General features: G+C 41.4%; 1 protein-coding gene across 1 annotated transcript; it reads right to left on the reverse strand.

The window, feature by feature from the left end:
* Nucleotides 1-28,699: 28,699 nt before the first annotated feature.
* TMEM158 (transmembrane protein 158) lies at nucleotides 28,700-34,706 on the reverse strand. The gene has a single exon (XM_077786696.2). It carries the CDS (start codon nucleotides 34,491-34,493, stop codon nucleotides 33,513-33,515), a length of 981 nt encoding a protein of 326 aa, XP_077642822.2. The 5' UTR covers nucleotides 34,494-34,706; the 3' UTR covers nucleotides 28,700-33,512.
* Between the last annotated feature and the right edge of the window lie 37,383 nt (nucleotides 34,707-72,089).

Genomic DNA, 72,089 nt, shown 5'->3' on the forward strand with positions numbered 1-72,089 from the left:
TACTGTGCTCTGACTCAGCACCAGAAGAAGCTTGGTGAATCCCAAACTGACGGGATACGTATTAAGTGCAGATGTTCATGAGGCAGGTTGGTAGAGGAGCCCATGCAGACTCAAAGAGAGTGATCAAGATGCAGTTCATCATGCTTGAAACACAATTGCTGTATGAGATAGTATTTGCTTCCACTGGGTAAACCAAAGCAGCTTCCAGCCAGCTGTGCAATACTCATCCAGCTGCCCAAAGAGCACCAGGTGAGTACCCCATGCTGGAGAGTTTTAGGGCACTCATGGGTGTTCCATCTGAATTTCCAAGTATTTCATCTCCTCTGTTAAGATCAGATCAAGCAGATGATTTATGACCTTATACTATGGTAATGACTAAAAACCTTACTTAAGGTGGAGGGCGTGAGCCTTGTCACTGAGAGTGAGACCTGCTCCACAGAGCTTGGAAATGCATGAGACAAAGGTGAGAGAAACTCATAATGGAGAAGAGGGTGTCTTAGATGGAGGAGAACCCAGGCTCTGGTGCCTGTACACATTGGACAGGGAAGAGTGCAGCTACACATCACTGGGGGCTGAAGTACTGGGGAAATTGCTGTGTGCTGGCTCCTTGCTTGTGCTGCAGCTAAGACAGCAATGATGCACAGCATCTGCTTTCCTGGGCTGGAAGATCAGCTCAGAATGGCAGGGAAATGATGAACAGTACAGTATCTCCTGCAAGAGCACAGGAAAAAAGGTATTTTTCAATCCTAGCAAATTTTTGGTGTATTTTTATCTCTATCTGGGGCTTATTGGAATATAATGAATGCGCTACGTACTGAGGTAGGCACTGAAATGTGTAATAGCCTATTTATTTTTTGAGTTAGTTTTACTTACCATGCTTAATGAAAGTGATTGATTCCCCTTCTACTGTAGTTGCATCACCCTAGCAAACTAAATAAGACAGAGCTAATATTAAGGAAATATGTGAGAGCTTTTTCTGTATCCTCATTTCTGTTCAAGAGTACCAAGGACCCCGTTTCCTCTGCTTCGATCCTAGCAGGAACATCCAGCTGCAGTAATACAGCACATCTGTCACAGCACTCGTGGGATGCAAGTCCTCTATGCTGTGGATGCCAGCTCTGTGGAAAAAAGAAGGAGTCGAAGTCTCATGACTGTCTCAACAAATATGGAAGGAAGGAGATGGGATTTTTACTGCCTGCCAAGCATAGAGCTCCACATGGTCTTTTACATATTTGTGAAAATGTGAGCCATATGAGCACATTTCATTCCCTTGATAACTTCTTAAAGCAGTTCTCCTGCCAAAGAAGTGGTCTTCTACTGAAGTGGTTCCATAGGCTAAGTCTTGCCCCTGCACCCCTGACCAGGTCTGGCGAGTCACTTGTTGGGGGAAGCAAGGGAGAGCAACAAACATAAAGGCCAAGGTGCATTAGAGTCAGGACTCTTCTGATAAATGTAGCTATGTACTCAGATAATTGTTATCAGCATGATCAGTGTTGTACTGACACTGGATCTAGTCCACTCAACCCTCTGGGTACAGGATTAAGTCAATCTCTGCAAGATAAAATTAAAATTTCCACAATGATACAGAATTATTTGCATTGAGATCTATATAGGATCAGAAGAAGTTTCCTGAGTTGAAGTGTGTTTGGAAGCTATTTTATTATAGTGTTTATCGAGTATACACATGATGCTAAATAAGCAATACAACTCTGCATGATCTGTCATAATATATAAATTATTGATCATTAATTTTAAAAAAATGTGTCCAGCTATAATAATGATCCGTGGAATGTTTTGGATTCAACAAATCAAGCCTATAGACTGAAATTATGCAGCACATCATTCGGTCAAAAGCTTAATTATTTCCAAGGTATTCATGGTGGTTAGGTGAATTGTAGGAAACATAGTGCTTACAGCACTTGAATGCTGATTCTGATTAGTTTTTGAATAGGAGTGATATTCAGCAATGCTTGAATGCAGGGCTTTGAGCCAAGGCTTGTTACCTGAAAATACATGCACAAAGCACCTCAATAGCTTATAGAAATTTTTCTCTTGCCAAAGCATTTAAAGTGTTCTTGTTGATATCTCTGAATTGACTTGGCAGGTCTGCACAGGGAGTGCAGAAACATTTGTTACTGTTTATTCAATGATTTTATGCCCCCAAACAAACAGCCCTGGAGCTGACTGGTTTCTCTCCCCTCGATTAGTTACTGTGGGGCTTTTTCCTTGTCATAGCCTTGATGTGAAAATGATGAGACAATCAGACTTCTGCAAAGATTGTAACTTGTACACGAAAGGTCTTATCCTGTCATCTTTTGCCCATTGCCTGAGACGTCACAAGCAGGGCTGGATGGAGCAGCAGAGCGGAGAGGATGCGAAAAGCTGCACCCTGAGCCCTGGGGAGGTGGGGCACAGGCTATGAGCCAGTTCTGCCCCTGGCCAAACTTCTCATGCAATATGGCTCACTCATTCACGGAAAGAAGATGAGCGGGATTTATCCCCAAGCACCCTTCAATAAACAGATAGCTTATAATGTTCCCGTGAAACTGGCTGTGAAGAATGTGGTACTGTTACAGTAGAATGGGAGAGGAATTGCTGCCCTTCCTACTAGGTTTTCATGGTATAAAGTTACTGTTTTCTTCTTGATCACAGTTGAAAGGGAATTTACTCAGGAAGGGAAACAAGGAGGACTTCATGAAGGCGTGCCTTTCCCACTTCTGCTTTGTGCTATCCCAAATGTAGGGGAAGGAAAAAACATACCAGCAACCCAGACTGCCTGTTTGGCTGGTTTATATCCATCTGCTCCCAAATAGTAGTCAGGGGTGCTTCAGCAAAAAAAAAAAAAAAGTATTGACTTCCCACATGAGACGCAGTGGCCTAAAAGGAGTGACTTGCTTGCATAGGAAGGGAGTGCTCATCATGATGCGTTAAGTTTTATCTTTCATATTTTCCAGATTCTGTACTGCATTGGTATGTATCTCTGAACTTCATATAAAGTGTTAGCAAGTTCTCTTCACAGTTTAGTTGGACAAAACAATCCTTTTCCAGCATGAGAACCAAGGATGCCGTTGCAGATTTAGGCCCAAAAAGTGTAAGCAACAGCAAATTGAAGAGAGCAATCTGGGAGGATTTCATAACCTGAAGCTGTAATTGGACAATTAACCCCAATATATAAATGGGCCAAAACTTATAAAACTGTGAAAACTCGTGACTGGTCATCCATCTTGGGTCCACCTTGGGTAGTGCCACAGCCAGGCTCTTGTACTGCCCAAGGCCTTTAAAGGCCTTTTAATAAATACTTGCTTTATTCCTTTAACACTGCCAAGCCTCTGTTCTAGGCAGCCTCTCAAGGCATCAATCATGTATGACACAGACAGGCAAAGGAGACAGCAGAGAGTCTTGAAGCTCAGGCATTTCTGAGCTGCTGGGAAGAAACCAAATTTTTTGTCAGGGAGAATTTGTATTCCATCATCTTTATCTGTCACTAAGTGAAACCCTAACAAACCAGCTTAACAGCAGGAACATTCTTCATCATGTAAGCTCTGGCTATTTATTGCATACTATATGGATCTCTGTCACTTTGTATAGATATCTCTGGTACAGATGTTCAAGCTCTGATAACAAAAATTATAAATAGTACGTGTGGTAAACAACTTGTAGGATAAAATACCATTCCCAAATGGCACACATGCCTATATGTGTATTTAGCAGAAACAGCCTGAGTCACACAAGGGACCCAAGGGGAAACCAGCACTTCCCCATGGCACATATGGGTCCTTTATATATGGGAACTATTAGTGATGTGTCCGAACTATCAGCTATATTGATGAAAACATGGTAAGCCAAAAAGAGCTTGAGGCATTGATGTTTCCTCCTTGGACTGTGCAGAGGGTTTAGCATTCTCATGCCTTCATAAAGGTCTCTGTGGCTTTGTTATGAAGTGAACCAGTTGCCTGCTGCATGAGATTCTGCCATTAAAGGGGTTGTGTTATGTACTGAAACGACCCAAATCACAAAGACACTGATTGTGCCTGGCACTGACAATCTTTCCGTCATGGATTTCTAAAGCTCCCAAACAGGGGGTTTGCATCACAAGGTTTTCTGTTGTCACTCACACCTGGTCTTATTCTTGCAAAATATTTGCCATCTCAGGTGGACATGGAAAAAAAAAAAAAGGACTAGGTCAGGGATTAAAGACAATTGTGGATTTCAATGAGATTTAGTGGTGCTGTTATTGGTTCAATTGCTGCATGTTGTCCAGGAAACTGAAGCTAAACTTCTTATTCCACATGCTAAGACTTTCCTAGAAATGTTTAATGAGAAAGAAGTGAGCATATGCTGAAGCTATTTTAAGTTATACAGAATGTACCAAAAAAAAAAAAAAAAAAAAAAAAAGAGTGAGATTCTGCCCAACAGGCTAACGTGAAGTGTTAAAGTTTTGTTTTAACCAAAGTCTGCAGTTAGATTCAGTTATCACCAAAGCCAGCAGAAACTTTCTGTAGAACCTGGTAACATACAAGCCTGGGGTGAGGTCTAGCTCTATTTTTGTGTCTACAGCTTATTCACTGCTCTTTTGGGTACTAACTTCAAAATGCAGTCTGTTATACTTCTGCCAGAGGTGATACATTCACAGATCCCAAAGCTCATCTATTAAAGACCAAAACTCAAGTGAAGGGCATGTACTAGAAAATCAGCATTTCTCAGAAAATAGTTGTCACACATTGCCCATAGTCATTATAAAAATACCACAGAATGTATTTACCTGGCCCATATGCTGGTTTTTCCTAGAGTAAATAGTGTTTCCAGCAAAAATATTTTCTCCCTAGGATTTCAGAACTGGACTTAAAAAAAAATCTATTTTACACTAAAAAGACATATCATCCTTAGGAGAAGCACAGACTCAGCGAAAAATTACTTTACAAATGTCCAATTTATTGAACAAGGAGAACATGCTGGCAACAGGAGGCAATGTAAGATCCTTCTGCCTTAAAAGGCTCAATATCTTTTTCTTTCTTGATCCCTGCCGGTGCATTCAAGCTCAGCAGAAGGCACCAAGCCCTCTCAAATGAGCCCCTACAGACTCATTTGAGCTTGCTATCTCTTCCTCCTAGCAAAGCTCTGTGTAAAACAGGAGGAGAGAGGGAGCATATTCTCTAGGACACTGCATCTGTATCACAAATTAATTGTGAAAGTCAGCTGGCTCTCACTCCACATTTAGCAAAACACGAATTCACATCTTCCATCTCAGAGAAACACTTTGAGAAAAGTAGACACAGAATGTCTCCATTTAATTCCATAACAGGACATAGCATAAGCCTCTCATGTATGCTTTAAATGCTATCTTTTCCTTGCTCGATTTCATTTGACTCTTTGTGCTGTCAAATATTCCTGCTGTTCTACACAGGTAGAGTCAGCTGGACACAAATGTCACTGGTGCAGAGATCTGCACAAATCCATCCCCTGCTGGGACATCAAGCCCTCTGACAGCTTTTTACTTCAGGGGGATTCACATTCATAGAAGAAAGCAGGGACAGATCAGATCCTAGCACGATATTTATATCTCTCCCCTGCTTAGTTGCTTAAACTTTCTTGACTTCAAACTCTGCACATTTGATTCTATAATACATTCAAAACAGAGGCCTTTGGTGCAGGTTTGTAGGGAGACACAGGGAATTGACTCACCCTTGCACCTTTGCTGTTCCTTCCTTCCCAGCATTACGCAGCAAATTTAGAAAAACTTCCTGGCTTTAGAGCTGGGATGCAAATTCAGCTGAAAATCCTAAGGAGTCTTCCTAAAGCTTGGCCACTCTGGAGCACTTGGTACATGGATGCTAACTGCCTCCTGAAATATTCTTGGATACCGTCGTGCTGTCAGATGGCTGATTTTGGAGCTACACAAGACGGCGCAGCTTGCAGCATCCTTCACACCGCCAGCGGCGCCTCCCGGTCCCGCCGCGATTCCTTACACGCTGCCCCCAGGATACAGACGAGGCCAGCAGGCTTCGTGGAAGCCAACAGAGACTGCAGGGGAGATTCAAAGTGATTGCTTTGCTGAATGCCACCATTCGCTGTGTGGAGGCTGAATGGCCCTCGGGTTATTTCAGCAGAGCAATAACTTGGATAAAGTGATGGTTAGTTCATTTCAGAGGGAAACTGTGAGATGGAAAGCCAGTTTCTCATTTCTCAATAGACAACAGCTACACATAGAAAAACTTATTAGTGCCCAACAGTGTTCACTGGGACATTTGTTCCTTTGCAGACACCTTGTACAGGTAGTATGAACTAATGCTGGTCTTTCTTAAAAGACCCCAGTGAATATATGAAAATATAACTGCACAGAAAGAAAATAATAATAATCATCATCATCATTCAAAAAACACAACTCTGTACTGTGGGAGGTACATATCATACATGGCATTTAATAGAATATATAATTTGTACCCATTGTAGATTGGGAAAGGCACTTTCTGGGTAAGAATGTCTAATGCTTCTCTCTCGAAAATGGTTTTTGATTGTTTGTAAGCCTGACATAGTCCTGGTGTGGAAATTTTTCATGCTATTTAATTCATCCTGAATTCCTTGAGTACATTCTACCCAAATTGATTTAACTGATTCAATAAACTCATAATTTTATTGCTGGTAATAAAATATGGAAAACATTTGTTTTTTCAAAAAACTCTGCTGTTCATATGCTTTGGAGCACAAAGTAGAAACGAAATGGGGGTGGTTTGTCTGGCTAGGTTTTTCCAAGATTTCTGGCAGTCTGAAAGCTCTTTGCCTTCTGTTGCTGATGCCATGGAGTTTTCAGGTGTCCCAGTTTACTGAGCCAAGAAGCTTAAGGCAACAAGTGCTCAAGGAGATGTGAGAAAGGGAACAAGAAGGCAAGAGGTCCTAGAGCTGATATGAGACAAGGAACAAGGTAGGAGACAGGGCAGTGCTGCTCTAAGTCAAGGCAAGTCAAGGTAACACTCTCTCAGGTTAAATCATCAGAACAAAGATTTTTTTAATATAAGTTTGTCTTGCCTGAAAATTCAATTGGACCAGATCGCAAAGCAAATACCAGAGACAACCTGAGCAGGAGATCTGCAGCTCTGTCTTTAGGGTAGTACCTGGCATAGAAGTCATGAAGTTTTGCCTGTCCTAGTGGGACAATGCCTGAAGGATGATGTGCTGGCACTTCCAAGATAACCATCCCTGCTGCCCTCTGCATTCAACACCTGCTTCAGGAAAGAGGTCTCAGGAGCTCAGGGATCACCACTGTGTATTGGCATCTATCAAAAGCTGCAGGTTACATGCTGAGAAATAGACGAATTTTCATTTATTTTTGACACACTTGTGGATCCCCAAAGCACACAATGTTTCTGCTCTCCACTGCTGAGAATCAAATCAGCTCACCAGGCTGCTGCAATCCTCACTTGCAGCTACATGTATGTGCAATTTGTCATCAACCCTTTACATGGATCAAGGCTCACTTTATTTTGGGTAGTTCTTCTTCCAACCAACACTTTAATCAGTCAAGTTTTCAAAAGTCATGTTTGTTATCAAGGGTCACCAGTGCTGTGCACAAGGGTGGATAGAAGAAAAAACAATAAGAATAAGATGTCCCCACCACACTTAAAAACGCTCCCAGATTTTTCAGTTCATTCTCCAATTTTGTTTACTTTACCATTGTTAAGGAGAATAAGCAAAGTTTCTTTGTCATCATTCTTCCATCCCTGAGACATAAAGTTATTATCCATACTTACCACAGTTGAACAAATAATTAAAAATGAATAATTTATACAATTAATGCCATCTTTGCTCCCATTTATTTAATAACTGCCAGAGGATCACAAATTTCTTTTGCATTTATTCCTTAGTTAAGTTTATTTGCTACAGCTTAATGATCCTACTGCTCTGTAGATTGAATGTTAATTCTGAGTAATTATTCACATTCATTAATATGCACATTGTTTTCTTGTGGCTGGTTATATAAATCAAATTATGTCGTTTTTATTTGCTGGTTGAATACATCTGCAGTCACTTCCAGTACAACTGTTCATAAACATGAATGCAATGCTTGTTTGTTTGAATAGTTGGGCATATGAACTTTGAAAATTCCCTTCTGAGTTTTGAACTTGGAAACCCCCATATTTGCAAGTAAATGAGCACAAAAGGTGTGGCAGCACTTCTACATCAAATGTATTTAAAACTGAAATGGTTATTAACTTGTGACTTGATTATTTGTACATCTTTTTCCAGTCATTCAAGTGCAACTGATGCATTCAGGCCTCTTCATTAGGCTTCTATATAAAAGACATTATTCCCTCCAGGTTCTGACATCTCCCTTTCTCTAATGCATTCCCAGCAGATAAACAGCATTCTTTTATACTTCTGATAGGCATTTAACAGCTTCTTTATCCAGTTCACAGCAGTAATGAGAAATAAAAATCACTTTCCTGGTACTGTGTTGTAAAGACCTGCTTTAGTGCAAGCTTTTCTTTTGACCTCAGTGGCAGATGGATCCTGGCTCCTTTCAGTAGGTGGTTACTTTGCTCAGAAAAATCATCATTTCTTTAGCAGCAGCATGCAGCCTTTATCAGAGGGAGAATCATGCCTGCATTCCCAAAGTCTCTGAGACAGTTTCTTCAAGAGACAGTTGCTTTTTCATGTTCTATCAGTCCTCAGTAAAACCCCTTCTCATCATGGCCCAAGGCTCCTGGGAATTAATGTTATTGCAGCAACCTGAAACCTAAGGATTAGGATTTCCTGAAAGCTGAAGCATAATTATTGCCATCAGTCTATGTTTTTTGGTGAGAATTTGAAGTGTGATTTTAAATCAGTGAGATGTTTTATATTACTGAAAAAAAATTATAAACCCAAATATAATACAACAATCCAGTAATAATGTAACAAATATGATCTCATAATATAACCCCAAAATTACACTACCAAAAACCTATTCTGGTGTGAAATCTACAAGTACTATGGTTGGGGAAAATCCTCCCTCTGCACACTGAAACCTCTTTTCCACAGGAGTATCTCTGCAAAATTATTACCACAGAAATGTCATACTTTAGTGAACCTTGGGTATTACTGAAGTGGTGGGAGTCTTTGTTACTGTCAGAGAGCCAGACCAGCTACAAAATTGTTTTAATTTCTTTGCCTTGCATTAGCAGGCTTGAGGACAGGCTGGAATTGGTTCTACCAGAGGAGCAGTGCACCAGGAGGTGCAGGCAGACATGCAAGGAGTGATGCTTACAGCTCCAGCTGCTGAGTTGCCAGGGTTAGTGCAATCCACTGTCCAAATCCATCCCAGCTCAGGGGCATGCAGGAACTCTGTGTTCATGCCAGGATTTGAAGCAAGGGCTGCAGGGTGCTGAGCTCTTGCACAGGCTCCAGTTTCTCCTTCCCCACTGGCACAGAGCTCTCTCCTGGCTTCCTTCCTATCTTTCATTCTCTACAGATTTTTGCCTTTCCACAGATATTACTCACCTGCCCTGCCTTTGTTTTCCCTTCAATTGCTAACACACTTAAATATCCACTTGATAAAGCATTTCCCCTCTGATTCCACCTCCTCCAGCTGCTGTTCACCATGCACTGCCTTTCCAAGGGTATCCATTTTAACAGAGGTCCCTCCTGGGATTAATCATTGCAGATCAGCAGGACAGCCTTGCAAGGCATCATCTCTTTTGCAAGTCTGAGTGTTCTGCTGCTTTTTGTCCATTTTTTTTTGCATTTTGTCTCATCATGATTTTTGCGTTTGTAGTTGGGAGTGCCACAGCTCTGCTGAGAGAGGCTTAATGCTGCTATGAGTAGATAAACTAAAGGAGGTTTCAGTGATAATAATTTAATGGTCCACTTGTAGCCAAGACAGACCAGAAGTGACCTCCACAGTAACCCAGAGAGGCTGAGCCCACAGAGGAGTCTCCAGCCAGCTGGCAACAAAGCCAAGGCTCAGTCCCTCCCCTGCTCCTACCAAGCCCTGTTCCCTCCCAGGCTGAGTGGATCTGCTTTACCATGCACATGACAACAGCCACAGCAACAAGTTTGTGAAGAAGCCTGAGTGTGTTGACATGAATTATTTTATAAATATCAAAATTAGTCAGATGAATAAGACACATTATAAACATTCTAAAAGTCGTTATAGGGGAATAGTTTTTTGAGCTCAGAAAAAAGTCACAGAAAATACTAGAGATATTTCTTGTCCATATATCAAATGTGTAAATAACCTTGAGACGAAAGCAAGCAATCTTTTAAAAACAATTTTATAAAAATATCACTGTAAATATCTAACTTGGTACAAATGGATACCATTGATTTATATATATACATCAGGCCCTCACTCTTTGGAAATGGAAGTATACATTTAGTTTATATATAAAACTCTCCTGTTTAGAAAAAAAGAAGTCAAGGAGGTTATCAGATAGAAGCACTCTTTCCCTCACAGTCTTTATACAAGAAGGATCTGTACTAGTAGGGAAACCTCAGTTCAAAGCATTCAGTCTACATTTTCTCATTATCTGGGGAGGGAAGCATTGCATCCACATGGAATACTGCATCCACCTGAGTACCAGCAAGCTGGGCTGTTCATACTCAGAAGCAGGCAGCTATGGTCATTATTTTGTTTTTGAAGAAGGTACTGGGGCTGTGGGAACAATTGCAGGGTTAGCAGGTCTCTAGATAATGATCCTGAAGGAAGCTTTTAGCAGAATGGATTTCCCGTTATTGTAACGCACCTACTCCAGGGTTAAAATTGTTCCAGATAGAGCTAATGCTTTCCATTATGTATCACTCAGATTGCTTTGATAAACAAAGCATTTGCTCATGTTGATTGTAAAATGAGAAGGAAACTCACACCCTAATCCAATTTAAAATACGGCCAGGAGGTGGATGTTGATTACAGTGTGAATATAGACACTGTCACATCAGTGGAAACCCAGTTTCTGGATTAGAAAACAGCAATTTGGTACCTGCAAAACTGGGCAAAAGGAGTGGTACCAGCTCCCAGTACTCCTGGGAATCTCAGAGATAGGTGTTTTTCTTTATCTCTCTTCCTCATGAAATAGAAATGTACTCGTAAGTGTGTTCAGACATTCTGCTTATTTCCCACTGTGAGGTGGGATGGGAGAAGTACATTTTGAGTTAAAATATAAGCAGAGATCAGAAGCTGGCTTGTCAAAGAAGGCTGTGATTTAACAGTTAGTCTGGCTTTGAAAACATTCTGAGAACTGATGGATGGAAGAAAATAAAAGCAGGAACAGTGAAATAGAAATAGGAAATTGAAGGGGAAGGGGAAGAAAGGAGACGAGCAAAAGACAAGGGAAAGTATTATTGGAGAACAGCATGAACACTAATGGGGAATGATAACCCTAATTCCCCCAGAGAACCAGGATTCCTATTCATAGATGAAAACTGTTGGAAATAACTCTCTGTTCAGTGCTTTCATTAAGACAAAGAAGCCAGTGGTCTTGGTTTGTTTCAGGTCTTGATGCAGTTTCCTCACTTTATATAAAGCCACCTACACTAGTGACCTTTTTGTTACCAGCACAGATGTCAGGAGCTGCAAGATTAGAAAGTCTTCATCTTGCTACAGCTATTCCCTGGCCCCCATCCCTGTAGTGCCCGAGTGGAGCAATAATCCCATCTGACAGATGGGAAGAGAAACAAAGCGATGCTCAAGTTCAACCAGGGAACCTGCATGACAGCAGGGTTTGGATCTGCTCACCCTCAAGTCAAGCCTTCCTTTCAGCCTTCCTTTCTTGGTGAGGTCTACATGCACTGGAGCCTCTGTGCTCCCTCCTGAAGAAAATAGAAAATAGTCCTTTTGCAGAACAGCAAGGCACCAGAAAAATAAATTCTTGTTTGCTTCCTGATGGACTTTTACTTGGGGGGCATTTGGTTTTGTATAGTTGGATTACTGCAAACATTATGAGCTTCAAATTATGGGAACTTATTTTGTTTTCCTTAAAAAATAGATTTTCAAAACAGTGTACATGAGATCCCACGAGACCTACTGGCTCGACTGCAGGCCAGATTCAACTCTCAGATGTTATAAATGGAGACTAACTCCACTGCTGTCCATAATGTTGCTGAAAACACCCTCTCATTCGGCAGAGAACAAAGTCCACTCCTCAGTTTTTCATCAAAATAAAGGCAAAAGGAGCACACTTTCAAGAAAATATAATTTCCCATGAAATCTCATGGCCAGCTACTCCAGATGTTACCCAGATGTGTGAAAACCATGTCTCAATATGTTTCTATAAAATGTGAAAAAACAGTGGGTTTTTTTCAACTTGTCCTGGTAGTGCTCTGAGCCAGGCTGAAATAATACACCCAGTGTTGGACCTGCACAAGCTACAGCCCCTTTTAGGATGGGGCTTCTGCACTGGACTCAGCTCCATGCTGATTTCAGCTCTCCATCTTCCATCTTGGAGCTGACTCGCAGAGCGTACCCTGAGCTCAGTCATGTCAGAATGCAAATGCCCACAGAGAACATTCTTGGGAAAAAGCATAGCAAAGAGAAGCATAAGGTGGGAAACTTCTGCACTCTGGAAGGTAAGATGTGAACAGCTGTCTCTGCCTTCTCCCTTTGTTACCAACATCAGAGCATGGCTCCACCAGAGGACATTGACCAAACAAATGCAGATCACCAGATATGATGTGGTCCAAAGGTGATACTTCAGCACTTGGAGGGGGAACTTGCTGGTTTTATTTCTCTTTGTCCAAACAATCAATTTTTACTTTATTTAGCCCATCCTGAGAGATCATTTCAACCCTTGTGGCTGTAGATCTGCCTGCCCTTCTCTCTCTTAGCAGCAGCTGGCAAAATTTACTGTATTTACCTCTCATTGGCAATATTGATTGTTCTCTTAAATTCTCTTTGTCAACTTAATTTCTCAAAGTGTCCTATATTTAAAAGACAAAGGACTTGAACCTCAACATGTGCTTAGTAGGAGGAAGACCCTCTCTGTTAGCGGGCTTTGGAAATTTTTTCTTTTTCTAGGAACTGAAGATGCAGAAAAAAGTCCTTTTTTAAAAGAATTTGGTTAAACTTGAGTGCTATCTCTTTTTTCTGTGTTTTATTTTCCTTTGGTTGGTCTGTCATTTAACATACTTTATTGCATAAAATGAACCCTAGCCAGGTAACATTTCCTTATTTACCAAAAAAGGTACAGTTTTGGTTATCACCTGAAATTTCAAGCTTCTGAAATTACCACCTGACATTTCAAGCTTCCACATAATTCTCTGCAAGCCATTTGTGTGGCGTAGCCGCCTGACCTCCAAGCTGTCCGTGCAAAGCTGAAAGCCACCATACCTGACCCAGGCTCGGGAGCCCCAGCTGTGGCTCACAGGTGAAGGAGAACTTCTGGGTGCTTGTGTGAGCCCTTGCAGCTTGCAGGACAGAGTGGGCTTTGGCATGCCTACAGACCCAGGTGCAACCTCCTGATGCTTGGCTCAGAACCTATGAGCCAGCCTCCCTGGCCTAAGGTTGTTTTAGGGGAGCCAGCCTGGCTCACTTTTGGGCTGCTCAGAAACCTTCACAGCTGTGCAACAGCATTCCCTGGTGTCTAAATCCCAGCAGTTATTAAAGCTTTCCTACCTGAAGGCTGTTGCTAGGCAAGAGGTGTCCTGCTAGTGCTCCATCACTGAGGTCAATTAAATGCTATCCTCAAGCAAGTTCCTTTGAACTGAAGTCTGTGTGAAAACAGAGACAGGATTCTGGTTCTCTTCATTAAAGAATTATTTGAGCTGTTGATAGAGACAAGCTTCAGTCGCAGCTTTTAATTTCTTCAAAGTAGAAAGGAGGTTTGGACAAAAATTTTTTAGGACTAAGAAAGGCCACTGAGTTTTTAAAAAGAAAGAAAAGGCATCTGATGTAATGTATATAATTTGAAATTGCAATGTCCACCCCCTCCTCCTTTGCATCACTCTTTCATCTGAAATGAGTGCCAATGTCAGATGACACCATAGTTCATGCCCATGTAAATGGTAAGGTCCTAAGTTGTACCAACAGAACAAGGCAGATTTTTGTTCAGATTTGGGATTTGCTGCAAGAGGAGGAAAAAGATAGGAAGGTTGCTAAGGTTTAAAAGAGAGAGTAAAGCAGAGAAAGTGAAAAAAGGGAAGGAAAATATCATGTGTAGGCTCAAAGGTAAAGGCTGTTTTTCTCACTGATAATAAATGTGCCAAGAAGGCTGAATTAATTTTAAAAGGTCATTGGAAAAAAAGTCAGATGAAAACCATTTTGATATTTGAAATCCAAAGTTTTGTGCATGTTATTTCATCCTGGATTTCTGTCAGCTCAGCCAACCATTTTCTGGGCAAGCAGCATTGCAGCTTGTAAAGGAACCTGTCTCAAAGCCAGGATCCCCAGATCCCTTGCTGGAAGCAGCTCTGCTCAGCTCCATCAGATAAACATAGCCAGAACCAAAACAGTTCAATAACGTGGGGAACTGCTTGCCCTGGGATTGGGAAAATACTCAAGGCTCAGCTAAAAAAGCTGGAAGTGGGGTTGTGGTTGAGGTTTCCCTTATTTCAAAGTCTCTGGATTTCTTTTCATTCCAGCAGGCAGAATGTTATTTTAAAAAATTAAGTTGCAATGCTAAATTATTTTTAGGATTTTTTGCCTGAAAAATTACAAATCAGAATATTAATGTAAGGAACTTTTCGTGCCTCATTCAATCCTAGTGGGTACCTAAATTGATTTTTGTAGCAAATATTTTTTTTGTCAGTGAGAGACAGTTTAGGAGTCTCTATGCTTATTGAAGTTTCATGTTCAATGTTTTGAATAATTCAGGCAGAAAAAAATATTTTGAAAATGTCAGATCATTTTACTTTGAGATTTTTGTGTTTCATTCTGCTGCAGCATTGTAAAGCTAACGGAAACACAGGAAAAGATTTGGTAAGGTCAAATCCTTCACTACATTTGACAGTGCTGTGGGAAAATCCACATCTTACCACTCTATGAGTTGGAACCCACCAACTCTTCACCCACCTAGCCTGTCACCACCAGGTTAGGGAGCTGCTGGCTTAATGTAACGTCAAATATTTTCTTGTATATTTAAGGAAGTGAATTTTGGAGACACAGCATTCAACTCCAAGATCAGGAAGTCCAACTTTGTCCTCCCACCTCTAGGGTGTATGACCCAAAATGCTAGGTTTCCTTGGGAAGAGGGAAGAATTATCATGATGCTGTCAGTCTTCAGTATCCAGACAAAAGGTGTTATATTGTACCTAAATATGAATAATTGTTGAACTTTTTAAAGAAATAGGAATCCTCTTGCTCCCTTGCAGCTGTGTTCCACCTCCTGCTTCTCAGGCTGCAGCAGAAGCTGCTGAAGGGCTCTCTGAAAGCTTTATAATTTTTTTCATTTAATCTGAAACAGTTTCTCAGCCCTTTCTTTTGGTGTGGAAAACAATGCTTGATTTTAGAGTCAGTAGAAAAGGGATAGTTCTTTATTGAATTATAAACCTGTAGTAACACAGTGTATTATTTCATCCCCCCTCAAACAGCTTTCCACCAGGCAGAAATGAAACATGTGTCCTTCCCTTGATTTCTGTCCAGGCACCCTGTGGGTGATAGCAGCCAATTAGCTATTTGCCATAGGATGGCAGCATTCTGAATGCATATCTCAGCTGGTGAACCATTTGTCTTCTGAAATCTGTACTCTGCGCCTTCTGGATGTAGTTCACACCCCAGTCTAACATACTGGAGTAACATGGGCTGCCAGCATCATATCTGCAAATACAAAAATGTGAAATATTTTAATCTGTAGGCTTGGTTCTGAGAAAAAAAAAGTACATATTTTTTCCCCCTGTTGTCCTCCCATTTTGAAAGACCCTTCCCAGCTTGCTATGGCTGTCATGTAGAGTAGAAGGCATTCACAAATCCTTCTAACTGACTACTTTTCTTAGCATCAGTTTTCAAGGGTCTTTCCCAATGCTGTGCAAGTCCCTGCAGGTGATGTATCACAGGAGACCTTCAGGCTGCTGGAAAGGCCTTACATAGAAGCCAGTGTGATTTTAGAGCCAGAGCCAAGACATGGTTTATTTCCATTGCTGGGGCTGCAATCCTGCACTAGAGGAAGGAGTGACAAATGTTGCCCATGAGAGAAGAGTGTAGTACACAAAAAATTATTGGGTAAAAAAACAAATGTTAAATAGGTAAGCTAAAAAAAAAACACCCAGTGCACAAAGAAAATGACAGACAACTGCTGAATTTTCCTACTAGTGCATCTCACTCTCACTCCATTTTATTGCTAAATTTTTTGTAAGAAGAGTTAAGCTGCTCACATATGTCGAGATTTGCCAGGGTTTTCATTTTTAAAGTTGTGCCAGAGGGGCAGGTGGCAAAGGAGACTGACAGTTGTTTATCCAGCTTTGATATGAAGTGGAACCATCATGTTCTGGCAAGGAGTAAATGGAGGAAGTCAAGTCATGACAGCATGTAGTTTCTTGCTCAGCCTCCTCATGCTTCGCTTTAACTCCCCTCTGGACAAGCCATTTAACCACAGTCATCCTTAGCTGCTTTATTTTTGTGTTAGAGACAGAAATATCTGTGCCACGTTTCCATGCCTACTCATATTTACAGAGTTTTTTCTGAAATCCCAAGCTGAAAAATCAAAGGAAAGGCTTGATAATAATGTGACAGCAAAGCAAGTACACCTCCAGCATCCGTTGTTTTGCCCTGAGTCTTTTCTTCCAGGAGAACAGTTATTCAGAAAGGGAGGTCAATAGAACTCTAAACACAAGCAAACGGAATAGTTCATATTTCTTATTGTCTTTAACGATGTTCAGTGACATGAAATTGTTACCATGGAAACTAGTTCAACAAAGGTATTACATGCGCTGTTTCCAAGGTTCAAGCAAGGCTCCTGCCTCTAACAGAGAAGTTTTAGAGGAAGGAATGACTTCTCAGTGTCTTCATGGATCCAGCAATAGGTGTCTGAAAACCCCCAGTCCAGTAACTAGATGTTTGTGGGACTTCACACAAATTTAGGACATCCACTGTTCTCAGCTCCTTCCCTTTTAAGTAATCAGTATAAATTTAAGATACTATTAGCTGAAGACCCTTCAGGAAATCCTAGAGCTGAGTATGGCATGAAAATGTACCTGCCAAATAAATTATTCTCTTCTAGTGCTTCACTGCAGGCTGTTTTAGAACAGAAGAGATATGATCTGGACTTTCCAGATGGGGCTCATCTAACAAAAGATAGATGCTGAGAAAACAGAATATTCTGCATGTTTATGTGTCTGATGATGAACTTCCTCTCATTTCCAAAAGGCGTATCTCCATGGGGCATGCTTCTGAATTCCATCCAGACCTTATAGGAGGCGATTTATTTGCCACAAGATATAATTCCTGTTATACTCTATTCCTATTCCAGTCTTCATATAACTATATCAAAAAGCATGCAGAGAGAGAGGCGGGGGGGACACCTGCAGCAGTCAAGGTTAAGAGATTTGCTTGGGTGTTCCAAAACCAGCAGTGGTTGTGAGGTAGGTACAGTGGCAGGATCATCACCAGAGTAAGCACAGCTCTGCAGGAAGCCCACAGAGCGTGTTACACCCCAGGATGGACTGGCTTGGGAAGGCCAGTCTGCACAAGACATGCTTGATGACACAAATTTGAAAGTCTAGAAAATAAGACCTGCAAGGAGAAATGGAAGGATGTAGGTTTTTAGCCAAAGAGAGGACTGAAGAGTGACAGAGAAATTAGCTGGGGAAAGGTGTGGTGAGAAGGACAAGGAATAATGTGTTTAAATTACACCTGGTGACATTTAGATTTGGCTTTAAGGGTGAGATTCATCTAAGCAAGTACAGACATCTACAATGTAAATATTCCATCTAGGTTTCATCCATAACCGTGGAAAGAAAGTCACTTACAGAGCACTGATCATCTCATCCTAAAATAGATATCTAAAACAGTGCTTTCACAACACCTCGTGCTTTTCATCCACAGCAAAGCAACCTGCTTCTTGCATCCAGCATTTCCAAACTGGCTCCTGCTCTCACAGCCATAAACACTAAAGTTTGCAAATGAACCACATATGTGGGATGGGGTGCCAGGGGCTGCTAACCTACCTTATCCTTGTTTGCTAAGGCAAAGAGCAAATCCTGGAACAGGCTGAACTGCTGCATCCAATTAGTGCTGTGACCAGGCTCATACTTAGCACTTGTAGTACATCCCTGTGAGTGCCAATGACCATGTTAAAAAGACCACGAGTTTATGAAGAATATAAATGTCCCTGTTTCATCTTGTCGTGTTCTGGGAATTGGCCCTGAGTCATTCTTGCTATGAATCTTTTCAGAAGGACCAAGGGGAAGAAGGAAGAGGGAATGTTACCTTGGCAGAGGGCAGGTTTTCTCTTGCACTCTAAGCTGAAGGCTCAGCACAGAGGTCTGTGCAGCATCATGGTTTTTGAGATGTGGAGAATTAGTGTCTAATGACCAGAGGTTCTACACAATCAAAGAAGAGTTACAGCTTAAGGTGTCAGAAGACAATAAATTAATTGATTCTCAAAATAATACCTTCCTTTCAACTTATTGAGTTCTGTTCCAGATATGCACCTATGCTATGGATAAGCCACCCTGTCTTTCTCTGGTAAGCTTCCATATATTTCATCAGAAACAATAAATAAATACCACCCAAAGGAGCAAAGAAACAGCCATAAGCAGTACACAGAAATCAGGTCAGCACAGTGGTACTTGTAAAATACAGTAAACATCTGTTACACCACCAGCACAGGCGTTAAATCAATACATGGGAAGATGAGGTGTTATCAGGAGGCAAGAAGCTATAGATTTCTTCTGGTTTAATTGTATTTCTGCACCTCTGTAAGCTATTAGAGATTAGTAAATATGCCAGTGTGGAGGCTTAATGATAACTTGCTCTAGCATTTCTGTAACACTTTTCATCTTCAGAATGCCACCTGTCTGAGATGTAGGTAAATATTAACCCTGCTCTGCAGCTGACTTATTTATAAGCTATCAGCAGGCAGGATATGCTGGCAAGCTGCAGAGACTAATTTATAGCTCAGCTGTGGGGAGTCACTTGGTTTGCCTGCACCCAGGAGTAATTTCATACTGACACCAATCTTTCTCCAGCCTGTAGCTGGAGATCTCCTGGTCAGCCAGCTGCTGCAGTGGGAGGATAACAGATAGCTGGCTGCAGGAGCCCCACCAGCCTCCTCCCCTCTAAATTTCATGGCCAGCCCCAGGATGCCAGGCCAGTTTATCCCCTGACATTTTACCAATTGCTAGGGAAAGCCAGGAGTACTTTGTCTGACATTTGAAAGAGCTTGGTCTTACTAGTTAAAGAACACAAAGGTCCTGATCTCAACTTCTCTAGTGCAAATCATGAGAAACAATGCTGAAACCACTGGGGTTGCAGCATTAGAAGTAGAGCAGTTACAAGGGAATCATTCCTTGTTATTTATTGATTACACAGAGGATGCAATTCTTTCTGTGTTACAAAGAGTCAACCAGAGAGGAAAGGACATTTCATTAAAGAAATAAATGTTTGGTAGTGATTGTTCTAGAGGCTAAGGGACTACATAACAAATTATTTATGGCAATTGTTAACATCTTTCCTACTAGGCTAATAGCACTGTACTGTACAACATCTATCCTTTCCTAATTCATTATAAACAGTTAAAATGCAGGATTTTAAAGACAAAGAGGTGATACTTTCTGGACATTGCTATTGTCATAGCCATTCTTGCTGTTTTGGAAAAAGGATAATCATGGATAAGTGCACAGGGGCTGTGGGGTGGATGGCACCCAGCCATGTGGGTGCTGCCATGGGCAGCTGGACTGTGTGGGGAGGGAAGCAGCCAGCAGAGCGTGACAGGACATAACACTGCTCCCAAGGGGGAAAAGCCAGCACAGGGATTTGGTGCGCAGGCTAAAGCACACACATACTGAGGTAATAAAACAGATTTGGGGAAGTCTGTTGAGCCTGCATACACTGAGGTGTTCACGGTGCTTTATGCCACTCTGCATTAATAGGACAACTGGTGAATGTGGTGAATGCACATTTTCATTCCTTTTCTGCTATTTAACTTGACAATGAGTCACTTTTGCTCATTGCACAGGACAGTCTTTGATGGCATCATTAGACTGTGATTACATCATAAATCATACAGGTGTTAAAGCAAACAATCATCTGTGTAGAGCAAATAAAGATGTGCCTTGTGAATATCTGTATTTTTGTGAGTCTCTGTCTTTCTTGAGAAAGCAAGATATATACAGTCCTATTTTTCTCTGATGTACTTAAGAGAAATCACTCATTTTAACTGCAGTGGCTACCTAAATTTCTTGTTTGCTAAGTTTAACTTCGTGAATTATTTACATTTAAAATTAATAATGGGTCATGATGAGGTAAAGAAGAGAAAAGTTATCTGCTCTAAAGGAGTAAGTCCTTCCATTTTCCATGTCTCCCATCTGAAAAACTCATATCCCAAGAGTCAGGTCAGGAGCATGGGATGGCCAGAGGAGGTAGTGAAGGATGCAGTCAGGGATCAAACAAGATCAGGTGAAGTGGTTGAGAACAGAGAAGCAGGTCAGCTAAGGTGTTCAGAGGCAGAAGCAGCATGCAGAGCCAAAAAGCAGGAGTTTAAAACAATGCAGCAAAGATCTGGAGCGTAACAGCAGCCAAGAGCTGGGCTAAGCAAAGTCAGGGCACCCCAGCAGCCCCCCAAGGACAGTCTAGAGGCTGGTGGCCAACTGCAGCTTGACTGTCTGGGACCCACAGATTGGGCTCAGGATAACCCCTAAGATTTTGGAGCAAGAGGAGAAGTGGGGTAGTAGAGAGCTCCCTCAGAGCAGTGCAGCAATGGCACTTCACCTCTTAAGCTGCACTGTGGTAAGCTGGAAACATGAAGCTGAAAACTCAGTGAGGTTCCTGTGAGGAAGCATCAAGGTGCCATGGCCAGGTTTGCTGCTGGAACATGCTTTGGTACTGACTTATGTGTGCAGCAGATCAGAATGGGCTTGCTGAAGGTTACACAAAGGTGTACTCATGCTAGTATCCGTTTCTCAAGGTCAGGATTGAAGGCACTTGAGGTTTTTCATGTTTGGACTCAGGTGTTTATTATTTCTTATCTATTTTACAGTCTCACTACCATGAGTTTGGCAGCTTTTCATTACCAAAGCACAAAATGGCTAACTCCTGTTGCTAGGTCTTTTAAGACTAAACTATCCAATTAAGAAAGGACACCTAGATTATTTTCCCTTTTAACCCAATAACTGACCCCTCGAAGCCCGCAATACAGACTTTCCTGTCCAATTACAAAACATCACCCAAACCCATGAAGAAGAGGAAGAAGAAGGTAAAGAAGAACAACCTACCTCCACCCTAAAACCTCCATCTTGCTTCATATTTATTTCTATATTCTAAAATCCCAAACTCTAAATTTTCCATCCTGTGATATTACACACTTCTAGCCAATTACACGCCCATAATCCCAGTGCTATTAATCAATTTTAAAAGCCTGTTCCACAGCCTCAGGTCAAATGCAGTGTTCTCTTGTGGGTCTGTGCCTTTAAGCACACAAAGTTTAAAACTCTCAGCATCCATGATTCCAGCGTTCTAAGACTGGAAAATCTGTAGTAAAGTCATACACTGTCTACATCTTCTCACAGGTCAAATGCGTGTCAATCATGTTACCTGCCTATATTGGGTAGTTCCTCACAGAGACCCAGCTTTCATCAATACTGCCTCCTATTATTATTCAAACACATGTTTTTGCTATCCATCTCATACATTAATTTTTTTCCATTTCTCAATATGCAGAAGGTAATCTGATTACAACTTTGACCTTTAAGACAAGGCATGGCTTGTTTTTTAAATGGCATTCTCAGTACAATGTACACATAGATGTAACCTTATTAGACACTATTACTGGTTATTAATGACATGAGGCATAAATATCTGTGCACAGAGACTATAACCAGATGTACTCCTGAATTAAAATACCAGTCATGTTACTGCTAATCACTCAGACCTTTGGGCACAAGCAATGCTCACCTAACAAAGTTAGAGACAGGAATGGATTCTTCTGTGAGAGCAACTATAGTAGTTGGTTTATTTTGCCATCATCTTCAAAAAGGTACTGAGAGAAAAGAAAACTCAGGATACGCAATGAAATACATTACAATAATATACTTTTACTCAAAAACATTGTAGATGGAATATTCTGATATGTGGGTCAGGGAAAACAGGAAACCATCAAAGTCACGGTGGGACCTAGCAGCCAAACCACCAACAGGGAAAAATAACTTTAGGAAGGAAGTGTGAAACCTTGGAGATGTAAGAAACCTGGAGAACTGAGACAGGCAATGTTTCAGCCATGACATTTGGATTTCACTTGCACAGCACCTTAAGTGGAAACAACTGCAGAAAATCTTGCTCAATTGAAACACTTTTAAGAATTCTGACTCCCATGAGTACCTAACAAAGCACAAACATGACAGCATGACTGAGCATGGCAGGACTAAGACAGTGATCATCCCTCTGCACTCAGCACTGGTGAGGCCACACCTTGAATCCAGTGTTTAGTTTTTGGGTTCCTCCCTACCAGAAAGACATTGAGGTGCTGAAGTGGGTCCAGAGAAGAGCAGCAAAGGTGGGGAAGGGTCTGGAGCACCAGTCTTATGGGAGGCAGCTGCAGGAACTGGGGCTGTTTAGCCTGGAGAAAAGGAGGCTCAGGGAAAGCCTTGTCACCCTCCAGAACTCCCTGAAAGGAGGCTGTAGACAGGTAGGGGTCTGCATATTTGCCCAAGTAACAAGCAACAGGACAAGAGAAAATGGCCTCAACCAGGTAAGGTTTAGATTGAATTTTAATTAAAATTTCTTTCCAGAAAGGGTTGTTAAGCACTGGAACAGGCTGCCCAGGGAAGTGCTTAAGTCACTGTTGCTGCAGGTATTGAAAAGACGTGTAAATATGGCACTTACAGATATGGTTTAGTGATGAACACAAGGAGATGCAAGGCTAAGGTTGGACTTCGGGATCTAAGGGTTTTTTCCAACCTAAACAATCCTATGTTTCTGTGGAAACTAGAGTTAGTCAGGGTTGAGCCTCAGGGGTGGCACAGGGATGACCCTGCAGTGGTGATGGTGACTACTGCCCTCAGCCCCTGGCCTGCCCTCTCTCAGAAGTTTCACCTCCTGCTCACGCAGGAGAGGACTCAGATGTGTCAGCTCAGTGTTAACTGCAACACACAGAGTGAGGTCAATGTGAGGCATGGGCTGCTGTGTGGTACTTTCTATCATTAATGTTCTCATGGGATCTATTTTTTTAGAGCATATATATGTAGTCTATGCTTTCTCTGAAGTAACTCAAACCCCTACATTTCAGTTGTCTGAAATAACATAAAAACCTTTGGTAAAATGGAAAGTTAAACCCCTCAAATTCAAAACAGGGGAGCTGATATATCCTCCTTGCCATATGCTTTATCCAGACTGACTGCTCAGTGCTTTGAACTGAGAAATGAAGATCAATTTCTTAAAATCATTGCAGCAAACGTTGATCTCATTTTCTCTGAAGTCACACTCCACTCTTTACAACAGGCAGCCTAAGGAAACATCCAGCACACTCTGTTCCTGTGCTACCTCCAAGCCTAGTATTGCTTGAAGAAAGTTTTTGCTGAATTGCTCACATATTTTGCAGGCTTCCTGAATAACCACAACTATAAACATGCTGAGTAAAACTCGATAGTACAGCAGCTGTAGGAGGCAAAAGCAAGAAAATAAAGATGGTCAAAGCGAAAAAACATTTTGTACCTTTTAAATCCTAATATTTCATATAGATAGATGAAATATGCTTGTATCATTAAGGAACTCAGACTAGCAGTTTGAAAATATTTTATGTGCATTGTCATGAGAGTAACTGGTTTTACTGTAACTATGGGACTGGAAGATATTAGGAAGCAGTTGAGCACTGATTATTTGCCAAGCAATAGCAGAAAACACATGCTTGGGAACTTGCTGTGAATGCTTTCTATTGCTACAGTCAACCTGTAGCACTCAACACTGAGGATTCTGGTATTTTAAATATATTACAGAAATTTATTAGCTCTTTGGTGTTTTCTAGCTTATGAACTCTCTGAATATCATTGTTAGAAGGATTTAACTGTGATTTTAAGCAGGTTTTTTTGTCAGTAATGTCATTAACACTATTCATCCTCATAGGTTTTGCATTATTTTTTATATTTAACAAAAGGAACATAGCAATAGAGACCTCTTGATTGACACAAAGATATTAAAGATTGTGCAGTTACCAGATGAATCACAGGCAATTTGATGAAATTAATTGGGAAATGTTAAAAAAGTGATCCTTTTCCTGTCACTATGTTAAAAGGCTTTCTGATCATGCAGTCCAGGGGGGCTGTTCTCATGGCAATCTGCAGGAGTTACATGCACAGAAAAAGACTCTTGTTTTTTAATAACTGGATAATTCAGCATCTGTGCTTCAGGGGGTTTGTTTTTCTTACACGGGTAAAGTCACTAATTTCTGTTTCACTGTGCTCTGCACATGCAGGAAAACAGATTAGCCAAGGTTGTTTTCCTTCTGCACTTCGTGTGTGGGAGGAGAGTAAATCTCTCTGACCCATTCCACCCACGGCACTTCAGTTAGCATTGGGCATCACCATTATCAATCTCACTGGCTGAATTCAGGGAACTCAGAATTATCACAGGCATGAAAAATTCCAGCTGTAGGACGAAAACAAGGGTTGTTGTCTTCTGTCTTAACCCAGCATGGGCTGATGCCTTTAAGTGTTACAATGGGGATCTCATGGGGAGAAGAGATGAGTCTCTGTTTCAGAAATGGAGATAAGTAAGTGATATTTTGGAGGATGGGTTTTGTCATAGGCAATCCACTTTAACATTAGGATAGCTAGAGCAAAGCCTAAGAAATTACATTTTATGTGCAGGGCAAAGAAGTATTCCCAGGTAGTATCTACTAATTATAAAAAAAATAACCAGTCAATTATGAAAAAAATAAAGAAGTAAAACTTTGAAAAAAATAAAGCAAGCCAAAAAAGCCTGCAAAACTCTGAGTATAATATAAAGACTTCTGTACATAGCTCATATAATGCACAGACACTCCTGGAGAGCTCAGCTAAAGATCTTTTCTGCTCAAAATTACTTTTAGGCCAAGCCTTGTTTCATTTCCAAAATGGTGGATATGGTTTTCCTGAGCTGCCCCACATGGACCTATATGGAATGTGGAGCACTCCACAGGCATGGAATGCAACCAAATGAGCAACAGGAATGAGCGGTCTGCTGGAGGTGGTCCCCTCCATGAAGAGCTACCAGTACTGCTATTTTAGTTTTTGTAAGAAACTGCTGCTTACATGGCCTTGCTGTAAATTTATTCACAATAATATCCACCACAACTGTGTTTCCAGAAAAGAAAGATCATATGTGCTGGAGTGGAGTACAGAGGGATGACATCAGTTTTCATATTCTCAGCCCCTAAGCAATCCTACAAAAAGATAGCAGGAATTGAGGTACATTGGAAAATGCTCATCTTAAGGACTGGATGAGATGTTGAATATAAATATCATGCCCCCAAAAGTGGGTTTTTCTGTGTTAAGTAAATGATGCAACCCTGCATCATTAAGTGCTTTACATGTCCTGGAGGAAAGGAAAAAAAAATTCAAGAATTCATACTAAGTATTGCCTGAAGTACTTTCCAGTCTCCATTTAGGAGCAACTACGTTTCTGGCATAATTAGGCATAGCTCATATTCTCCAGAGAAAATGTGATGAAACACAAAGTGCAAGAAAATAAATGAAATAGCCCCATGATTAAATCTCCACATACTACATCCACACCAAATCCTTCAAATATTCACCTCCTAAAAAAGATTTCTTACACTTTGGGGGATTCTTTCATATTCTTTTGGATTAATTAGAATCTCTTCTAGTAACATTCATCACTTAGTAATGATTTGTTTTAATATGTTTGCTCACAGCAACACCTATCAATGGGAAAAAACATTTCCAGAAAAAAGCTATTGCCTGACCAAATTGTGATCAAAATTATGCAGAATACCTTAATTTAACAACACAAGAATCTGTATGTGCCCTTCAGTGCAAAAATGAACACAGAAGGAATAAAATCATGTTCATGCTTTGCATTTTTTATTGTGCTTGACACGCTCAAAATGCTGTATGGAATTTACCTCATTAATCCTTTCATTACCAGTATGAAAAGTATAAATATTATTTTGTCCACAGTTAAAGGGACACAGACAAGGCCTGAACCTCACAAGCCCTTGTCTGAGCTGTAAATATTTGTCATCATCTAATAAAAGGAGGGCTGTGGTGAGTTAGCCTGGCCACTCAGCTTTACTAGAACGATGTGAGACCAGCACTTGAAAAATCTGCCATATCTGTTTCTCATACAACTTCCCCATGGCCCATAATCCAGGGCAACAGTGTTCACTCTCTGCAGAATCCAAGATTTAATTGAAAAGTAATGGGTTTTGGTCCTCTGGCTGCATACCTGACTCGAGTGTTATTTTCAATGCTGGTCCACTCCTAAGTGAGATAATTTCTGCTCTGGCTGTGAGACAACTACCTTTGGTTAGAGCAGAAGGCAGGATGAGACACATCCTGACATTTCAATTGAGGACGCGTGGGAAAATCGACATGTGAGGGCTCCCATAATGCATGAGATAGGGTTTTGGGCAGGTCAGAGGCAGAACTTTAAGAAATGGAGGAAGGAACTATTCAAATGGGCCTACTTTTCACTTACCAGAAGACAAAATAACTTAGGTCCCTTGCTCAGTGTCTGGGACAGATGTATGGAAGTCTTGTGATGACAGCACTGGTGGGAGAGACAACTTTGCACTTGGGTTTTACCCTCAACACAAGGTTTCCTGTTCATCTTTGCCCTACAAGTGTCACAGACCAAAGGCACGAAAGGTGCAGTCTGGTTGGGTGGGAAGCAGAGTGGACAAGCAGAAGAAACTGACAGCACAGTTTCCTGAAGTATTTTTTAGGGCTTGATAACAAAAGACATACTTGTGGGAAAGACAGGTGGGAAATCTGAAGGCAGAAAATGTCAAGATAAATACATACTATGAAAAGAGAGAAGGGAAGAGGGACATACCAAGTTAGAAAGAACAAATCTTAAGAATGATTAATTTTCAATGACAGAAGACAAATGGAGTGAAACTTGGAAACAATGAAGATAGGCACAAAAAAAAAGGGAAGATTCTGTAGGTAGTCATTAAAGTGTTTCAGTGAGAAAGTATTGGCAATATAAATCAGAATGCCATCCACAGCATTCCAGCACGTAGTCTTGTCTGCAGCAGTGACCTGAGCCAGGCTGGGACCAGCATTGCTTCAGTTCAGGTGCAAAGCTTCAATACAGTCATGATGAACATTCTTGCGTTGGACAATGAGAAGTATATTTTTGCTATGGATCAGTGCAAGATGTGATGGAAGAACCATACCCATTCCATAAAAATGGTATTTTAGCATGTTTTCCTTACAACCTCAAAGAACACGTGAAGCAAAATTAGAGTAGAATCAGAACCATAGAACCACAGAACATCCTGAGAAGGGACCCAGGAAGACCACCGAGTCCAGCTCCTGGCCCTGCACAGGGCAACCTCAAAAAACACACCATATCTCTGAGACCATTGCCCAAACCCTTCCTGAACTCTGGCAGGCTTACTGCCATGACCCCTTCCCTGTGGTAGAATAGAAAACACATGCATGAAAGTGCCCTGCCATTTCATTGCTGAGCTGCCAGCAACACAGAGAGTGAACTCGCTTGTTATTAATGGTATGGTGGTATCATTTCCTAACTTTCCTTAAATGTCACATTTCTTTCCAGGCTTTTATTCTCTTGTGCCACTAGTTGTGCTATTTGGGGCCAAAACTGCTATCGGTTGTTCAAGCAAATAACTGGAAAGTTTGAATATGGAAAGACTGAATATGAAGTATGTAATCAAGTTCTTAATTCACCTTATGTCTGTTTTCTTTTTTGTCTCTGATCTTAAACAGCCTTTTTCCCATCTGATACTTTGCAACTTCTTTGCATGATGTGCTGGCACATTTGCTCCCTTTAATGCTTTTTCTATGTCTCATTTTTTTTTATTCCTCCACAATCTTCTTCTGTATCTCCATTTAAACCACTTCATGTTGCTTAGCAACAACCAGAATGACACCAACAAGGTACAATCCCACTGTTTCAAACAAATCTCACCTTACAAGGAACACAAATATAATTTTACTTCACGCTCCCAGTGAATTCACTTCCTCAGAACAGCACTGATCTTTTATTTATGTCTCATTAATCCAGTGCTTTCTATGACAGCTAAGAGCAAGTCAAACACGCAAAAACAAACAGCATTTCATAGGATATTTGCATCTTTCAGTTTTGCTCTGTTTTGTTCTGACATTGTTAACCTGCCGAGGTAATACAAAAGGGAAAATACGAGATAATGTTTTAGATCCTGGTTTTCCCAACGTGCAGATCCAGGGACTCTGATTGACATATAAATGCTCAAACTGCTACACTCGATAATGAACTCAAACTTTATAAAAAGTTGGAGATGTGATTGTGAGACTGAAGCCTGCCCACAGATCTAATTAAACACCATCCAGATATTGCCAATAAATACCTTTAATATCCCAATTATTTTCACACCAGACTGCTTTCTTCCTCTTCACAGTAGAACAGAAACACAACAACTGGGCTAAGCTACTTTATTGTTATTATTATTATCATTATGATTTACAATTATTTTGGACAACTTATTTAATCAGAACTATTATGAAGATGGGACAAGAAATACAGTAACTTATCTGTCAAAAGCTGCTATCAGTTCCAAATCATGGAAGAGAATTTTTTTTCCACAAAAAATCACATACAAAATCACAATGTGAAACACTCAAATGCACTTCTGATCTTCACTGAAATGTTCAGCTTCTGAGAGGAAAAATGAAAACTGTTTTTTTGTTTAAAAATATGCTTTTAAAAATCAGTTACAGACTAAAAAGATTTCTTATTCTTTGAAATCTGAATGCTTTTGGGATTTGATACTTACATGCTTTCCCAGAATCATTACAAATGCTTTTTTGCAAAGTCAAGGCCTCTCCTTGAAATAGATTGAAAAAAATTTACATTTATTCTGTAAAATTCCTTGAAAAATAACTGACATTTTCATACTAAAGAAAGAAGCTAACTTCCAAGCTGGCAAGGCCCTACATTGGACTGAGAAATCCTGGCTTTAGATTTATAAACTACGTGAATAAAAACCAAAGAGAAACAAGAACATCATACCTACCCTTACATCTTTATCTATATCTTCAAAATAAATCCTTTGATCTCCAGTTCTACAAAACTTCAATTAACTATTTGATTTCACTAGGCTTTTGTTCGGCCCTTGTGATCACATGATGCTCGCCCCGGAGATACTTTTATTTAGCAAGCAGATGTCATGATGAATAATACTTCTTCAGCCAACCGCAGCTTTTAATTAGGTTTTTTTAGGGTCTGGTTCAGTAGCCCTTATTCATATTGAGTAACATTCATTGCACAAATAGTCCTGCTGTTGCATTAATCATTGAAAGCACTGGTGAACTAAACCCTGGATAAGTAACAACTCTTACATTTAACTTAGTATGTCAGTTTTGCCCAAATATCCAAATGCCTCCTGACATACAGAAATGCTTGATTACTGACAACCTTATTGAGCAACAGTGTGCTTACATAATATATAACTATTATTACACTGTACTACATTTTTGTATTTTTATTATTGGAATCAATGTGACACTAAGCAACAGCAAAACCATGTCCACACTAAAACTACATATTCCTCTGTATACTTCTGCTTCTAAAACATCTGTGAAACATAATTAAGAAAACAGGTGAAAGATTAAATTCTGAGGTCTGAATATACAGGAAAAAAAAACCCAGTCTAACACTAGCATACAAGCCTAGTACCTTGTAATGCTGAATGTCAAGATTATTCCTGGCTTCTGGCATGAAAACAAAAATCTGTAACAGAGTAGAATTACATTTTAAAAAGTAAATCAAGAAAGTCCCTCTGTTCCTAGATATCCCTTACTTTCCAACAAACACTCATATGTAAATAAAATCAGGATAACTTACCAGGAAACACAAGCCAAAAAATAGTGAAGGAAAATCAGTCCTACTTTCTCAGTATTATTTGTTTCTCACCGTCCCTTTTCTCACTTGTGCTCTAACTTTCTGTTCTACAGAGTGAGTCCTCATATGTAGGTAGATATATACAAATATATGCCCTCCCTGAGTACGTAAAGGATTATACATGGTGACTAATCTGCTCTCGTGATGACCCTGCTACCAGCTGGTCTTAAAAATAAATCCGAATGAATAAAAATGGCTTAGACTGAACTCCAGCTAATAGACAATAAAGCTCCACTCCCAGTGCAGAAGAAAATAAACAGACATTTCAGTGTCTAAACTTGTAATCTTTAACTAGCTGGCATGCAGATATATAATTCCACATTGCCCTGGGCTTGCCTTTTCCAGGTTACATTCACATGGAATTCCCATGGATGAAGGCAAAAGTTACTCAAAATTATAGTTTACTTACAGTCACAGTAGTACAGCTACAGGAGCAGAGTTATTGATGTTGGGTGGAACAGTGACTGAAGAAACTCACCGTTTGCATAGTGCATTTCCACTGTCTGTTTCTTACAGGAGAAGCCCTGCTGCCACCCCACTGAAACCCGAGGTTCAGGGAGTTAAGAGTCAGCCTAAAGCCTGTACAGCAGGTAGTCCCTGTGTCCCCTGCTGTGCCCTAAACTCCTCTTTAAGGCACAGAAACAGGACCGGTCTCTGTCTGCAAAGGGAACATGCTCATGCACACGGTCACTGTGATCTAAGGAAACGCCTGCCCTAACCCACATTGTGTCTGAGATCAGCACTCCCTGAAAACATTGAAGTTTTTTGTATCCTGGACAAGACTTGCCTTTGGAGTTTGTTTAATACCATGCCTGTGTTTTAAACATTCTGTCTTAGCAGATTTTTAATAAAGCTCCAGTTACAAGTGTATTTATAAAATAAGAAAATCCCTCTCTTGTATCATGTTTTTTAAGTGAAGCAGCAAAATATTCTGAGTGTGGTGTGGCACTGTCTATTCATGAAGTTTGTATTCAAGCTGATATTGATAGAAGTTAGAAAAACAAGCCATTTTGTACCAGTTTTGGTGTACCACCTGCTACATGTCTGCAAGAACTGCAAAATAATGTCTTTAATAACTGAAGTTGCCTGTTTCAGACAGTAACACCATTCCCTTGTTTATGTTGATGCAATTCAGAAAAAAAAAACCAATATCATATCACTGGTAAAATAAGGATAAGCAAAAAAGAGATTCAACCCTTGAGTTTAAGCACAGGCTCCCGGCACCACAGTGAGGACTATACATCATGAATTAATAAAGCCAGAAAATTGCTAACTCTACCTAACTAAAAATTGCTAACTCTACCTAAATGCATCTCATTCAAAAGATGAAATTATTCCCTAGCATGGCAACTTTTCTGAGGTCTATTCCATATGTAGAACATTTCTCTTTTGAGAGGGTGTTAGCCCTATCTTCATGTTTTCCTGCTAGCCCTGCTTTTCAGTATGAAGAGGTGTCTCTGTTACACCAGAGATAATAGGCAAAGAATTGCACTCCAGCATGTCAAATATCTGACAAGAGTTTGCACAAGGTGGAAATGACACTGTATTACACATCAAGGAAAGAAAATAGAGGCTCTCTAAATTAGGTGTACAGGGCCAGGTGCCCTTTGGATCAACAGGTCAAGAGAGCACTTCCCACAGCGATCAGATCCTCTGCTTTCTGAAAATAATGCCACTGAAATGTTACTCAAGTGACAACCCCACAAGAGGATTAACAGGAGGAACAGTGGGTGTAGAGGCAGCCTAGTAACATGAAGCATTTTTAAATCTCGATTTATTTCTGCTGTTTGTCAATATTTTTTCTCTGTCTTTTTGTCCAGACAGCATACACATAGAGCATGCATTTATTTTATTTTGTTGTCAGTTAAAAATTATGGGAATCCTAAGAATTTAATCCTTCCCGACTTTTCATCCAGTCATTTCCACCATACATTATGAATACACCAAATTAGCCCCAAGCAAATTCATGCATTCCTAGCAAATTAAATACATTGATGTTGACCAAAAAAAGAGAATTCCTATTGCAAATATTCGTCACTTAGCTCATATTGTGGTTTTAGAAACTTCAGCCGGACTAATCATGTCTAAGGCAAATGAAACAACTTTTTATAAGGCTAAACAGTTGGAAGTATACAACAAATGGTATTTCAGGCTACACAGCTGTCTGCTCAAACAAGAGAGAAGAAATCTTTCTTCTCTGTACCCTTGTGCAGCAGCACCTGGAATCTAGTTCTGGACTGGCAGCTCCTGCCTTCTCACCCCACAGACTTGCTGTGAGCAGCCCTGCAGACTGGTTGATGAAAAAGAGGTACAGTATCACTGTGTCTCCAACAAATACACTGCATCTAAGCTGGTTTTGAGAAATGAACTTTGAGGAAGTCAAGAGACTTGCCCCACGCTGTTTAGCACAAGTCAGAATAGGCTTCATTTCCCCAGGACTGAAGCAACCCAACCTCAAACTGAGGAGAAAGCTGTAGTCTGTGGAGATGTGAAGATGAAACTGCTTTGGAGGATCTCTGGCACAGCTGTGTTCCCCACCCAACCCTGGTGTAGGCACACAGACCCACACCTCCTGCACAAATAGGGCAAGCACCGGTCAGAAAGGGTTTGCGATTCTCCTTTTGCCACCAGCAGCCCCATTTCTCGGGGAAAGGAGTTTGTGGCAGGTTCGCAGACAGGAAGGCCAGCCAAACCCTCTGTTCCACCCTGGAGGAAACAGACCAACAAAAGGCTATAGTGGCTCCAGAAAGAAAACTTCTGTATTAAAAGCCAAATAACGCGGAGCTACAATAATAAATACACACTATCTCAACCAGGAAATAAAGTGTGAAAGGTCCATTAAAGTTCAGCTTCAGCAGTAACAATATATATACCCCATCAGTTCCCCATTCTGTCAAAGAGAGAGATTCCTTTCTGTCCATAAAGGAAAAACCCGTTCAAACCATATCCTATACAAAAACGCTACTCTGACAACAAATGCAGCCGAATAGGAGGGTCTTTGATTTCCTCCACTGAATTGTTAGGGAGCCTTTCTTGCCCTTTTTTTTTTTTTTTTTTTTTTTTTCCTGGAGGGGGAGGGATTGTTTGGTGGTTGGGTTGGGTTGGGTTTTTTTACTAAAAGGTTCGTTTAAAACGGGTATTAAAGATATAAAACGCGCACATATGATTTGGTCCCCTCGCGGCCGCTGCCCTCGGGGCCGGGCCGGGCGGTGAGGCGGCCACACGTCCCGCCGCGCACCTGTGGCACGCTGCAAACGAGAAAAATGCGACAGAGTCCGTCCCGCGTCCCTCCACAGCGCAAGACGAAGAGAAGGGGGGTCCCCGGGAGAGGCTACTTGGCGGCGGTGGCGGTGCCGGCGGCGGTGCCGCGGCGCTGCTCCATGCCGTTCGGCAGGAATCCGGCGATGATGGGCACGGGCCAGATGAGGGCGGCCACGCTCCACACGATGATGACCAGAGTCATGAAACACGCCACCAAGGTGGATTCGATGGGCTTGCGGTTCATCCGCCAGCCCGGCTCGCCCTTCAGCTCCTCCAAGCTGAAATCCAGGCAGCAGAAATTCAGCGGCTCCCCTTGCAGCCAGTACTGGCCGGGCTCGGCCGCCGGCGGGTAGGAAAGCGAGGAGGAGGAGGAGGAGGAGGAAGAGGCGGCGGCGGCCGCGGGGGGCTGGGGCTGGGGCGCGGCGCCCCGCAGCCGCCCGACCCGCCTGCTCCGCACCCAGCTGCAGCCCACGCACAGGCGCAAGTCCTGCTGGGCGCCGCCGGCCGCCAGCCCCAGGTGCTCGATGAGCAGCGGCGGCCCCACGCGGTGGAAGGCGGCGGAGAAGAAGGCTCGTCCGTGGCTGTTGGTGGAGAAGAGCAGGAGGTCGCACTGGATGCCCAGCGGGCGGCTCCAGCGCACCAGCAGCGAGCTCAGCATCTGCCGCTGCACGCTGATGTTGCAGTGCGGGTCCTCGGCGGGCTGCGGCTGCCCCTGCGGCTGGGGACGCTGCTGCTGCTCCTGCCCCGGCTGCTCCTGCCCCGGCTGCTCCTGCCCCGGCTGCTCCTGCCCGGAGGTGGTGGGAGCGGAAGAGAAAGGCTCTTGGCTAGGGGCAGCCGGCGTGCCCGGGCTATCGGTGCTACCTTCCTCCTTGCTCGCTGCCCCGTCGAGGTCCATCTCGAGGCTCGCCAAGGAGCGGGAGGAGGAGTTGGCAGGGGGCAAGAAGAGCTCCTGCTCCTGCTCCTCCTGCCCGCTGGCAGCCGCCGAGGGGCTCCAGCCCTGGCAGGGCGGCAGGCAGGCGGCCAGCAGTGCCGGGAAGAGCAGTGGCAGCATGGCATTAACTTAGAGCCGGAGAGGAGGGAGAGGAGGAGGAGGAACGGGAGGCTGCATGGCGCTGCCGGCTGCCATCTGGGAAAGGAGGCACGGCGCTCTCGCCGAGTGAGCGAGAGAAAGGGAAGGAGGGTGGAGGCAGGCGAGGGGGTGGGAGCGGGGCTGGGGCTGCCGCGGCGGCGAGCCGAGCGAGCCGGGAGCCTCGGTGACGGCAGTGGCTCCCCCCTTCCCCGCCTCCTCCGCCCCCGGCCCGGCCCGGCAGCGCCCCGGCGGGAGGAGCCGTGCGCCCGCCCGGCCCCGCTGCCGCGCCCGGCCGAGCCGGCCCGGGCCGGCCGCGCTCCGTGCCCCGTGCCGCGGGCTGGCAGCGGCCGCTGTCCCCTCCGCCGGGGACCGTCTCCCCACAGGGTCCCCCTCTCCTCCGCCGCCACCGCGCCGGGCTCCCCGCGTCCCTGTCCAAGGGGACAGCCGGAGCCTCCCAGCTCCACCGCCGCCGTCGCGACCGCCGCTCCGCCTCCTCGGTGGGCAAGGGGGACGCAAAGCCACGGGCAGCGCCTTTCCGCCGCCGCCTCGGGCCGGGGCGGGGGGCGCGGATCCGGGAATAGCATCCAGGAGCCGACTGCACGCGCTTTCACCGCCACTTCATAGGAGGGGAACGGGACGGGACTGGGGAGACGCGGAGAAAGGGAGTTTAAACTCGGTGGCTGCGTCCTCCACAGCGGTGCCCTCCAAGTCCGGGCTCGGCCCCGGGATCTGCCTGGCCTTGGGTCGCAGGCATCCCACCCATGCGACGGGCGCTGTCGCTCCTTGTAGCAAAGAGTTAAACGAGGAATCTGCTTGCAAGCAGCACAAAGCTCCTAAGGGTTGTAGCCGTGAGATTTGACAGCGTTTTTGAAGCGCTGCTTTACAAGCATGGTATTTATAAACAGACCAGATGGTCAGGCTTGTTTTGTGACCCTATGCTAGTTACAATATTACTCTTGACACGGTTTGAGGCTTGCTTTGTTGCAGTTTCACACTCGGAGCCTCGGGGAGGGGCAGAGCTAATGACTCAAATGATGAATGTTTCTTAGTCTTTACTCGGAGCAGAGGATGGGATAGAGTTACATTATCCTGGCAGGCATTCGCAACTGAGACTGTTTCCTTTGTATTTGCAGAACTTTTTTGAAAAATAGAGATGCAAAAGGGGTACACTAATCTTTCCCAAAGGGTAGAATCAAAGTCCATAAGGCTCTTCTTTGAGATTGGCATTGGTCCCATGTCACACATGTTCCCACGTCAGAGTGACACATGGACACATTCTCACTTGGAAAATGAGTTCCTGTAATATCAGCCTCAAGTCCTTCAGGTGAGTGAGGGTAGAGATTGAATTTTAAATTTGATAATTTTCAACATTAATGAAGGTAGTGAGTTGGTTTTCTTTTAAAACCTAAATATACAATGACAAAATCCAGAATTGTTTGCCTTCTATTCAAAAGATATCTAAGCAGCAAAATGTGTTCGTGTTTAGTTCCAAATTTGTCCAAAGGGTACTGGCTAGCTATAGTTTGGCTTACTATAGAGAAAGGTGCCTGATGAAACGTTCAAAGCAACCTGTCTGCTTCCAATTCTGGGCTCATGCTCAGATGTTTCAATACAGTTAATACCTTTCTTGGTGTCTCTCATTTTAGAGTTCTCTGATATTTTTTATTGCCTGTTGAATGTGTCTCTACATATTTCTCTTGATGTCATTTGTCATATCCACACTCCCACACATTTGTGGGGCTAAAGTATGTCTGTAGACCCCAGACCAGACTAAGAGTGTAGCAAGTAATGCCAAAATTGTGTGGCCACTGTGTGCACAAATTACATTTCATTGGGATTTTTGGCAAAAAGGACTGGAAATGAAACTAAGCCTCATAAATAAGATTTAGCTCAACACTGTTGCAGTATGTGGGTGGCAAATGTTCTCAGGCAGAGCTTCAGTTCTTTTGGTTTCCACTCCCAGCATCCAATTGAATGCAGTCAGGGGTATTTGCAAAGAAATTGGAGGGGGAAGACTTGAGCTAAATTTCTTTATCTGCAAGGAAGGATAACCTGCCACAGGAAATTTAAATGCATTCAGCATCATTTAGACCTCCACAGTAAAGAGATGGAAGACAGCAATTTATTTCAGGTTGGAGATGCATGGATGCCTCATACCTATTCTTCTTCATCAAGGAATAATTGACTAAGTGGGTGGAAGAAGCAGAAAGTGTGTTAGATCATTGATTGAAAAGCAGCAGGGCCCTTTACAGATACTTTTACAGACTGTCCAGCAGGGCCCTTTACAGATACTTTATTTCTAGGTCTACCATATATAATTAATCTCTGCATGGATTCAGTCATTCAAAGAGATAACAGCACACTTGAAAACTTTGTAAGCAGAATTATCATATAGCTCTATTCTGTTGTTTTCAGCCATAAATCTCAAAGAAAAAAGTAGTTTTATAGCTGGTGAGGCTGTAGCATAAAGTTATTGGGAGCCAGACAAAGGTGACCTAGATGTCACAGCCAGATCAGAGTGCAGGTTTTACAGGTTTGATTCTATAGATATAACTAGTACTATAATATGTACCATAGGTCACAGTAGCATCTGACAGTATGGTAGAGGAGGTGTGAAGTGGGCTATAATGATAAAATTTTAGAAGGGAATAATGAGGCAACAAGACAGTAGGAGTTTCATGAGACAGACTGCAGAGCTGCTGGGAGGGGGAAGACTAATAGTAAAAGATTATCAGAATCTTTGGGATTGTTTTAGTGACATTTTAACTAAGCATTTTTAATAAAGTATTGCTTGGGAAATACTTCAAGTTAGATGGAATCAAGAATAAGTATTTCTGCCCAAGTACGATTAAAATTGCTTCTCATGAGGGTGCTGTTTCAGAGGCTGAAATCTTGTGAAAATTGATCTTAAGCAGGTACTGATTCCAGAAAGAAATCCGTAGTTGAATTCAAGTCAAAAGCTTGTGATGTTCAGGCAGTGTTTCCCAATTGAGCCAACTCGTGTTGTTCTGCACTGAGGAAAGGGCGTAACTGTGTGACTTTTCTTGACAGAGGATATGCTTTTGAGGTTGTCATTTCTGAAAGGAGTTGCATGTGGGAGAGAAGACAGGAAAAGTAGTAGAGTACGGAGTTGGATATGCAGCTGTAACATCACAGAGATATTTTTCTGTGGAAAGACTCCTGCTGTCAATTTCCAGGGGAAAAGATGTTGGGAGCAAGTAAGTATAGTGATGCATTACCAATCCCTGTAAAACTGCCAGGTAAATAAGGAGAATTTCACAGTCAACAGCTGGAGAGGGAGGCTGGGCCAGGAGAAAGAAGTTGGTACTTCAGTCTTCTCAGAAAAAAAGGAGTTTGAATTCTGTGAAAGGAGTAGGATCAGATCATCCTGGGGATTCTTCTGAGAGATCTACTTGTTACCAGCTGAGAAAAAATGTTTCTGTGATACAATTTAGAAGGCTTGGTTGGCTAATGGTTTCACACCTGATGAGAAGGGAGAGTCTCAGAGTAATGCAAGGAAGTGAACTGATCATGTAATGTCTGCCTAATGTATCCTTTAAAGAGTCATTTATAATCAGGGGTTTACTGGTTGAGGAAGGAGCTAGGGAATGTTTCATACTGCCCATCAAGGTGTTTCTCTGATTGTAGTACAATAATCAGGACTTTCATTCTCCTCCTTTTTGCTTGGTATTCTTATGGATTTGCCAGAAATGATTTGTGATGAAATACTTAAAGACCACTGAAGCTTCTGAAATAGATAACAGAAGCTGTTCGGGCTAAGCAGCTTGCTACTGCTACATCATGTCAGAATGATTTATCTGCAGAGAACAGAGATCATGTGCTGCACGCAACAAACCACGGTTTTGTACCACTTCTTACCTGAATAGCAGAAGCCCAGACAAAGGGAACAGCCAATTGGCAAGCAGGCTGACAACAAGGGCATAATCTCTCCAGAGAAGTCAACACGTCTCTCTCAGTAAAGACACTAAGCTCATCGTTTCACAGGCATTTCTATCAGCAGCAGATTCTGCCTCTGCACCACCCTCTCAGTTGTACACAGATGTCCCCAAAGCCATAAGATGACCCACGTGCAACAGCTGGGGCTGATGACTGCAATTTTAAAATAACTTTGATAATCATGCCCTATTTAATTAAAAAACTGTAAACATTTTCAGCCCAACCTTAACTACAATCTTTAACCCCTTATTCAGATCACCACACACTTCTGCAAAAAGCTGTACCTGTGTAGCTGAGGGAGTGAGGCGAGGGAAGGGGTTTGAGCAGTGATGGCCAGGGCTGCTTACTGGATGTCACATGGACTCTGGTGGGGCTCCCAGGGTCTGCAAGCCACACAGATGATGCAAGTGTGGATCAAGGGAAAGCAACCACCAGTCAGGGCTCCTAGAAGGAGTACTGAACAGGAATTACCCATGGCAATTGCTACAGAGTGGAATCCCTCTGTAAATACGATTGCTAGAAATCAGGAGAACATTTTTCAAAGCATCAGGTATCAGTGAGGTAGAGGGTCTGCTGGATGAGTGCTCTGGGAGCTTTGAGGACTGCTTACAAACTCATCTTTGGGATTCCACTAGGCTGTGTGTTGTACGAGCGCAGATTAAAAACAGTGTTTCAGTTCCAAAGATCAGTGTGACATATATGCAGAGAACGCTAACGGGAATGTATTAATAGACTTCCAGAACTTTTTTTGTAACATGCTTTATATAGGTTGAGGCTTTTAGAGAAACATCAAAGGAAAAAACAAAACTGGAAAAAAAGATTCTGTGGGAATGGGTGTAAGAGAGTGTTTCAAGAAACAAACTTTGCACCTCCACAGTTGAAGGTAATCTTGATGTAATTGCAAAATATAAACCACCCCCCCCACCCCCCCCATATAGGTTGGATCGGTCTAGTTGGCCTACAAAGTGTGTAAAATGTATTCCATTTATATGATGATGTTTTTAAGATCAGATTTAACATGAAGCAGTGTTCCAGAAGACTGGATTCATATTCTTGCCTAGGTTCCCATTTGCAGATTGATGAAAACCTCACTCATGTGAGACTTCCTTCCAATTGAATTTCTAAAGCTAAGGCAAGATTGAGCCTTGGACTATATTTATTTTTTCTTGTAACTACCACGCTTACTTATTTTATATTTTATTGGCCAGGAGCCAGACTATATTTATAACCTATTTGCCTCATATTTATCTCACCAGCCAACCTATCCGGTGTTGGAGCTTGGCTGAAACTGGCAAATTTAGGATCTGATATGTTAAAAAAAAAAATAAAGAATCCAAATTAAATGGTGCAGGTAGAGAGAGCAGCAATCTGGGTCATTTTAAAGAAACCTCGTAAAGGACTAAAGGGCAATGTAAGAACTTTGTTCCCACTAGAATATACACACTGCAAGACTCAGGCTTAGTTACTACCAGTTGCTAAAGGCCTTTGTAGGGTGGGTTTGACCAGGTGTCAGACTTCATGTGTTCTTAAAGCACAGATGTTCTGAATGTCTAAATGATCCCTGGGATTCTAAGCAAGCCCTGAGGTGTCATAGCCATCCTTGAAGGAAAAGAAATCCAGTAAAGCAGTAGTTGTTTAATGCCAATGCTGTGGAGGTAGCAGGAATGGAAAAACATTTGGTGTGATTACATATTAAATTGTTCTGCAAAATATTTGTACATAAAATAGCATTGCTTAATGACTATTTTATGAGTTTGCCTTTGGAAAATCTAAACATTTACTACAATAATACATTGAAAAATAGCTCCCTGGGAAGCATTTATTTCTACAAATACCTTGTTTCCCAGCCTGTTCTGAACATGGCTCTAGGGCTTGTCTTTACTGTTATTTATCTCCATAGAGAAAAAGAGACAGGTGAAAAAGTCTGGTATTAGTCTGCACTAAGCACACGTGGGTTTGGTGCTTACATCCAGCATCGCCTCAGTCTCTCAGTGGCTTTGAAGTGCAGCTGTGAAATATAGAACCTTGCTTCCCTCTGAAGGCACTTGGACTGTGAAGCAATCCTGCTCCAGAGGAGAGGAAAACAAGCTAGTTCACAGGTCATTTTAAATTTGTTTTGTCCTACAGAAGACACACAAACACATGACATTATCAGTGGCAGTCTATATCTTAAGGAACTTTTTCCAAAAATAAGTGAGTATAAGAGAATCTGGGTTTTGGAGATCCTGTGTGCAGCCCCTTAACCAACCTGAGGCCCTGACCACCCTCTGTCTTTCTGTTACTAGTGGTTCTTCAGTGCTCTATGACACAGGACAGAGGAAATCCACAGCAGGATTTAACTGGTTGCACTGCAGGTTTTTGTCCCCAGCCACAAAAGAAAATATAGAATAAAGAAGGAAAAGTGGAGGCTGCAATCAACAAAGTGAGGGTGGGTGGAAGGATAACAAATACCAGAACTGGTATGAGGCATGATTAAATTATGAAAGGCTTTGAAAGTGAGAACAAGGAGTTTGCATTTGGAGCAGCAAAAGCGGAGAAATTACAAGAGAACTGTGGAAAAACAGTGATGTGCCCAAATGAATGAACAGCTCCAGATGGTGTAACTAGAGAGGAGACTACCAAAGGGGAGATTTAAGGTCCTTGGCTAGGACCTTCAGCACAGCAAGCTGAGATGAATTGCGATACTTTGAAGATGCTGCATGAAAAAAATCAGTGACATTTGAAGTACAGTAGCATCAACAGCATCAGTAAAATTAGCAGTAAGAGCTGAACTCCTCCTTGCCTCCAGATTGTGCATCAACACCTTAGACCGGGGCTCTCAGAGCTGCTGTAAGCTGTTGGCATGCAGAAACAGACTTGAATTCTGAAGCAGCACACAGGTACCACTTGGTGGTCAGCAGAGTAGTTATATGTGCCCCTGTTATGTGCCTTGCCAGCCATGCCTTCTCCAGTGAGACACTTTTGCTGAACATCAAACAGGAAAAGAGATTCATCTGCCTCAGTGAGTCAGCAGAACAGCATTAACCCTTTGTGGAAATGTCAATGCCAGTGAGTGGGGCTGAGTCATCCAAGCATATACAGCTAGCCTGATGCCCACCCATTCCTTCAGCTGGGCAGCAGTCCTGAGCTGCCAAAGAGAAGATGCTAATGTTTCCCATTCTGCTCATCAGTCAGCATCATTATTATCTTCAAAACAGCAGTTTCTAATGTCACATTCAAAAAACTGTCAGCTGTCTCTGAGTTAGATAAGAACCAGATTTTAAAAGTTGTTAATTTACAGGGAATTTGCTTGCTCATACAATTCATTTTCCCAGCAATGGCCACAATCAGTATGAGCCATAATGAGTCACTCAGACCTCAAGACTTACACCTTTGCTAAGCTGAAGTTGCTTCATGGAAGCCAAGGGAGTCAGAGCTTTAATTCCTAACTTTTAAAGACCTCCTGTCCCAGTCCAACAGAGTCAGCATATGAGCAAGGTGGCTCGTTGCTTTCAGCAGGGCCCTGCACTCATAAATGCTGTTCTGTATGGTATTACAGACTCACCTTTAGTGTAGGGGTATGCAAGTAAGAACAAATTCCTGTAAGCCTGATGCATTGAACAAGCAGAAGAGGAACATCAGCTCTTCAGAGAAAAAGATTTTCTATTTTCATGCAAATGTTCCCAATGTTCTGAAGCAGAAGGAGATGCTTAGAAAATACATGCAGTACAAACTGCTTGTACTCTAAGAGTTTCATATTCACACAGCATTACCTGATCTTTCCATCAACTAATAATCACAAAAGAAGTAGGAAATATAGCCTCTGATATTTTGTGCCTAGTTCTTTGCTGAACTGACAAGGTTTAGAAGGTGTGCCTGGATATTTATGATATCTTGGCTTGATTCTGCAAATTAAAGAGGGATAGGTCTCAGCCCTAAGATTTTTATCTTAAATTAGTTTGTGGGATTTCTTGCTTAAACATCATGTCAAACACTACTGTTTCTAATATATACAAGTCCATCACTCACATAATTTCAATTGCACTTGGTTCTTTTTACTGTGTTTCTGTGGAGTACTAGAGCTGACAATTGAATTTTTATCTTCTCATTAAGGCTGGTAAGTGGTAATCTGTCGTAACTGTATTCAAGCTCCTCTTCTCGAGCTCTACCTATGAATGAAGGCTTTGTTTCTCTTCTCACCTATACCCATACACTGTGCCCTAATCCTGCTGCAGTCAACATACTCTGCTGGTGGAGCTGCTATGGTTTCCTGGTTCTGTTAGAAAAATCCCAGACTCACGATTATGAGAAGGTGACGTATACATATTTGTGCTTTTGGTTACATTGTTACATTCATTCACTGTACTAGGATAAAATCATAGACATAAAAATAGGATTTGAAAACAATCCTCTGTATTCTTATTGCAAGACAGGAAAATTTAATTAATCTCCATGGGATTTCCATGTGCCATGATGGCCAGGGATGCTGACACCACTGGACCACTAGAATAAAGTGGATAATCTGAGAGAGTTTATAATACTTTTATTAGCCTAATGCCTTATGAGAATATTATTTCCATTGTGTTGTCTGCATATTTAAATATTGAATTAGCTTTCATCCCTGACATAAAATACTAATTGGCTACATTTGCTTCTTTGTGCCAGATCAATAGCCTCTGCAAGAAGCAGGTTAGATCAAAATCTATTTTCCCAGCTTTGCTGCATATGTACAAGTGCAATGCCAGAAGAGAAAGTATTATATTGCACAGGGAAACAGTTTGCTCAGAAATTTGATTCAGGATTACCTGACTATCCTGGTTTAGAAGTTCCTCCATTTCCTTTCTTGTGTTCATGCTTTTGCGTTGGATTTTGATGCGTATCTCTTGACGCTGATGTCTGCCAATACATGTATTCCTGCCTACAGTAAAACAGATGGCTTCTCTGTGCTACGGAGTGATAGATGTTAATCCACTGATCATGACTTCTGAAGTGCCTCTGAATGGATGTCAGAGTCTTTATGTGCAGAGCAGTATGTACAATGTATGTACAATAAGTACAATGTAACAATATAACTTTTTTAAAAACCCTATTGTAATTCTTGGACTTTCTCCTTTCAACTTTGCTGCGTTACCATCCATGTAGAAATTTTGTTTTCTAATACACTGATGTCAAATCCAGAAGGCTGCACCCTGATTTACATGCTTAGGGGCTGCAAAAGTTTCCCCAGGCAGCACAGATTTTCTGCCTGCAGTACCTGAACCAATACTCCCAGTCCTCTTCTATGACTTGTACCTACCACGTCTGAGATAGCCTAACTGGGACTCCAATTTAGACATCTCTTACTGGGTAAAGTGACCTCTTTTAGTTCATTTTTGCCTTCTGCCAGCAACTCTGCTTAAATGGGCCTACTGGGTGGCTAGTCCTAGGAAATGAGGAGCACAGTCTCTGTTTAGGGACATTTTTGTCTCACTTCTATTCTCCCCGCTTCCAGCCTACAAATTGGAAGACAGATTTGATATGTCGGTGGTGATAAGAAGGAAGCTGCAGGAACGTTAAGTAAAGGTAGCTGCTTGTTAAACTGGTAATTGCATAAGGGGAAACACAGAGCTCAGTGCTGTTATTTAACCAAAAAAAAAAAAAATTATGCCTTACAGAGAAAATCATGTTATAGGAACAAATTTAGAAAGAAGTATGGAACATTAGTCCTAGTTTGGCAGAGTTTTTGGGTTTTATGTGGTTGGAGGAGGTGGGTATAAGGCTCTCCAGCTGTTCTCCCTGTTGTCATGTACACCGGCAGCTGGTTTTCTCTAGAGATTTTACAAATGCTGATGCTATTTTTGTCACATAATTTTATACCTTTGAACAGACACATAAGGAACAAAGATGAGTTTAATGAACAGGACTCACTGAGGTTCTACTGATATGTGAAAATGATACAGTTAATTTTGTGGTGTTACTTATTCAAAGTAGTGTCTTCAAGCATCAAATACTGACATGATATGGTATAAGGATTTCCCCACTGGTAAAAGAAAATCATATAATTTAAGAAAAATTGTCCATATAACTTGAATCTGAGTCTTAACTGACACAGGTGGTCTTGTGAAAGTCCTTGAAAAAAATTTGACATGAGAACTGCATTTTTTTTGTGACACTCTTGAAAAGAGGAGCTTGAGATATATTTGAAAAAGGCATCTTCAAGGCAAAAAAACCCCAGTTTCAAGGCAGTAGAGCTTATTTTGTGAAAATTCTTGTTTACTATAATTAGAACTGGTTTAGGGTGAGACCTCTTCCACAGGCCATTCTGACCTCAAATAAATGACTATAAAATCATTCTGAGGTAGAACTGAAAAATTAAATTCCTCAAGGAATTAAAATTCAAAATAACTTTGTTTCCAAGCTATGGAAATATGGATTTTAAGGAGCGGGCTTACTACTGTCATGTCAATAACAGAAACTGCTTTGTGCCAGTTGTACTATCTTGATTAATTTTGCATAGACTTTTCATCAAATTAATGTCTCAAATATCCCACATCTGCAATATCATGTTTATATATGATCTGATTATTTAATACAAAATACAGAAGATAATACATACAAAAGCCAATGATCAAGCAATAACACCAAAAGCATTTTATTAAACTAAGCATTTCTATAAGATCACAACAAAACTAAGAAGGTGAAAGGGTTCGTTACATCACTGAAAACTGAACTAGAAAGTTGTCACTAAATGGTTTGATTTTGACAAAGACACATTTTGTACCAACTGTACAGGGTGTGCCTTTGGTTCATTTACACACCTAACACTACCCTGATTATTAGCCTTGTTAGAAAAATCCTTTGTAGAGATTTTACATCTGGTCACTCACAGATTGTCAGATTCCTCTAGTCCTCATAATATTTTGTGTCCAGTGTACCAAGGCTACAAAAAAGGTATAGATAGGAATGCTAAACAATTTATTCCAAAGGCCATATTATAAGGTTTACATCAACATCATCCTGTTGGTTTTGACCAATTTCTGATTAAGACAGGAGAGTGAAGAGGCCTGAGACCATAAATTCCTTTGCAATATTGCCAGGCACCTGCTGAAATAATGGTGTTCTCTGTGGTTTCATAAGTAATTTTTTGGGTCATGTTTTTCAGCTACTAGAAACTGCTTTTGAAGTCAAATCCCTTCAAAAAGTATTTGTTTCACAGAAAGTATTTACTCCTGAGTCTTACAGGGACTGTCAGCACTAAATGAAGATCTCCAGGAGCTCACCACTGAAGTTGATCACTGTATAAATGGTATACATGTAGTATGACTGCACCTGGATCCATTCAGCTCTCTTCAAAGGACTTATAAGAGGCACTAGAAAAATATATGTATGATAACTTTGGCAGTGCTCTTATACATAGGTAGCACATTAAACTATTCCAAGATTTGAACGCCTATACCTGAGGCAGGAGGACCTCATAAATACACATACACTTTTATCTGTATTGTTTACAGATAATATTATGTTCATATGAAAGCCTATTTTCCTTTTCCTGTGAGTTTTCTATAAAAGCCAGGCTGAAACTGAGCAGTGCACTGAGTAATTTTGAAGTTCATTGTAACTACTGAGCTCTGAATGGGAGGCAGTTTCTGGCTCTCTGTATTCTGTCCCCAGTGGGGTCTACTGAAAGACCCTGGAGTGGTCAGAAAAGGTCCTGGAGTGAATCCTAATCCTGTGAGCAAACTGTCCGGTAACTGGGCAGAACAGGATGCTTTATTCTGCATCTTCAACCTGTGATGGCAAACTGGGAATACATCCTGTATGTTGCCCTATACAAGCAAGAATAGCTAAGCACAGAATAGGTCAATTTTGAAGGGACCACTGGACCACTTAGTCCAACCCTCTGCTGTAATCTGGGTCATCTAGAGCAGATTGTTCAGGGCCATGTCTGGTCAGGTCTTTCATGTCTCTGAGGATGGAGATTCCACAGCCTCTCTAGGCAATCTGTGCCAGTCTTTGACCATCTACACTTAGATGGAATTTCCTTTATTTCAACATGTGCATATTGCCTCTTGTCCTTTAACTGGGTAGCACTGAGCTACAACACAGTGGATGTCACTACAGCACCTAGCACAAGGGCAAGTAGTTTTGGGATGCCTGTGGGTGCTTCTGTAGCCCAAAAAACCTCCACAGAGAAATAGCAGCAACAGTCATGTGGGATTTTCTCTCCCCAACAATTCCCAGAGGGCTCCTGTGCTTTTTGATTAAATGGAATAAATAATTCATTTGATACCATAGACATTGCTCAAGATGAGCTCAGTGCTGATGGAGTGGGAGCTAGGTGCATCACCACACAGGAACAGTGTGAGTCTCCTTGGTCCTGGAGCTCCTTCTGTGCAGCCAGAGGGGAGGCAGGGAGAGAAAGACAAAGGGAGCCCCAGGCACTGGAGTAACAATACATACCTTTGAGGGGCAGGAGACCTTCTGCTGAACACTTGCACCCCACTTTGGGAGCTGGAGGCTCTGCAGAGAGTGGAGGAGCAGGCTCAGTATTCTTCTCTCCACATCCTTTGCCTGAAGTTTACCATAAAGGTGGAAGTGAACCTCATTTGTCAGGAAAGAATGAAATGATCCCTAAGGTTACCAAAGCACTCAGAGACCCTTTGGGAAGAAAAGTGCTACGTAAATAGAAGCTGATTCCTACAGGTTATTAATAGATGTATCTGCAAAAGTAATGTGAAAACTACAAAGGAAAGATCATTCTGAATTAAATTACCATAATTTTTTTCATTGCTGTCTCTTTTCAGGAGACTGGATTATACTGCCAACAATGACAGGTTTGAATAAGAGACAGGGTTTGTGTGGGCCAGAGGTGGGAACGGAGAAGGAGACTAATTATATCTTTTTTTAACCTTTGTATGCAGCTGGGCAGGATAAAAATGAATTATGCAACCAGCAGCTGAGCTGCTATCCCAGTGGAGGCTGCAAAATGGTTCCCAGGTCATCTAGAAACATGATCTAATGTGTCCCATTTCTTCTGGATCTAACCACTTTACAAATCATTAAATAAAATTGTTGTTTTCTGCATGCTTCACCTAAAGCTCATGTAATTATCCTATGGACAAACCAAAACAGATTTCTCTTACATGCTCTTACCTCAACAATGCAGAGGCTGAAGAGCAAGCACTGATGTGGTCTGGGAGAGCTAGAAGTAGCACTCTTCAGCGTACCTTTGAAACCCAAGTTTAACAGGCTAAAGATGATGGCACTGCTTTTACAATCACTCAGATGTATAATTTGAAGACTTTTGTGTGGCATTTATTCCAATTGTAATGCATGTTTTGATGAGAAGCTTTATTCAAAAGTGAGAAATGGATGGGAAGGTGTAGAGGAGCCTTTAATGCCTGTATTACTCAGCAAAGTAGCAGGTGTCTGACCAATCTTTCTTTGCAGGCAGAAATTATGGAGAAATGGAGGAATATGTTCCCATGAAATAAGAACTCTTTTCTCTTTGCTCCTTGACTTTCCTGCCCAAAATTCAATTTGAACTACAGTTGAATCTAAATGGTCTCTTTCTTATATGCTGTAGCTTTACCACTTTAAAGGGGATCTGGCATGAATTGGAGTATATCCCAAGCAAAGAATTTGACCCTCAGGTCCTGAATTTTTTCAAACTCTACTCAAACCATTTTGCAGCATCAAAATATTTGGTCTGTGCCCCACAACAAATTAGAATTGTGTGAAACAAAGAGCTCATTATGAACAGAGCTCTGCAACACTTCAGCCTTATCAGACTTGAACTCTGGAGGCCAAATGAAGTTTCTTTGAGATTCTAAATCCAAATTTTGCTACGTGTTTTATCAGTTTTCCTGGTTCTAATTTGGTCCAGTATAGTATTTATTAAGAGTGATCCAGGACACTAAAAGGCTTTAAAACTTGCGACTTGAGTCAATTTACCCAATTCAAGAATTTTGGCTACTTTATTTTATTTGCACTCTTTTTTCCCCCCCTCAAGGAAATAGCATCAATTATGGCTGTGTTTTGAAAAGAGAGTAAAAAATACGATGCATTTGTTTATTATTGACTTACAGAAAAGGGCAATATATCACAGGAACAGCTGTGCCTGATGGTGTATAAAATACTCTGATAGCTTAGATCTTCCTGTGGATAACCTCATACCTCAAAGATAAATTCATGCCATTTCTTTGTCTTAAGTAATGTAAAAGAACAAAAAATGAAGTGGAAATACCGTACTGAATAAGTTACAAGAGAAATTCTGCTCCTGAAAGCTCACATTTTACTGATTTGGGATTTCCCCCCATTCGTTCCTTATATAATTTATGGCCTTTTTGGTATTTGTTGTCAAGACTTTGAATTATTTAAACTCTTAAATGCTAGGTAACCTACTGCCACCTGAGTGACTGAATGCATCCTCACTAAACTGCAAAAAATGACCCAATTAAGTAGTAGCCTGTGCCAGTATCTGTAAAAAAGGCCAAATCAGTTTTTGTACATCATCCCAGTACACCAAATCTGTTTATAATTTGGATATAGTGTATAAGACCAATGCTTGGTTAGCAATTTCCCAGTCCTAATATCACCATTGCTTCTTCAGAAATATCTGTCATTCACTTGTCATCCACTTGCTGACATAGCTTTCAGAAAACAGTCTCTTCTGGAGCTCTCATCTGGACAGATAAGCATCAATCAAAGTGGGGAGCAGTCTACAGCACCCACATCTCCTGGATTTGGGCTCTAGGTCGCACACTTTGTGTCCTCCTAGCATGTTTAGTACAGTGAGATGAATATGAATGGAACTCCTGAGCTTGTGAAGATCTAACAGGTTAAATACCTATAGTCAGGCCAAGCAAGTGAATATAATCTAGTGCTGCACTCTTTTATGATACGCCATGAGAAATGAGGTCAGCATTTTAGTTCCTGTTTTCTAAACCCTCTATTAGGCTGTTCTTTCTTTAAAATCAACTTTGCAATGTTCTGCTCGATGTGGAACCAGTAAGCCTGAAGGGATGGGAAGGCTTGAAAATGCAACTACCTCCTCATGATGTGAAGGGACTTAACAGTTTGGTGTTACACGTCTGTGGCCTCTAACACGTTAATTCCCAGGGAAAGGAAGAACCCATGTAATAAGTGTGGGAACTCAAAATGTCTCTCAGACATTTTTAGAGGTTCCAGGCCTTGGTCAGAAGCATTCTAGACCCTGGCAGACAGCTGAAAAACAACTGTGATTTTGAGTTTGAGCCATGGAATGAATTACCAACTTTGGAGGTGGAACAAGCAATCACAAAAAGTTAGATAGTATAGTATAAGTAGTTACGAAGTAGAGGGAAATATTTTTTAGTATTGTACAGGGGGGTTTTAACACATGTACAGGGGGGTTTTCACTTTATACATGAGAGTCAGAAGTTCTAAGATAGAGGAAAGTGGGCTGATCCCATCCTTCTTCCTTCTTCTTCCTTGCCTCCATGTTCTTGGTAATGTTGGCACTCACAGATTGGTTTAGAGTAGAAAAACACTTGGCAACGTAAGTAGTAGGTATTAAGGAATAATTGTAAACATGTTATACGTAATATATCTTATAAAAGATAGCAGCAACCCTGGGCGGAGAGAGAGACGAAGAAGACAGCAGATAGAGAGGATGTCAGGGTGTGTGTGTGCCTCTACCCAGGCCACTGATCAAATAGCTGCAGTCCAAGAACATAATCTGTTAGATAACTAGCAATAAACTGCCTTGAGACCGAACAGCTAAGCCTGCGGAGTTTTTCTTTAAAAACACGAGTTGGAAGAAGAATTTCACCACCACATGTGGCCCCAAAACAAGGCTGAGGTTCCCACAATAAGCACTTATCACAAACACCCAAAAGGAGACAACTTTATATCAGCAGAAGGAATCAATTTAGGAATCAGCATCCCATCTTGAACGCCCTGGAAAGTTATCACCAATCCTGCCCCAGCAGAGAAGGCTTGTGAGGGTTTGCTTTGCTTATATGAAGAAGCAGATGATAGCAGCAAAGCAGCTTTAGAACAGAAATCACTGAAAATATTTTGAGGAACTAAGGAATTGGAATTGCATTTGGCATTCAAGCAAGCAAGCAAGCAAGCAGCTGTTGCCTCACATACATTTAATTTCTTCAGGGTCTTTTGGGTAAAAGTTTACTGTTGGCTCTATCAAAGCAGTGCTCATGGTGCTGCCCATTCGCCATACCCAGGCAGATGCTTGTATGTCCCAGAAATATAATCTTTATTCTAGATCAAGAAAATGGTCCCCAAATAGACAAAAATTATCAAAATGCATATATTTCACATGACTTCAACAGGAAGTTACACTGAAATTAAATCACTGGGTGCTCTTTCCAGCTTAGGTGCCTCCTCCAAAACCAGCTCATTCATCCCCAAGCCTGGTGTTTTCTTTGCCAGCCTGTCTCGAAAGGACAGTTTAGAGTGCACATGGACACGAGGCCTTGACTCCAGCTGCAAATAGCACTGTGGAGGAGGGGAAGGCCATGTAGGTGGAGCTGGATGTACACATGGGGAAGGAGAAGAGTGTCTGGCAGCCTTGCCAGCAGCCACCTGGTGATGTAGAGGCTGCTTGTAGAACAACACCACTTCTGGGATGCTCACCGTGACTGACTGAAAGTGGGTTTTGGTTTTTGGTTTTTCAGCAGTTTGTTTTTTTTTTTTTCCCTGAATGAGAGGCACAATCCTGAATTTATTCTAAAACTAAAAAATAAATATAACTCCATTTCACCATTCCAAATCAAGACAGAGAAAGCAGTACATAGTCTACATGCACACAGCTACCCTTTGAGGAGACAGACATTTTCCTTTCTGGGCACCAACAGAGGCTTTGCACTTCAGCCATCTTCCCAGGCAGCATTTTTAATTAAAGTTGTAACTTATCTCAAGGAAGAATCCAGAAAATATCTGGATCTTTCTTCCTTTTGTCAATCCTCTCCCCTAGGCAAGGAGATAATGAACTAGTCACTTCAAAATAGTGCTCACCGTGAGCTAATTTATTTTGTTATATTATTGAGCTTGAGGGTTAGTACAGACTGCAGATTTCTCCCAGAAATGACAGAATATTTTGAGCTGACTGATTTGAGACCTCAATGGCTTTAGTTTTCTGCCTGCTTGAAGCTTCATTCCTGCTGGAGAAACAAGTACAGTGAGTCACTGGGAAGGGCACTGCAGTAACGAGGGGCACACAGAGAGAGAGACGTGAGGTCTCCCATGGGGGATGTGTTGGTCCATGAGATGACAGGGTCACAGCACTGCAGCTGGGACGTGTGTTTGAGCAAGGCTCCTGGGGGCATGAAGCCCCACCAACAAGCACCCTGTGCACATGAAGCAGTGCTGCTGCATTTCTCTCAGCCCACAGTGCCAGAGCAGCTGCTGTGCCCAGCTCCAGTGAAGCCAGCTTGGACATGCAGTGGGGGGATCACAAAGGTAGATTAAAGCTGTGCAGCTGTGGAGATACCTGAGCCTTCAGCAGAGAAGGGGGAACACATTGCATGAGGACTGATACTTCTGGAGCAAAGAAAATGAGATAGAAATAATCTGTTGTAAAGTGAAGATTGTGGCCTCATTGCAGATCTGTTTGCTTGAAAGTTATTCTTACAGATGAGCTAAATAGAAATCTGCTTTGTTAGGAAACTCATCTAAAGTCTAGCTCCAGTCACCTCACTTTTAGCTCCAGAATTACAGACAGCAGGGAACTTTTCTGTTAATTGGAGTAGAACTATCAGTTGGGGCTAGCAAAATTTTTATACAAAACCTTTCAAGGAAAGAAAATCTTTTAAGGAAGTCCAGTGCCATTTTTACCAACCAGATTTTTTTGTGTGTTGCTCTAAAGTATGTGAAAGGCGAACAGTGAGAGTAAACAGCAGGTATAATTTCTGATCAATTCACTTCTATTATTTAGACTTGGGCATTTGAGGAGCTGAAACTTCAAGTAAAGCTCATAAGGGGATGGAATCAAAGACATAAATATGCCTGTAGAAATCTCAAGAATGAAGTGGCTTTGTGAAGTGCATTTTTAGTCTTGGAATATTGGAAGAGTTTGTGAAACCTAACACAGTCTTTACTGAACTAATATTGATGCCCAACCTCCTAATGAATTCAGGCCCTCATTTCCATTCACTGATGTTTTTATTTAGACCCTTTCCTAAACTTTACTCCCTTTCTTCAGAGGAGGAAAAAAATTCCTATCTCTTCCTGGACACACCTGCTTATATCCCATCAGAACCAGACACAAAGAGATAATCTAATTCTTTATTTAGATTTATGTAATCTAATGCCTATATTTGTGTGTCTCTTGATGGTCTTATCTAGATTTTCCTACATAGTGATTCTCCTGTGGTATATTTATATCAGATTATCCTGTTGTATATTTATATCGTCCTGTAGAGTTTCCATTACAAACCAAACATCTAACGTTGAGCAGTTACAGTAACTGCACAGGATCTGGAAAGGAAACGTCTCTATTTATAGTTTAGTAAATCAGAAACCTACATGGTAACACTTGTTGTAACTCAACAGTGGATTTTAAAAAATGTAAACAGAAACCAGACAAATCAAATTTAAAATAACATTGATTTTAGTTGAAGGGAAAATACATAAGGATGAGGAAATCAATGAAAACCTGCCTGTTCACTGTAGGTAGACCTTCTTTTTGAAAAAAAAAATCAAAATTTGTATGACATTCTTTTTCTGAGTGGAGTATCATACTAATTATTGTCCTTTTTTATTCAGTAGTGATGATGTCAATGCAAGTTCTCTGGCTGTCTTCAGTAGCTTGTTTAGTAGATCACTACATATGCCCCAGGTTTGACTCAGAGATGCTTTCCAAAGAGGGTCATTACTCTTGGGTATCAGGATGCTGACAGCTGTACAGTGAGCTCCCAGTCTTCATCTTGTGCCTATATCTGCCCACGGCTCTGGGCAGTTGTTCTTTCTTGGTTCCAGCAGTGCTGCCTGAGAACAACGTTGGTTCTGCTCATGGCTGTCTGGAGACTCAGAGTTGCCCAGCACCTGGAAGTACCAGTTTGCCTGCCCCCTGCTCAGCTTTGTCAGCTCTCTTTAATCTGCCTGTGGCTGTTGGTTCATATTCATCCTTAAAAGCAAGATGACCCCAGCAAAATTTTTTTCCTGAAGCAGATGAGAGAATATCCACAAGGTCCCTTCCTCTGGCAGAGCTGAAGCAGTGGCAACCAATAAAAATGGAGTGGCAGGCAGCTGGAATGGTGCAGCTGTTTGCAAAGTGAATTTCTACAAGCATATATGTTTATATATAGGTATATACATTTTATGTTCTGATAATTTCTCCTTCAGAAGAAAAATGGTTCACACTCTTCAGGGAGCACTCACCTGGTATTTACTAAATCTATCTACTAAAGGGGCTGTTTTTGCCACAGTCAGTGAAAAACAATGTCCCTTTCTTTGAAGAAGAGCTCTTTGAAGCCAGTCCACCATGACTTTGCAGAAGGTTAAGGAGGTTATTCTGTTTCTTTAACTAAAGACAAAGACTTCCTTGAATGAGTCATCCCACACCCCAGTGTTGTTCTTATGGGATATCTGAAGAATGAAAGAGGACTGAGTTTTTATTTTTAACGCACCCATTTCCTTTGCTGCGCTGTGAGTTGAAAAACCTTCATTTGTGATTTCAATGCTGTAGGGTAACCAGTTTCCTATAATACTCCAAAGGCAAGAGATTTCCAGTCATACCTTATTACATGTTTATAACTATATTTGGGAAAACTGGCATGACCCAGAAATGTTTGCCAATATTTAAGGGGATTTGCTGAACCTCAAATGGATATCTCTTACCATTTAATGATGATATGATGATTTTTTTGCACTCTAGATACTGTTTTTTATCTTGGTTCTTGTAATAAGACATCTCTTCCCAAGCTCACCTCTTCTGTAGTATGTATAAACACTTACTGTCAGTATTACTGATTACTGAATTATTAAATTGCTAAATTGGATAAATTCAGTTGTACCATCAGATTAAGTCCTGTTTTTCCTTTCATACTTTTTACTAAGAGTGCTTGGTATACTTATTTTTGGCAGTACACTGAAACCTAAGTCAGTGTTACTTAATTTATAGCATATCCTTGATATATGCTGGTCTGTTAAACAAAGGAATGTGTTCATAACCTCTTCCATAGACAAACTATAGCACAATTTGAGTGCCTGCATTTGAAAAATTCCTTTGCTCTAGCCCACGTAGGACATTCAGCTCCTCTGATCACACTCCCGTGTGGGATCTGGGTAGCTGTGCTGCAATGGTAAATCCTGTGCTTGCTTTATGGAGTAAGCTTGATTTTTAACTGTAACAAATGGAAGGTGAAATTTTTTCCTATGCTTGCAATCCTTATCTTTGGCTTGCAAAAGGAGGAACAACCAAGAAATTATGAAAGCAGGAAAATCTGCTGGATTCCAAAGGTATTACTGCCAAGAACACAAATACGTAAAAAACAGACAATTGAATAGCTAAGGACACCTTTTTGTAACTCACATGACTCCAAATTATTTCAAGTAGCTTTATTTTTCTATTATTAGGAGCTTGACTTGTGTAAAATATCATGAGATGAAAATATTGTTTCTATTGAATAACTATAGGACATATATAATTACCAAAAAAATCTTATTATTTTGATGAAAATGTGCAATAGCCATAACTATATTGAGACATATAAGTTCTTATCATACATATAAAGAAACTTAATTTTTCTAGGAGATAGGGTATTTAATTCTATTTTCATTCCTCTCCCAACAGGCAGACATTTTCTCATTTAGTGCAGGCATGTGCAAACAGCATAATTTGGACTGATAGCTATTTGCATATCTGGTTAAAAAAACCTTGGGAGGGAAGAAAAAGAAAGCAGGGGTGAGAAAAAGCAGAGAACAAGAGCAAAGAGTCTAGTAATTCCAGAGAAAAGGGAAGCCAATTCTTTGACAATTGGAGAAAGCTGAAGAAGGAATAGGAAGAATCCCCAGACATGGTAAAGAGAAGTTCTTACAAGGCTAAAAACAAAATTTCAAATGTTAGCAATTACTTTCAAGGTATTATCAGCCATCGCCGGTGTGTTGTCATGGGGAGAAAAAGGCATTGCAGCATCAAAGGAAACAAGGAATCTAATGAAGAAAGAAATTAAAGGAGTAATTTGCATCTATTTGGTGGAACAATCTTCAGAGGCACTTTCGTTAATTAGAAGGTTTGAGCTGCACATATTAGAGTACTGGTGAAAGTCTCCAGATATGCTTCAAGGCAGAAATTTGTATGGTCACGGAACATTTCTATAGCATCACAATTTATCAGTGAACTGAGTTACTTTTTCTTTCATCACTTGAAATTTGACAGTCAGAAGGGAAAATGACCAGTTGCTTGCAGGAGCCTGTCTCTCTAAGCAAACATAATACTTAAAAGCTTGTATTTTCTTCCAGAACTTTTGATATTCCCTCTATCGTCTGGGGTGTGACTATGAGTGTCCCTAGTCTTAATTGTGATCATTTGTTCTTCTTGTGTCGTGGGTTTTATTAATTTTTTATTATAGTTTTGTGAGTTTTTAGAGGTCTACATATCTGCTCCACTAAATCCCTGCTCCACTTAAACTAATGAAGACAGAACAGCAATCAAATTTAGCATACTTCCTGGTAGAGTTCAAGGCTTCAGATGCTAATCAGGTGGATTTTTTTAATCATTAACATCTAAAACTTTAAATTATGAAAACTGAGTTCTTAAATCCATATATATTTTATGAATTAAGGAAAAGTCCTGATTTATCTAGACTTCTGTACATATAGCAGATTTTAGAGAAAACCAACATTGTTATTCTACAGATTTTTTTTAACTATAGATATAGAACTTTTAATCCTTTGTACAGGAACTCCCTCAGACTGAATGCTTTTTCCTTCTTTTCTACCTCTTATTTCCTTCATCTGGGACTTTCTCTGCTCCTCACTTTCTCCATTCCCTGGCTGTGTCTTCTGCTTCAGAATATACCATATCCTTGCCCCTTTACTGTGCACCAAGCTCTGTTCCTTTGGTGGTTAATTGCCTGTAACCATTTCACCCAAAAACAATTGCTTCCTGTCCAGTCTCACATCCTTGCTGGAGTCAAATTGATTGACAGCCTAAAATTATCCCTGAGGTCAACTCCACTGACATAAATACAGGGGATTTAACTCTGTGTTTTCCTTTGGAACATGTTTTTTAAAATTTCAGTCTTATGTATGTTTTCAAAACATATTTTCATTCAAAAGTGTGAAAGCAAAAGCTCATTCATTCCCTTTGAGTAAATACCTATTCTTTGCATCCAGCAGCTGTTTCAAATATAAAAGTCTTTTTTTGAAATCAAAACAAGCACACTGCTTTCACAGCTTACTTGCTTTTCCCCTCATTACCAATCTTTTGCTGTAACCATGGATCTGTCTGTAATAATGTATTTTATGTGCACTAAACTTTGTATTTCTAAAAAAGCAGTGACCAAACTTGCCTGGAAGTCTCATATGAAGCTTGCTTAAAGGATGTGGCTGAAACAAAAAGGTGTTTCCACCATTCCATAAATAAATCCTCCTAAGTGTAAATTGTGACCGTCCCGCTCTCCATCTGAGCAATTCAGGTTTTTCAGAGAGCTGCTTTTATGTAAGATTAGAGAGCTGTCTCCATGACATGATGCTCTGCTTCTCTTCACCATTAGTTGGGCGTTAGTTGTTCTGGCTGTAAATAGACAGGCACAGATGGTACCACGACTCTCCGAGCCTCCACACATCTTGCACTGCAAGGATTTTTGTTATTCTTGCTATATCTCTAGCAGCTCCTACTCTTTCCTAACAGCTTGTTGAGAAGAAAAATGGAAGGCTAAAGAACAATCAGTCCCTTTTCATTCTAGGATTGCTGAAGTCTTTAGACAGGACAACAGCATTCCTTTTTACTCTTTGTTTTTTCTAGGGGAACCCAGCCATAGGCTCATCAATGAAGCAAAATTTCTGCCATCTTCTTAAGGTGAAGTTGGTCATTCCCAAGACAGCCGAGATGCCTGAGACAGACTAGATGCCCCAAAAGCATTAAATTGTGGCACTCAAGTGGTACATCCTCCCTCAGTTCCCTCAGCTCTATCAGCACAGTTAAAGCACCATGACAGATAAAACAGAAGCTTGTATCTCAAAAGGCTGCCTCAGTGCACAGGAATAGCTTTTGCAGGTAAACAAGCTGAAACAATTAGCAATGCTGAATTGGGATAGAGCATGGATAAGAAGGATGTGACAGATTCATATTCGCCACTCCTAATATCTGCCATGGAGAAGGTAATATGACCTTATTTTATAGGTCATAAAACAGAAGAACAAGATGTTAACTTAAAGGCAAAAAATTTGAAATCTGATAAAAGGAAATCAGTTTTATTGAAAGTACAGTTAACCTGATACAGTAACTATTGAAAACAAGAATTTATTGAACTTATAATAAGGCTTAGATGTTTCTAAATATCAATTTAGTATTTTCTTTGTCCCGTCTTATGTAAGGTTGTAATATTCTGTGTCTCTAGAGAACTCAATTTACTAAAAAAATGATAAGAAGTAGTCTTCCTTTCTATGAGCAGGCAAATCTCCTATTTGTTTACTACTTGGTTTTTCATCATCTTCCTCTACAGTCTTGTGGAATGGAAGAATCGGTGACATGGTAATGGGTGGACCATTCACCTGCTCCTTGACAGCAGTTCCTGCATTTTCACCAATGAAACTACTAACAAGAAAAAAATGGATGAAGGTTAGTCAGTGTGTTCATGAATGGCTCATCTCACACCAGGGCCTCATATTCTTTGTTTAAATCTGTGTAACATTTTTTAGGGGACTAAGATTTTTCAGATATGCTAATGCCACTGGAGTAGACAGAGGAATTACAGCTGGAGATGGAGAGTAAATTTCTCTTTTTCCACCCCACTTCCTCTAAAGAAAGACATGGAAATAACAGCAATGTAGCTGTGAGTTTGGTGTGGTGAAATACAGACACAATCCACTGGGTTTCATGGCCAGGGGATGGTTTGCTCCCTCTTCATGCACCTCTTTGATATGACTGCAAACTCATCCACTCACCCACTCATCCACTCTGTAATGATACAGCTTATCTTTATCCAGGTACCATGGCACGACAAAAAAGCCCTCCTTTCACAGGTGGGTACACCCATGTACACCAGCCATGGTCTCTGGCTGGTCCCCAGAGACCTGTGGGCAAGCAGCAGCAGTGTCAGAGCCTGGACCACCACACACAGGCCTCCTCTTATCTGCTGCTCTGCCCTGCTCAGGGGAGTTTATCTACATCTGTATTTATCATCCCATCAAAGCCTTATCTTAATCAAGATGACAATATCCTCCTACAAGCTTGCAGGAGAGGAGAGTGTGATGAAAATATTGAGAGAAGGAACATCATGGCTCACCTCTTTTTAATGAAGGATTTTCTGAGAACAGTCCATCAAAAGGGCTAGACACCTAAGTGATAGATGAGTTTCCTAGAATTTCAGTGTTTCAACAAGAAAAGGAAAAAGCACCTTAATATTGAACAGAAACTGTGACTGTCATGTAGAAATAAATCTATGATTTATAGATTTCTGCAGAAAAAGAAGTTGAAAGCATGAAAAGCCTGATGAGATTATAAATAATATCATCTATTGCATTACCCCATGCTCACACCATTTGTGTTTCCTCAGCTACCCAGTATAGACTGCTAGCAGTTCACCCCTTATCTGCTGCAGACTTTTGCAATCTTTTGGCTCCCCCACAAACGTGACAATTTAGATACTGATATGTAGAAATAGGAGGTGTCTCATAGTGGATGCCAATGTAAGTGGCAAATCTGGGTGAAATCCTGACTGCATGAATGGCTCAGGATATGCCAGCATGTGTTGCAAAAGGCAAGTAGAGTTGCAGTTCTTTGAAAATGTGAAGACAAATAAATATATAATTCACTTGATGGAGTCATCAAGTGGTGATGACTTTGAAGTCTGTGGAGCAGTTTTCCTGGTAGCTGGTTTATTTAGGCTTTTCTGTGTTCTTTATTGTGGAGACTGTGCAGGCATTCCCAGTGAGGCTTGCAGGCATACTGCTTCAGAATGCAGGACATGGTCGATTTGTCCGTGCTTGGTGCCTTCCTTTTAAAACCATCTGCCTTCCTAGCACATGTGCACTAACTGGAGATGTGCAATTAGGAGCAATACAGAACTGCAAAGGGAAATTTATGGCATCAAGTGTCACCTAAAAGCAACACTCATGTGCTCTCTTGCTTGGCTGTCTGTCTCACCAGCATTCCCAAGCTTGCCATTCAGAGTTGGACAGAAACCCAGCATCTACCATGCAGCAGCGCAACGGGGTGAGCCCCCAAGGAGGTTTGCTTCATAGGCTGCTATGGGGGTCTTTAATAATATTCCCAATTTTTTTTTTCTGATTTCTGCCAACGGAACACTGTGTTCTGATGATGAATAGAGCAGTTAGAGCCAGGTCCGTGTCTGCCACTTAAACCCAGTGCTTTGGCGCTGAAGCGAGCTGCTTGCAGGAGTTGCTAGGTAACTGTAACCTGCTCACAGCTTATGTGAGCCAGTGAGATACTTCTGATGATGTCATGATTCAGATTTGTATTTCATCTCTTAAAAGAGTTTTCTGTCCATTTCTACAAGAACAGGTGTGTGGGGAAGTTCTTCAGTGAGGCACAACTACTCTGGCCCAGCATGCAGCTTAATTTTGTTCTTGAAAACACCATAATAAAGCAATATGTCCATGGTTTCTCAAAGTGTGATTTTAGGGGAGAACTTACAGCTGTTTCAGACCTCTTTTATCTCCTAGACACCAATTTAGTGGAAATACAGATATCTTCACTGGCTATTTTGCAGCCTGCATGTGAACAAAATGATGGCTTACTTTCTGCTATTAGTAATATATAACAGGAGTTTCATGATTGTGCTTTTCAAAAACACAAAAAATCCAAATATTACGTGCCAAATATGGACTTATGGTCCTTCCAATACTAACTACATGCCTAACTATAATATTTATTACAAGGAGAGTCTAATCATGGCAATATGTGACATTACAAGTGTGTGTAGCACACCACTAACAAGGCAGATAGGAAAAGCTTCTCCACTATGATGCTTTGAACATGTGGTGGTGAGTATAGGGTTGATGAACAGGAAACCCCAGAACTGTGGGAGATCAAGCCGGGACTTGAGAGACTTCAGCCCTAAACCTGGGCTGAACAAAGACTGCAAAGTGTGTGTGCTTCCTCTTTCCTAAACCAAGAGGGGATAATTTCCGACATCGTGTGTGTCTGAAGGCTTTTTAGAGGCTCTCTGCCCATATGGGAAGTCAGAGTATGAAGACTAATCATGTGTGTGTGTGATTGACATCCACTGTGGCTCTGCAGATGCATTTCTCATTTTTCCCGGTTTCTTCCCCCAGCCTATCAGTGAGAAACCTGTGTTTCTCCCTAAAACACATCCTTTTCTTAGAGATCCCCTTGGGCTGGAGAGTGTTCTGTAATCTCTGAACAGGCCAGTTTGCCAGGAGCATCAAACTGAAGCAGTAGCAGGTGGAAGCAAGGAGAAATCAAACCCTTTATTTCCTGTCCTCTGCTTGTAACACTCATGCATCCTCTGTGAGCCACTGCCTTCATCCCTAACACTCCTAACTCTATCTATTGTTTTTTCTTTCTTTGTTTGCCTGTCTGATTTGATCTTTCTCTTTATTTCTGTCTCTTGCTGTCATTCTCCCTATGTGTGCTTCTCTTCCCCACGTGTGCGAGTCCCTTATCAGTGCAGAGCTCAGGTACCAGGCATGTGCTGTGCCAGGCTGCTGCAACAATTAGCTAACATTTTGAGAGTGGTATGTCTCCAGCATGCTATTTTAAGACGTGCAGTCTTGATCACATTTACAGGTCTACCTGGCAGAAAAGGAACTGAGACAGAGCATACAGCTGACATTCCCTAGGCTCTGGATGAGTGCCAGTGTTAAATGTACTGTTTAGCATAGGGAGGACCATTTTCTGCAGAGAGAGAGGTCTAGCAGGAACTCATTAGGACAGCCACAGTCCAATGGGAAGGATGATATATCTTACTGTCAGCCTTGGTATCTTCACCTACCCAGGGCGATCAGACAAGAAACCCCCTCCATCACAGATGAACCACAGGAACCTATTATTTGTGTCACTTCCACAAAAATCACTGTGAGTATTTGCATAAATATGCATTTTTCTCCCCTGCTTCAGGGTATGATACCTCTCCTGAAACATAGCACGCTTACTGTCATGGCAAAAGAGCAGAGCAGAGCAGAGCTGCCAGTTCTCTAGTAACCATCCTGTTCTTCCACCTGCAATTTCTTAACTAGTTGAAAGCATTAAGTAAATGGGAATTATTATGATTGCTAATCTCTTTAGGAGACTTTTCTTTTCATGTATATTTCACATACTGATACATTCTGCTAGATCTAATTTATGACCAAGTCTATGAAGAATTAAGTGATTGAGATTCCTCATTCTTCATGTTTTCATTTTGTTTTCTGCTTGATTCCCTGTGTATTCTGATGTTCAAACCAGAGATTAACACACACTTCACAAAACTTCCTGGTATTTTATAGAAAGTACCCAAGGTTTTTGTACAGCTGTCCAGCAATGGCAGAGCAGAGGGCTCCAGAGCTTAACAAAATGATCAAATATAACTTGAGGCATGTCAGTTTGCATATCATTAGAACTTGGAACTAAAGATTTGATGATTTTCTGAAGTGAAGTGAATAAAGATGAGTGTAAGAAGTGAACCAAAATGAGGATTAAAGTATATCCTTCTCTTAATTACCCAACATAATCCTATCATGCCAGGTTAAAAAAAGTCAATTACCTAGAAAGCTGGTAATCATCTATTGAGTTGTCTAAAAAACCAGCACTTCCCAGTAACACTTGATGCCGGTGCAGTATTTATGAGTTATGAGTAGCAGTGATACTTTGTCAAGGCAGATGGTCAGACTATACATAAAATAAATCAGACAGCAGTACTTTAGGAAGGTGTCATTAAAGTCCACCTTTAAAATCTCACAACTTTCCAATGCAATAATTTTGAGGAATTAAGCTTTTCAGTGCTTAGTTCCTTCTCAAAGATGATTCCTTTTAGATGCTCATAATCATTCTAGCTTCATATCTACATTTGAAGAACACATTATATATAATAAGCATACTGTTTTGTATGATTAACAGAGGTATCTGTATGGTGATATAGAATAAGGGGTGGATTTAAGAGGGTATATGTAATTCAACAAATGATGAGGGCCAACAATAAATGCTTCACTGTACGAGTTGATGATGGCAACCTGAGACATCCATGGGGGGAAACATTTATGGCTGAAGACCATATTTTATGCTGTTTTGAATAATCTGATTTTTCCAAACAAGAGACATGTTAATAAATGTTCATTAAAACACCACAGAAATTATAAGCAGCATTTAAGTACCCTTTCTTGGGATTAAGGTTTTGAAATGTTTCTCCCATGGTTCATATTCTGTTTTCATCTCATTGTTCAGAGACAGCTTGCAGAAATAGTTACAATTTATTATGCTCTAAAGAAAACAGCTTACCCAGATGAAGACATATTAAGATCAGCTGGGCTTTAATGGTTCAATTTTTGTTTGTATTGTGAAAGTGTTATGGTTTGACACTGGCGCAATGCCAGCACCCCCATAAAAATGCAACCTCTCAATTGAATGCTGTGAAATGCAATTGAGAACAGAGCAAAAGCAGGCCCAAGCTTAATAATAAGGGAAAAAAACTTTATTAAGCTACTACTACTATATTACTATAAAAGGAAAAAAAGAAAGGAAAAAACCCCACAAAATTCAAAATGAGAACCTTCCAAAGCATTCCTCCTCCCACCACCTAACTCCAACAAACCACAGTGAGACACAACTTGGACCCCAATCAGGTTTCCACTCTCCAAATAATCAATACTCATCGATAGTCTATCGAGGGAGAGAGGAGTCTCTCCTGTGCCACAGACCCCCCAAGGAAACACAGCTCCACATCCTGTGTTTCCATGTCACACATGGCACCGCCCGGAGAAAAAGTTTGCCATGGTGATCCTTTCTCCTTTCCATGCACAGTGCTCTCACCACCAATGCATGGATGGACAGATGGACAGACTGCTTTTAGGATTTTTCCTTTCAAGGATGCCCTGCCAAGAGTTACATTTTTGGTTTTTAAGAAAAACCATGGTTGCCCTGGCCCATCAGGCATGATTTTCAGCATTTCTGTGGCAGCTGTCCCACAGTGCTGAGGACTCAAGTCATATCTCCTTAGGCATGGAGCAGTTAGACCTGTTCTGCTCACTTATGACAAGGAGACTGGAAGCATGATAAAAGGTGCTCCTCCCCAGCCTGCATGGATACTTTACACTTCCAGAAAAATGATTCTGTGTGATTAAAACAAAAGTAGGTGCCCTTTATACCAGCTCCAAAGGTTGTTCATGGCTGTTCATTCTATAGCAAAGCTCTTCTAAACAAAGCTTTTCCAAAGAGGTCACTGTCCCCCACCATAAATCCCTCCAGGGAGCTGAAAAGCAGTGACAACCTGGAAATCCCCCCGAAGATTCCAGCAGCCACTGCACAGGGCTGAGGCTTGCACTGCCAAGCACCCTCCACAAAGACAGGGTGGGCATGCCACGCTGCTGCCACTGCTCCTCCAGGCAAGTGCCACTGCTGAAGTTGGCTACCGCCTCTGAGGAAATGATCATCAGTTGCATTTTATTTTTATACCCCAAACTCCCATCTTTACACTGATAAGGGAACAGCTGCCTCTAATCTCTCTTCTAAATCCTAAGCCTGGTATGGTAACCTCTTGGGCATCATGGATGCCATCCTTAAGCTGCCAGTGAGACACAAATGCCAGCTATTATCCTTATGGCAACTATGTGTGGCCATAGGGCCCCACATTAGTTCTGGGTCTTTTTTTGCTGCCTGTTTTCTCAGTAGCAATTGGGTTGCAGGAGTCAGAGAAAAACCCTGCAGTCACTTCCTTGCTAAAGGCTGAGATTCACTGACCAGCGGCATGTAGTGACTTGTTTGGGGCTGCTTTGGCATTAAAGGTTTCATTTCCAGAGATTGTCACACAATGCAAACTGCCAGGGAAATTTAAGCACAGATGATTAATGTAAGGTAAACCCATGGAATAGCTGAGCTGCTATTCCTCCAGAAAGGCTGCCTTGTAATAAGTCATTTAGATGAGAGCAGCGAGACACTCTGGTCTTGGAGGTGCCGTGGTTTGAGTTCACCATGGCCATAAGAAATGCAAAGGGGGCTTTGAATCTCAGCAGGATAGGCAAAATGCAGCTTTCCCACTATGGATGAGACTCGGCAAAGACAGCAGGAGGTGAGGCTGTGAGAAGCTGTTCTGCTCTGTATATCTGGGCCTGCAAAGAAAATTGTGTCCAAACACATCACCCTCCTGGTATCATCTCCCTTTTGGAAAGTAAAGAGGGGACCTACATCTCAAATGATTGTAAAAATGTAAAAACAGATCTATCATGTGGAAATTCTTCCTCTATATATTGGGGGAAATCTGAACACAGGTAAAAGAAAACCTATTTCCAACCTTACCAGAGATTGGTAGCTAAGTATTAAAAGGCATTCTCTCTTCCTTAACTAACTTTCGCTAAAAGAGAGGAATTCCAAAATCTTGCCCACCACATACTTTTGTGTGGATCAATGGAGGCAATAGTGAGTAAACCCAAACTCCTTTGATTGAATCAATGCCTGGAAGAGAGATGGGGAAATGTAAAGAGCAAGTGAGGTACAACAAACTGGGAAGAGGTAATTTTCTTTTTGTCACAAAGACAAGTTTTACAAAGGGCTGTGCAGCTGGTGCTTGTAGCCAGATAAGATAATATATATTCTTTCTGATGGTGATGAACTGCATGGTCAGAAGAGATCCCTTTCCACACATGCAATACAGAAGTCTTGGAAGGAATATTTTGGCTAAAATGACTAGAGCAGTACTGAAGCTGCAAGCTGGCAGCATGTCTTTGGAGCTAGTCGTTTGTTGACTTAATATTCCTCTTCCAGGAAAGCCTGTATGCTGAACAAAGACCAGGCATTCTTTGTGTTCCTAGTTATGGACTGTGTTTGCTCTGATACGGAGGGGTCATTCTCATGAATCCCCTTTCCCACCCTTCACCCCACAGCAGATACAGTATGTTAAAATGTGAGATATCTAAGTGACAGCAAACATCAAGAATAGAGATTCATGCTTTAAAAATAAATTCTTCTCCTGACTTAGATTCACCAGCCTTCTAGTCTGAGTCTACAGCCAGTTCATTTGAAGATGGTTCTTTTATATAAACAAATATGTGCACAGATATATACAGGGAGACATCTACAAACATTTGCAATTCACTGTAGTGACAGAGGATATAATTCAAATGGCATGAGGAATGTTGAAATTATTTTGCAGAGAGAAGTGCCATAACTTCAGTCTCATAAAATTCCTACATATTTCACACGGCCTCAGTTGTTGTTTAGTAACTCACAATATGAACCCTTTTAAGAAGTTGTAAAGAAGCTATTTATCTCCTTTATCAGACCAGGTAACAGAAATTAAAGTAGCATCCATCCCATGCATAAGCAGGGCACCAGCATAGCCCTGAGATGCCTAGTTTTCCTCAGGGCCATGCTCCAGTGATTCATGCACAGTGTTCAGTCCATCCTACCTCCCTTCTCTCCCAGAGTCATTAGACATTCTGCTCTATTGTAGGCACAAAGGAGCTTTCCACCCACCTACACTAAACCTAAAAAAAGCCAACAGAGCCTTTGGGCCATGTATTTTCTGTGCTCAAGATACTGATTTGTATAAACATGTATTACTTTTATCTCCTCTGCTAGCAGATTGCGCTGTTGAAAGTTTTTCATATTTATCGTGCTTGTACTAGGAGTGGTTCTGCTCACCTGTGGTATCCCAAACATGTCCTGCTTTCCAGAATGGGAAAGGATACATAGGAGAGCAACTAAGAATAAATGTCACAGGCCTCTTACACTAAATGAAGGCTGGATTAAAAGGGAAAATGCCCAGCCTGCTGAAACGGAGACAGCAAAAAAAGTGAAGTTTTCCATCCATCACCCTGTGCTGAGCTCTGCAAGAGAAAAAGATCTCAGTGGCTGCTGGCAGAATTCTGGGGCTTCTGTCTCATCTTGACCTTCCCTTTATTACTTTATGCAGATTATTTTTCTTTAGACTGAAACAGTGAGCCAAGATGGGAAGTGTAAATAAAGAAGAAAAAAAGAAGAGAAGCAAAAAAAATTGAATTTTATTATTCTTGCTCCTGGGCTTTGTCTATTATTCTTGAATCACCTTGGGACCAGGTCTCTCTAGAGATATGAAGAATATCTTCCTCAGACATAATTTAATAATTTTCCCATTTCTATTATATTGGTAAATCCTTCCATATACAGATCTCCTCTGAAAAGCAGATCACTCTGAAATACATCACCTGGGCTAATATTTTATTTTTAACTGCATTGATCATGCTTGGGTACTCTTGGCTCCTACTCTTCACAAGTTTGTAGTTATCCAGGGATATTAAAACATAAGTGCAAAAGCCTTTTAAATCAGCATTGTACTCCTGATGTCTTAGAACAGCCAAAACCTCAGTTTTATTTACCTGCATATGTCTTTTTTCCTCAACTTATTTATAGAATTGTTTTTCTACTTGCTCAGTCTTCTCCATCAAGCATAGTCTTTCACTATAAGCATGTCCAGTTAGAGCTATGGTGTCCCTCTGGTTGTTTGCCCATCTCTGAAAGCTTGTAGCTACTTCACTCACCTTCAACAAGGAGAAAGTTGACAGGAGGCCCTTCAAGACCCTGTTCTTCTTCTGCTGGCTTGCAAGGTATTTCTGAGCTATTATTTCTCTAAGAAGCAAAAGCTTTTATTTTGTCTCATTATTACAATTATTCAAGAAGGAAGAGAAACCAGAGGGCGTCTATCTGTGCCAGCAAAGAAACATCTCTCTGATTAGTAAGCAACTCATCCATTAATTTCCATTTTGAAACAATATTTTCATTTCCCAATTTTGCTTCTGCCAGCTACAACTAAGTGGAGAAAGATTGAGTTGTTTATATGCAACTTAAGATGGATGCCCAAGACATTGCTTTCTTAAATAATTGTTTTGTATTGCTGACTGATTTTCTACTGAACAGGCAGTTATTCAAAGCTGTGATATTCACACTTTGTCTTCTGTTCAGTTCCAGGAAATTTGTCTCATGAGGGTTAGACATGCTGCCATCTGCAATACAGACGTTTCTATCAGAGGATAGGGCCAGGAAAACCTACTGTTTGTAAGTAATTTCTTTTAAGAATAAATACTGTCTCTTAAAAGTGAAATGGGAGAGTGACATGTAGTTCTAAAACTAATCTTCTAGTTAGTAGCAGAAAATAATCCACATCAGTGACTATCTGGAAGGCAAATAGCATGGGCATGAAGAGAGATGCTATTCCACTCCTACCCCAATTGCAACTTTTGAACTTCTGTTCCACAGCAGTGCTCAGACCATTGCCTGGGACCATTGCTTGCCAATTCTCAAATGCCTCCTTGAGGGTCTCCAGCCAAAGGTTCCAGGTCCATTCACCTGTGATGGAGTGTGAACTTCCCCTTTGTTCACATGGCAGAGAGAATGTGCAATGGCAAGGGGCCAGGGAAGGGCAGAGACATTCAAGCTATTAAAATGGGAAGGGCAACCCAGCGTGAGTCAGATCAAGGGTTGGGATCAGACAGTTTCCTTATCCCACAGGAACAATCTGGGCAGGCACTGAAGCTTTCATATGTGTCCCTGAATGAGGCACAGACAGACCTTCTATGACAAACTGCTAACCAAGGGAGTAAACCAGAGATTATAATCAGTAATGTATGATGACTCTTCTTGTGTCTCTCTTAGGACTAGGTTTTTTTGTGCCACCAAGAGACAAATAAACTGACATCATCTCCGTAATATACTTGCTCTAATGACAGGGCTTTTGTCACCCCTAGCTGCACTCTTTCTTTAGCTTCAGACAGGGTTGTTACCTTTGTAAATACTGCTGGGCAGTAATGTATTAGGCACAAACAGTAACTGCCAATTATCATCCTTTCCTGCAAACCCACAAAGGGAGGAGAATTTTGTCCCCTTTGTCAGAAACAGGCCACAAAAAAGATCATTGTTTCAGTCCTGGCACAACTGAGAGGGCAAGAGCCCTGTGCCCAGGAGGCTGGGGGCAGAACTAGGGCAGAAACCTCTTATAAATAAATAAACCCCTTATAAATAAATAAAGAGTTCAACTACTTATAGTTTGGGAAAATGGCAAAGAAATGGTCCACCAATTAACCCCCTACTTCTACTGTTTTATCAAGTTATTAAGTCTTAGTGTGACAAATTAATGAAAGCCTTTATTTGCAGAAATGCAGATTTGCAGGAATTTGCAGTCAGTATCTGGCTGGTCTGAAGGAAACAACTGGAGAGGTCTTTTAAGGCTCTTGTTTGATTTTAAGGCAGGGGCAACCTTTTCACTAGAAATTACATCTTTCTAACGGGGCACCACTTAACATTTGGCAATCTGTACTTCTAGATCAGAAAAGTAAGAAGTACTGGCACTGAAAACAGAGAAAACATCTTCCCATGCACACACGTCTCCCTGTCCCATTGGCAAAAGCTCAAGGACAGTCCATCATCCACCCTCAGTCAACAGTCAGAGTGACATTTCTGGAGTCTTGTGCTACACAAAGTCCATGGAAGAAAAAGAATCCTCTTGTCTTAGAAATGGGAGAACACATTGTAAAGCACTCCCCTGCTTTCTGAGAGCAGGACACATACGGGCTGACTCAATTTGCATCTTCCAAATTGTCATTCTTACACATATACAGCTGCTAGAGACCGTTTTCACACCAGGACTCGGAGCAAGCTCAGGGGAATCTGCTGAGCAGAGGCCACAGTGGAGCCATTCAAGGCATACTGCAGTGATATGAAATCAACAGGAACTTATCAGGTTAACATAATCTGGAGGGCACATGCATGATGCAGTATGGGAGAGAGCTGAGAGAAATCTGTGGAAAATTAGCAGAAGAAAACAATGATTGATTTTTTAAAATAATTTCTTTACAAAGAAATTATCTAATCAAAGAAAGTGGTTAGAAATACTGGCCTCTTGAACCCAGCAACTACTCTGGAAGAGGAGAGAAATACTCTGTATTGTCTGAACCTTTTCTTCATCCCCTCTAAAAACAGAACTCTGGGGCAGCTCTTTCATAATTATTTCACTGTACAGCTTGCTATGCAGCCTGAAGGTTGAGGCCAGTTGTGTGGCCATTCCTGTCCCTAATGGCCTGATTCACTACAGCCCATGTAAATCAGTAAGAAATATTCTCATGGGGAAAATGAGGTCTTGAAAAAGGCTCTGAATACAGCAGATAAATCAGCAGTATTGTTGGCATTGCATAAAGGGCAGGGTGAATAATAATAGCAACAAAGAACTCCCAGCATCCTTAAAATGTGGCAGGGGTTCGGCTTTGACACCAAGACAGTTGTTCAGGAGAGATTTAAATATTTTTAAGGAAAGCTCAGTAGGGCAATCAAGCAAGGAGCTACTAAAAGGCTCCTTGCAGTCCTGGGTGTTGGGCTCTGGCTGAGGATACTACTACAGAGCATGGCCTCTTCAGCACTTCACTCCAAGCATACACATCCTATAGTCCAACATCCTGTTGGTTCACCCATGTGGTTCAATCCATACTGGTAGGCTGTGAAAACTGAAGCCTCCTCCTCAGCAGCTTGTAAGAGGCTGCCTCCAGTAACCTGTACTCTGGCCAGCTCTTGCTTCCCTCTCTGGCAGCCACCTTGGCCATTTTCAGCTCAGTGAGTGGCTACTTTTCCTATGAAAATTCAAGCCTGGTGCTAGAAGCTCCCACCATCCAATCTCATCTTCCACACTCATGTTGCAGCATGTTGCCAGAACTTCCTTTGCAGACCCAGCCATATTCCTATTGGCCACTGTTTTCTCAGAAAATTCTCCCTGTATTCTCTCTGTATCAGGGAAGCCAGAGGGGAATATATTACCACAACCATCTTCACTGTGCATTGGCTCTTTGGAGTCTGGACAGACTGCAATATTCTCAAAAATCCTTGAATTATTTTTTAATTTCTTCAACAATTAATTCTTGGTCTGTATGCTGACTCACTGAGTGCTGTACAACTCAAGTCATTTGTGCTAATGATCATCTCCTCTGGATTTTATTGCTAGTAGTGGTGAAAGATGAAAGCCCAATATTGCCTATTATACTGGGGCTACGGTCAGATATTGAAAGTAAAAAAAAACTTCAAGATGACATCTGTTGTAGCCAAAGTTCATATATTCCTTCATGAAAATTCAACTATACATTAAAAAAAAAAGACTTTGCAATAGATGGAGGATGATTCATGCTTAAATATACAGCTGAAAGCCACTCAAAATTCTCTTTTCTCTACTTCCTGCTGTTTTGTGAGTCCAGTGAAAGAAGAACTATGTTCAGTGATAATAAATCTCCATTTCCTCACCTTGCCCTTCAGCATTTCATCAGAGGTAACAGTAAAATTTTGTGCTCTTTTGACATCACACAAGTAGCATTCTCTGTTCTCTCCAGCCTGCTTTATCTTTCACTGCTCAGCAAATCTTCACAAAAAACTAAGGTTTAGCTGCAAAAAAAGAAGGATATGGGGGATATGCGTGCATACAGAAAGTAGCAACACTGTTGCTGAATGGCCCTTTTTGGAGAAATCGGCCACGTTACAGTGGTTAGTGAACAGCTGCTTCCCAGCTGAGATTTATCAGCTAAAGACAAGGTGATACAAAATTCAGCAAAAGCTATAGAGAGCTGTGAAAACTGGAGGACTTCTATCTGGGTATACATTGGAAGTGCATAAGCCAAGGCATTTACACCCCAGAAGAGGATGCCTGGGTGTCTATGAGTAGCAGACCTGCTCCCTGAAGCTCCCACTGGGAACAATCTCCCTGCCCTGAAGGGATGATGCTAGTGAGTGCCAAGGAGCAGAAGAAAGCAAAGCAGAAGGCCTGAGGCAAGTGCCCAGATTGATGTCTAGCACTGTCTCCTGTATCACTGAGCTGCAGAAGTAGGTTAGAAACTCAAGAGAGAGACTGTAGCATTTCTATCCAAAGTAGCAAGTGCTTCCTTGGACAATCCCTGATTTAACAGCTGCTGTCTACACCTTTCTCTTGGTCACTTCAATCCCATCATTACTTTGGCTAACATCCAAAGCCAGTCCCTGTCTCCTGCTCCACCTATGCAATGCCTCAGGCTGAGGTGGAAGCTGAAAAGATACTTGGATCACAGGAGAGGGTGGGTGCTACTGAAGTCATCACTATCTTCCTTTTCAAAAGGCTGCAGCAGCAGAATGAGGTAGGACCATCCTTACATGGACTTATGTCTAAGGTGATTCTTGGAATTTGCTGTAATTCAGAATGAAGTAATTGCAGTTTTGTGGGGGAAGATTAGCCTCCTAAAACACCAACACACCTCCAAAGCAGCCATGACTGGATTGGGTATGAGTTGGTGGCATATGACAGGAGGTTGTAGGAATGAGATGGGGAGAATCACATTCATGTAGTT

Source organism: Lonchura striata, chromosome 2 (genome assembly GCF_050655825.1).
Source record: "Lonchura striata isolate lonStrDom1 chromosome 2, ASM5065582v1, whole genome shotgun sequence".
Lineage (NCBI taxonomy): Eukaryota > Metazoa > Chordata > Aves > Passeriformes > Estrildidae > Lonchura > Lonchura striata.

What these genes read in the sequence shown, in the direction of transcription:
- TMEM158 (XM_077786696.2), bottom strand. Translation starts at nt 34,493, where the DNA reads ATGCTGCCACTGCTCTTCCCGGCACTGCTGGCCGCCTGCCTGCCGCCC.